Here is a 72,089-nt window from a genome sequence, read left to right on the forward strand (position 1 = left end):
CTCTACCATAAAGGCCTGAGTGGTGGAGTGCTGCAGAGATGGTTGTCCTTCGAGAAGGTTCCCCCATCTCCACAGTGGAACTCTGGAGCTCTGTCAGAGTGTCCATCAGGTTCTTGGTCACCTCCCTGACCAAGGCCCATCTCCCCCGATTGCTCAGTTTGGTTGGGCGGCCAGCTCTAGGAAGAGTCTCAGTGGTTCCAAACTTCTTCCATTTAAGAATGATGGAGGCCACTGTGTTCTTGGGGACCTTCAATGCTGCAGAATCTTTTTGGTACCCTTCCCCAGATCTGTGCCTCAACACAATCCTGTCTCGGAGCTCTACTTACAATTCCTTCAACCTCATGGCTTGGTTTTTGCTCTGACATGCACTGTCAACTGTGGGACCTTATATAGACAGGTGTTTGCCTTTCCAAATCATGTCCAATCAATTTAATTTAGCACAGGTGAACTCCAATCAAGTTGTAGAAACATCTCAAGGATGATCAATGGAAACAGGATGCACTTGAGCTCAATTCCGAGTCTCATAGCAAAGGGTCTGAATAGTTATGTAAATAAGTTATTTCTGTTTTTAATTTTTGTATACATTTGTAAAAAAAAATCTCAAACCCTGTTTTTGCTTTGTCATTATGGGGTATTGTGTGCAGATTGATGAGGATGTTTTTTTTATTTAATCAATTTTAGAATAAGGCTGTAACGTAACAAAATGTGGAAAAAGTCAAGGGGTCTGAATAATTTCCGAATGTACTGTACAAGTAGCTCTACAGCATACACAGATCAGGATGTGTATAGATCCCAGACACTATAAGTGAGTTACAACACAATAATATATGAAGTAAAACCGCTATGTATGTACAGACAATCTATGGGATTACAGATCTCCAAGTAATCCACAGGACAGTATAAGGAGTGGGCTACTATAGAAACCCATTGTCTAATCAATGTATGTACTTATAGTCTGCATTCAATCACAGCCATTGAGAGAATATCTGCTCGGTCAGCAGTCTGTTCTGATGAGAGAATAGGAACTGGATCCCCAATAAATCGTAAATAACCCATTAGCAATAAGTAACTCCTAATTAAGGTGTCTACAAGAGCCTGTACAAGGCTGCAGCATTGTCAGAACATCCTAGGACAGCCTAACACATCCACATCAAACGGGCCAAGAGAATGGGTCACGGGAAGCTATGGCCCCAAATGAGGATCTAATTAATTTGAGTTTAAAAAAGGAACGAGGATGCGGGGTCTTATCTCTCCCTCCGCAGACATCCTTTTCCCATCCTGCCCGTCACTGGCTCATTAGAGCCTCATTAGCTAGGACAGGTGCAGCCGCCCCAAAAGAGCCCACTCTACCCTCCACGTCGTCCTACTGATGTTCGCTGCTTTTGTCCAATCAAAGAGCTCCAATTCAGCTTTGTGGGTGGGGGCATGCTTTGAGCTGTGTATTGGTGGTGTTAAAGCTTTGGAGTGAAAGGGGAAAGAGGATGACACAAAATAGCCTGCTGTCAATGCTGTCAATGTATTACTGTGTTGCGGTAACACAATCAGAGAAGGATAATACCTTTCTTTAGCGTTCATACACTGAACACGTCTTCAGCAGTGTCTGGTATTCAGTGTGAAGTGCCCAACTTATCTACCCACACATGTTGGGTCATCGTGTGTCTCTGAAATGTAAATGGTTTTGTCTTCACTGTTCTGTTAACATCAGTAACAAAAGACTGCTAAATGACATTATCCAATTCTCATTTCTAATGTAGCTTTTATTGACGAATCATGGCCATATTTTAGTGTCCAAATCTTCCTGCAATTACAAAAACACTTCAAATGTAATTTCCAATATACATTCAGATTAGTTTTGTTGATGTATTTTTCAACCATGTCTCGATCAACTATTTGACAAGTCGTTCTCAGGTGCACAACAAAAATGTAAAATGAAAAAAAATAAACATTAAATAATATGTGTTGTTTATTATGTACACAAAAAAGGGTGAAAAGCACAAATGTAGCTAAACATACATTCAAAACTCTTGAAATGTTTTAGAAATATAAAAATAATATATTTTTTAAACAAAATCCAAACAAAAATGGTATACCAGTATCCCACTTGCAGTAGCCTACATTTGGCTATTTTAGCAAACAACTGCTTTTTGTATGCTTTGGCATTTAACTCATCTATCATCAGGGTTCGTACAGAGAGTGGCAAGTCAAATTCAAGGACTTTCAAGTACCTTTTCCAGCACTAATATTTATTTTCAAAGACCATCTATTTGTAATAGTTCCTATTGTGCAATTGTTTCTAGTCGCCAACAGATGGCAGTATAAAGTCACAACCTCGTGAAAAAAACCAACTAACTGACTATTCAAGTTCTACTCAATAATACATGTTTCACTACTTATTTACTACATACATGACTGGTAAGTCAGGACCGATGTTGACTGATTTCCTTATATGAACTGTAACTAAGTAAAAACTTTGAAATTGTTGCATGTTGCATTTATAGTTTTGTTCAGTTTACATAATATTAAATTGTCTTTATACTTAAATTGTCTTTACATTTCACAAAATTTTAGGTCCCACAGACTGTCCCAACACATTATTAATATGTTTGAAAAGATTAGACTCTCTCAGGGGACCCTATTACAATTTTAGGGGACCCCACATGGGTTCCGGACCCCAAGTTTGGGAACCACTGTACTACTAACCTCTCTCCCTGCTTGCTTCAATGTTTCCTCTCTCTGTGTATCTCTTTTGCCTCTTTCATTGCAGCCTGTCTCACCACTGTCTGTCTCACTACTCTCTATAAAGAACATGTATTTTGTTATGAGAACTTATAAGCCCATCTTTTGATTATAGCTAGCTTAATTTCAGTTCTCTGCTCCTGCTGTGGTCAGGCTCCGTTCAACGCTTCATCCTTCTAGTTTCCTGCTGGACAGAGTGGTGAATGAATGCGCTGCTAACAAGGCAAATCCAGGGAGCAGGCGAACATAACGATCATACATGAATCAATCATTCATGATTCCACTCTCTCGCAGAGGAAGGCGCGATTAGAAACCTGTCTGAAAATTGGGAGCCCTGTATCATTTTCTGATATACTATAGCCATTCCATTATTGTAACAGTGCTATAGTATTTCCTGAAACATTATATTGACAGTTGTCAATTTGAGTATTCAACGTTGCTTGTTGTCCTTCTCACATTTCTAGCTCCACCCTCTGTCAGTTCATCGCCATCTCACCCTTTTCATACTCTTGTCCACCAGCGGGCTTTCCCTGTCAGTCGAACCCTATATTTGGTAGCGATTAGCCTGGGCATGAGGTTACTCGTAGCATGTTAGTTTAAGGCGGGGGACAATGTTCATGGACTGCAGCTCCTGGGCTGTTTGCAGGCGTAGGGATCCGCAACGAGGACATGTGACAAGAGGACTTATAGTAGTGGCACCTGGAATAGAGAGAGGGAGAGAGACAGGGGAGTGGGGGGCCTCTATAATACTGTTTAACAGAGGATAGAAAAGGTGCTTAGTTCAGTCTACTGGTCTTTGCATAAACAACCTTTACATCTGATTAAAGGGAAACATCAGGATGAGGCCCTTTATCTACTTCCTCAGAGTCAGATGAACTCATGGATACCATTTTTATGTCTCTGTGTCCAGGATGAAGGTAGTTTTGTGAGCCAATGCTAACTAGCGTTAGCGCAATGACTGGAAGTCTATGGGTATCTACTAGAACGCTAGCAGATACCCATAGACTTCCAGTCATTGCGCTAATGCTAGTTAGCATTGGCTCACAAAACTACCTCTAACTTCCTTCATACTAGACACAGATACATAAAAATGTTGCCAAAATCCCAAAGTATCCAATTAAGTCAACTGGTTATGCTAATCACATTCAGAGCAGACACACACACGTCACATACTTTATTGGTTGTAAGCACAGTAAAAATCTACAGCTGCAATACAAGGAAACTGAACTTTTGGTATCAAGTTCGATTCTAACTACTATTCTCCGGTATTACAGGTGGACCAAAAAGGACACTCAGCACCCAGAATTTCCCAACAGGCCACACTGGCCACACACATCCACCTCGAAGGCATCACTGGAGATCACCAGCGGTAGCATGCTGGCCCCATAGCCAATCAGACAGTCGCCCTCAATCTCCCCCAGACGCAGGCCTCTGTCTCTAGAGCGCCCCTCCGTGGGCTGTCTGGGGTGGGGCGCCGGCACGGACAGGACAGCAGCAAACAGGTAAGATGGGGGGGGGGGGGGGGGGGATCAGGTCAGGTATGGCTTGAGGATGACTTTCTGTACTTAGCCGGACAAATATTAAATTGACACAATGGAGTACAATACTGTAATATTGGATAGGGGAGGTATCATACAACCACAGCCATGTAGACCTTTAAGGAGCTCTGGTATTGTTACATCACCAACAGCTTGAGAAAAGGTGCTAACATGGCATTCTGTGTAAAAGTTGGCCAAACTCTGTATATGGTTCTGCACATAACGTTCCTGGGTTTATCTGACCTGGTGATCACAGCTCTGGGGCCTCGGGCTCTGGCATGCATATGCTTCAGCTTCTCAAAGTACACTGGTCCAAATATAGGCCTCAATTGGCTCTCTGAAGGAGAGAACACAAGACCATCAAATTCTAGGGCTTACAGGTAGATCAGTGTTTCTCCATCCTAGTCCTGGGGACACAAAGGGGTGTATATTTTTGTTTTTGCCCTAGAACTCACCTGATTTGAAATTAAAGGCCTGATGTTGAGTTGATTACTTGAATCAACTGTGTTAGTTCTGGGGCAAAAACTAAAATGTACATCCCTTTGGGTCCCCAGGACCAGAATTGAGAAACACTGAGCTAGAGAATGGCTATAATACTGTATAATACTGTTAAATTAGTGGCCACAGATGTCATGTCCGTAGCCATAGTGTAATGCTCATACGTGACGTATACATTCTTAAATACAACTATCAGGTTAAATCAGACTGAACAATGCGCTCACCAATGTTTCACTTATCAAACAGTCTGGTTTAACCAGGCTGACATACAACACTCCTCCATTCCATGTCTTTAATTCAAAATGTGTTTACACAGTGATGCTCGAGGTGATGTAGTCCTTGCCCTGGTAGTTGTACCCATAGCAGATCAGGTCCTCACACACAGCCTTCACCTTGCTGCCACCGAAGGCGGTGCTGTAGTGGAACCTTCTGTCCAGCACCCCTGCTTTCCCAGCCAGCAGCTCGATCAGCTTCCCCACCTGGTGGAGGAGACATGCTATTCAATAGGCACCAAACTGGACAAAACACCGACTGAAATAGGGAGGGACAACCTGAACTTGTCCAACAATAAATTGTTGTTTGCAAAACGTTTTGCAACAGTGTGCCCTAATGAATAACTCCCGGGAGACAGGTCGCGCCATCCTTCAACTCATCACAATCCATTTCAAAACAACACATACAATACCAGTCAAAAGTTGACACACCTACTTATTCAAAGGTTTTTCTTTAATGTAGCCACCCTTTGCCTTGATGACAGCTTTGCACACTCTTGGAATTATCTCAACCAGCTTCACCTGGAATGCTTTTCCAACTGTCTTGAAGGAGTTCCCACATATGCTGAGCACTTGTTGCCTGCTTTTCCTTCACTCTGCGGTCCAACTCACCCCAAACCATCTCAATTGGGTTGAGGTTGGGTGATTGTGGAGGCCAGGTCATCTGATGCAGCACTCCATCACTCTCCTTCTTAGTCAAATAGCCTTTACACAGCCTGGAGGTGTGTTGGGTCATTGTCCTGATGAAAAACAAATGATAGTCCCACTATGCGCAAACCAGATGGGATGGCATATCGCTGCAGAATGCTGTGGTAGCCATGCTGGTTAAGTGTGCCTTGAATTCTAAATAAATCACTGACAGTGTCACCATCAAAACACCTCCACACCATCACACCTCCTCCTCCATGCTTCATAGTGGAAACCACACATGCAGAGATCATCAGTTCACCTACTCTGCGTCTCACAAAAACACGGCGGTTGGAACCAAAATTCTCAAATTTGGACTCATCACACCAAAAGACAGATTTCCGCCGGTCTGATGTCCATTGCTTGTGTTACTTGGCCCAAGCAAATCTCTTCTTCTTATTGGTGTCCTTTAGTAGTGGCTTCTTCTTTCAATTTCGACCATGAAGGCCTGATTCACGCAGTCTCCTCTGAACAGTTGATGTTGAGATGTGTCTGTTACTTGAACTCCGTGAAACATTTATTTGGCTGCAATTTCTGAGGCTGGTAACTCTAATGAACTTATCCTCTGCAGCAGAGGTAACTCTGGGTCTTCCTTTCCTGTGGCGGTCCTTATGAGAGCCAGTTTTATCATGGCATTTGATGGTTTTTGCAACTGCACTTCAAGAAATGTTCCGCATTGACTGACCTTCATGTCTTAAAGTAATGATGGATTGTCGTTTCTCTTTGCTTATTTGAGCTGTTAATTCCATAATACGGACTTGGTCTTTTACCAAATAGGGCTATCCTCTGTATACCACCCCTATCTTGTCACAACACAACTGATTGGTTCGAACGCAATAAGAAAGAAAGAAATTCCACAAATTAACTTTTAACAAGGCACACCTGTTAATTGAAATGCATTCCAGGTGACTACCTAATGAAGCTGGTTGAGAGAATGCCAAGAGTGTGCAAAGCTGTCATTAATCAATCAATCAAATGTATTTATAAAGCCCTTCTTACGTCAGCTGATGTCACAAAGTGCTGTACAGAAACCCAGCCTAAAACCCCAAACAGCAAGCAATGCAGGTGTAGAAGCACGGTGGCTAGGAAAAACCCCCTAGAAAGGCCAGAACCTAGGAAGAAACCTAGAGAGGAACCAGGCTATGAGGGGTGGCCCGTCCTCTTCTGGCTGTGCCGGGTGGAGATTATAACAGAACATGGCCAAGATGTTCAAATGTTCATAGATGACCAGCAGGGTCAAATAAGAATAATCACAGTGGTTGTTGAGGTTGCAACAGGTCAGCAACTCAGGAGTAAATGTCAGTTGGCTTTTCATAGCCGATCATTCAGACTATCTCTACCGCTCCTGCTGTCTCTAAAGAGTTGAAAACAGCAGGTCTGGGACAGGTAGCACGTCCGGTGAACAGGTCAGGGTTCCATAGCCGCAGGCAGAACAGATGAAACTGGAGCAGCAGCGCGGCCAGATGGACTGGGGACAGCAAGGAGTCATCAGGCCAGGTAGTCCTGAGGCATGGTGCTAGGGCTCAGGTCCTCCGAGAGAGAGAGAAAGAAAGAGAGAAAAAGAGAGAGAGAATTAGAGAGCATACTTAAATTCACACAGGACACCAGATAAGACAGGAGAAATACTCCAGATATAACAGACTGACCCTAGCCCCCCGACACATAAAGTACTGCAGCATAAATACTTGAGGCTGAGACAGGAGGGGTCGGGTGACACTATGGCCCCGTCCGACGATACCCCCGGCCAGGGCCAAACAGGCAGAATATAACCCCACTCACTTTGCCAAAGCACAGCCCCCACACCACTAGGGGGGTATCTTCAACCACCAACTTACCATCCAAGGCTGAGTATAGCCCACAAAGATCTCCGCCACGGCACAACCCAAGGGGGGGCGCCAACCCGGACAGGAAGATCAAGGCAAAGGGTGGCTACTTTGAATTTGTTTTACTTGTAATTTTTTTATTTAACCTTTATTTAACTAGGCAAGAATCTCAAATATAAAATATATTTTTTGATTTGTTTAACACTTTTTTGGTTATGTGTTATTTCATAGTTTCGATGTCTTCACTATTATTCTACAATGTAGAAAATAGTAAAAATAAAGAAAAACCCTGGAATGAGTAGGTGTGTCCAAACTTTTGACTGGTACAGTACATGCAGTGTACAAAATGGGATGATAATGAACTAAACCTTGATGTTTAAGATGAGATGAAAATACAGCAGCAATAACAATCAGTGTGGTGGTAATGTTAACTGCTCTACAACACAACTCGGTAAACAGTCAACAGGCCTACTGGTTCAGTGGTTTATGCCCTTGTATTAATGAGACAAATTTATAACAGGCTAACCAGTGTGCATTCTCTAGATAATCAATAACAGTGATTGATCAATTAAGTGCCAGAGAGAAAAATAAATTCAGCATGAGTGTTGCTGTTGAGGGTAATGTACGGTGCACCCCCTACTCCAGACCATTCCACTGAAAAGCAGTAGCCATCACTAAGGTCACAGGAAGGAAGAGCTCTGACCTCTAACCTCTGACTTTAGCACACATGATCATCCTCTCTTGCCAAACATTGCTGTGTCCTGTCCATGACAACCTCCGACAACACTAGCCAATAATAAGGAACCACTCTCTCAAGAAGACGGATCAAATTGAACTGTATCTAAAACAACGTATGTGTAACAGAGACCGTAAGTACACTGATAGATCAAAGGCTGGGACATGTGTAATGCTGCTGAACAGTCCACACCTTTATATCAAATAAATACCATTGCAACATATGACATAGGTTTCATCGTGTGTCATTCAGCGTTTTAGGTCCATTGTAAAATCTAGTTTTCTATTCTATTCTAAACTCAGAAAGAAAGAAAAAAGTTGGAATACCAGTAGCTACGAAGCTAGCGACTTCCTTAACAGCGGTTTCCACAGCAACCGATATCTGTTCGTGAACAATAACATTGACTGCTTAGTGTTGTCAATGGACGTGTGTTCTGGAAGCCCATGATAACCCAGCCAATGGAGTAAGGGGGATAATGAGCGCTTTGTCTCAGAAGAGCTAATTCAAACCTGTGAAGAGTGAGGGTCAACACAGCAGTCTTGTTGGGCTTCTGCTTCTGTTGGATATCAGAGAGAGCAAAATGGAGAAAGTGAGGGATAATTGTCGAAGGATTTGGAGGGTAGGTATCAAACAAAACTAAAGTTGATTAATTTTCTCCATAAGTAGTTCAGGGAGGCTAGGTTTCAAACGGTATCAAAACAAAAGTTCATTAATTTTCCCCATGAGTTAAAAGAAGCCACGTGAAACTTGGGATACTTTGATAAGTCTCATCTTCCACATCCAGTTCCCTAGCTAGCAGATTGTGACGGGCGGATGTGATGCTCCATTAGCCGTTACAGGATAGGTACAGTTTGGAGTAGCACAGAGAATTTTCGACCAACCTTAACTTGCCGACACTATCTTCGTCCACATTAGCCTGTTAAAATCTGCTAGCTACCAGTTCCCTTGAGTGGGACTTTGTACCCCCCAAAGCAAAGAATAGGTAATGTTGAATTGTGTGGAGATACTGTATCGTCATTCTGGCGTGGTAGTCGTGAGGGTTCGTGATGATAACACAGAAAGGCATGTCCTCCTGAGGAACGATCAGGCCACACACACCTGTCACACACCACAGAGAGGGAGATTGAGTTAAAGTGGTCCAAGTGCAGGTACAAATTATATACTGGACATGGGGATGAAAAGGACCCAATGTAATCAATGAGCCATGCTACAGCTGCGAGTGAGTGAAGTCTTTATACATTTCAAGTTTATTTCAAGAGTTTCTATGCACGTCTCTGAAGCGTTATCAATTGATAGTGGCTTGATCTTTTGATTTCTGCCTCAGTTTGCTGCTTCTGGTGGAGCATGCTAAAAAACAACACTAACTGAAGGAAAACGTGACACTTGCATGTTCCACACTAAATTACCCCCAGTGCAGCATACACTGCCATGCTGCTGTTGTCTGGTGGGGCCCTCTTTAGATTCACATGATGTGAGAGGCAAGGGCCCCGGGCCTCCGGTAGCTGCCTGGGACTGGAGGCCTTAAGTGTGAGGGCAAATGTTTGCCCAGGGGCTGAGGCACTCTTCCATCCCTGGCTAGAGCAAACAGATTGTAGGCCCATTTGCAAACCAAAAAAGAGAGGGAGAGAAGTGAAAAGAAAGAGAGCAGGAAGTGGAGAGAGGTGCTTAGCCTGACAGTGAGACCAGGATTACACACACATGACTTTCAGTCAGTCCAGCCCAGAGAGGAAGTGGAGGGGGATCAACTCAACTTGAGAGGGGAAATCAAATCAGTGCATGTGGGAAAATTCTGTCTAACAATACACTGTAACTGTAGGACCTGTTGGTCACTAGATGGGGAACGCTAAACGATACACCCTAAATACGCTGTGCCTAACATCACCCAAACAAATGTTCCTGTAGTTTTGTGTATACTATATGTGAGGATAATAAAATAAAGTTCCAATTGGACATAACAGAAATGCCTTCAAGGTAAATTCATTTGAATTCAATCACTTTTTGACACCACCCCTTTGATTTGAACAAAACCTTTCATTCATATTTGTCCATATTGGAAGCGCTCAAAAAGTAACTTTTTGGACCTGAATGACAAATAATTCAAGAGATAAAGGTGCTCAAAGTTGACCTATTTTGCATACCCCACCATATCATCACTATCTGGGGTTTTTGTGTTGTGCTCGCCATCGGCTGAGGCACAACATGCTCTTGAATACAAGGTGGATGTTTTGGCTGATAAATGTACTAAATCAAATGGTCCAAAATGGGAATCAAATTGAAATGTCAACTTTCAAATGGTACCACAAAGATGGTTGGAGGTCCAGACATCAGACAATGTTTACTTGAATGGGAATATCTGTTCTAAATAATAATGTCAATCCTCCACAGGAAGCCTATTGAAATCATAGAAATATAGATAACAGAATAGACATTACCATTTAAGATGACATTCAATGGTGGGTGGACCAGCAGCCATCTTGTTGGTAGTAATTAGAAGAAAACATTTCTCAATTCAATTTGAATTTCAATGGTGTACCTGCTACATTACAGTGGTCTGAAGGGATAGATCCATTCTGTGAATTGTATTTCTAAGATTGAAATGACACCCACCCTGTGGAGCATGGTGTGTCTCAACCGATGGCGAGCGCAACACAAAAAACTCAGATTATGTCATGTCTAAGCTAATGTACAACAGACCCGTTTTTAGATCATTGATGTTAAGGTAAAAAAACGGCAACTTTTATTAAAAAAAATTTACCAAGAAATTATAAAATAGTTTGACAACCCTTTTTGTAAGCTTTTTAATGGTATCGAACTCGTTTATCTTTTCCAGTGATGAAGACATGGATGTCTCATGGTATTGTGGGGTATGCAAAACGGGTAAATGCCGTTTGAATTCAAATGGATTTACCCTTTAACCCATTTCCCTGCAATGACATATACCAGTAAGATGATGGGTAGTAGTATTTCTGAATGTGGTATCAGTCATTCACTTGTTTATGACGGGGTTTCGTCATAGAATAAAAATGTGTATTCCATAGGTCTACATTCTATTTCTATGGTTGTTACCTCTGCTGGCGTCACTGTTCTACAGATAGTCATGAGCAAAGTTCAGGCAGATCTGTTAGTGTTAGCCACACTTAGTGGTCCATTAGTGCCATAGACCCCTGCAAGAGGGCAGCTCCTGCTCAGCCCAGTCAAAGCTCTTCTCTGTCCTGGCACTCCAATGGTGGAACCAGCTTCCCACATCAGAAACCTTACCTCTTCAAACAGTATCTTAAATAATCCCTCCCCCCCCCAAAAAAGCATGCCTTTCGTGAACTAACACTCGCACTTGACTATTCCCCCCACTAGCACTGACTTTGCTGATAGCTACTTTATTGAGGAATAATTAACTTACTATGACTGAGATATGTGGTTGTACCTCTTAGCTGTCTCAGGATAAGAGCGTCTGCTAAATGACTAAAATGTAAATGTAAAATGTTTTGATTGGGAACAAGAACAGTGCTTTTCTAAGGACTAAGGAGGCCCATGCCTGATTGAGAGTGAGCCCCATCCAACAGCAGGAAGGAGAGGACAGGAAGAGCGAAAACCAAGAAAGGGCAAACGTCTAATAGGCTATACAGAGGGAGAAAGAGAGAGAGGATATTGGAGGGAAAAACAGGAGTGGAGGGAAGTGTGAGGGAGGGAAAGGGCAGAGCAACAGGAAAAAATAGACCATAGGGCAAAGGAGAGAAAGGCATAAAATGAGAGTGGGAAAATGGAGAGAGAGAAGGAGCAGGCGAGAGAGAGAGAGAGAGAGAGAGAGAGAGAGAGAGAGAGAGAGAGAGAGAGAGAGAGAGAGAGAGAGAGAGAGAGAGAGAGAGAGAGAGAGAGAGAGAGAGAGAGAGAGAGACTAGTTCCCATAGCAGACGTCCTCTGTGTTGTTTGTTTTGTGTGAAAGTGAATGATAAAAGAGGCATGAAATCGGCAGAGAAAGCCAAGACAACAGCGAGGGTCCAGAGCCCTCCATCACGCCTTATACAGCTCCACACTGGCGGCAAGGACAATGGGCCCCCAGCACTCACAACCACACACACCAACCCCCGCCCGCCACCCCTGGCCTGTAGCTGTGTGTGTGTGTTTGTGTGTGTGTGTGTGTGTGTGTGTGTGTGTGTGTGTGTGTGTGTGTGTGTGTGTGTGTGTGTGTGTGTGCGTGCGTGCGTGCGTGCGTGCGTGCGTGCGTGCGTGCGTGCGTGCGTGTGTGCGTGTGTGTTTGCGCTAAATCATTTACTTAATTTTTTTATTTAACTAGGCAAGTCAGTTAAGAACAAATTCTTATTTACAATGACGGCCTACCGAGGAACAGTGGGTTAACTGCCTTGTCCAGTGGCAGAACGACAGATTTTTACCTTGTCAGCTCGGGGATTTGGGCCAGTAACCGAAATACTGGCCCAACGCTCTAACCACTAGGCTGCTGCCCAAACCTATTCTGCTCTGATTACAATAACGTATGAGACTAGTCATGACCAGCTAAACGTAGAATTGAATACATTTGCCAAAACTCAGCTAAACACATTTTTTTAACTAATACAGAATTGTTTTTTAAAAGTCGATTCTCTGTATCTTATATAACAAATATATAGCCTGCTTCACAAAAAACGAAGTAATTTGCAACACTTATACCACCCCTACAGTATATACAACAGTACTAACAGTCCGTCACTCCGTACAAAATCCTTGTGAGGATGGCAGCGGGGGAAAAATCCAGATAACTCTTTAGTGCACCAACATGAAACAACACAAGAACACACTCCAGCATCACTACTCTCAGGTTGTTCACTTGTAGCTCCATCCCGGGCCTTTCCCCAGTTCTAGCATTCCCCCTCTCCTGCTATGCCTAACCCCTTGGTGACCCCTCACTCCTGTAAGAGACAGAGGACATTGTCCCATGACTATACTGACCGGCCAGCCCCAGCAGCGACCCCGTTTAATGAAGTGAGTAAATTATGCATGGCGCCAGTTAGCTTTCCGATTAAAACATCATACAGGCCCTCTTTTCTAGAGGGAGGTGCAGCAGCAAAACAATGGCGGTTGTAAACACTTTTCCCAGGAGCGGCAGTGTACTGCTGGGGTGTAATACATTTGCATAGTCTGGCGCAGGACAAAGAGCCAATTAATTGAAAAGCAGAGCCCCTCGAAAGACGAGGAGAGAGGCCCTCACTGGAACTACTGGCAACACTGGGGCCTGACTCAACACACACAAATGCACACGTGCACACACACTAATGCGCGCACACGCTCTCACACACACACAAAGTCTTGCAAAGGAATCTACCATTTCAGTTGGTCAACACTGTGTTAGATTACATCTGTATATTCTCCCGTCACTAAATGTTGACATGGCGCACTGAGACTCTGCAGTTCATGCAGACTACAGACACTTCAGGCCTGCGACAGATCAGTTGCTTTCCCGATCATAAGCATCATATGGCCCTGAGAGGGCAGATAAGGGAGGGTCAGTAGTACCTTTCTGTCAGTGCCGACTGCTGAACTCTCCTATCTCTGGTCTCTTGGTCTGTCTCAGCAGGATCTTGATGAGGAAAGCATCGTCTGCGTTGGAGGAGATAATCACCTTCTCGATGTAGGAGTCTGTGGAGCCCCTGTAGGGAAGAGAGGGAAGCACAGGCATCAGCTGACCTGATCTGACAAGGCTGAATTGCTGAAAGAGACCTGAAAGGACTTGGTTGTTTGACGTCATATAGTGGACACTAAGTATTTTGCTCAAAGGTCAGAAGAGATAGTAGATGAGGAACAAACGTTATATTTAAGCAATATGGCCAGTGGAGGTGTGGTATATTTCCAATATACCACGGCTGTCAGCCAATCAGCATTCAGGGCTCGAACCACCCAGTTTATAATAATAGTTCTGTGTGGGGGCAGGCAGGGGTGTATGAGTGGTGAGGGGAGGAGGCTGGCTGACCCACCTGATGGGCATGTGTCTGTACTGGGGCTGTCCTGGCTGGGCACTGCCCTCCAGTGGTGTCTGGGTGACGGTGGGCATGGACGTGTTCACCAGCACCTGTTTGTTCTCCACCTTCTCACCTGGGACACACACAATTACTTACGTATCTCTCACATTATTTCCATATTTGCTAGTTCTTTATGTATGAATGTCAAATCTCAGATATATTATACACATTTTAGGTTGCATAAAACACAAATACATCCTTCAACGTGTTTCTATATCGAGATGGATGTAACCAACAGGTTGTAACAATACAATGGGTGACAGTGAGGTTCTAGTAATAGAGTTTGTGGGTTACTCACCTGGGTTACTCACCTGTCCAGGATACTGTGCCTCCAGATGGGCTTGTGTGTGGCCGCTTCCAGCATGGGATCCATCACCTTGTCAAAGGTCTGATTGGTGTAGAGCCTCAATGTGCACTTGGCTTTCTTGTAGACCAGGCACCTTCCCGAACCCTGGGGAGGAATGAATGGAAGAAGAGGGACAGAGTTCAGTATTGCAAATAAGTATCAGTCTGGTGGTATTAGACTGCCACTAAAAAGTGAACCAGAAGAGTGAACTCTGTATTTAAATAGAGTAACAAGAACACTACATCTGAAATGAATCAGTGATTATGTTCAGAAGTCGGTGAGTAGGGCTGTGGTGGTAATTGAATAACCGTGTAACTGATGGTTATGGATGAAGACAGTCATGAAAATAAAATGACTGTCTAAATACATTTTAGGATATAATTTTGGTTTTGTTTGATTTTGTTTTCATGTAGATAAACTTCACCTATGAGCGGGAGTGTTTACTAATGATTATAAGGAATTGTTTTGCTAACTTAGTCTGTCTATTAAACGTTCTACTTCTTCTTCCCTTTCCAACTGATGATGTGCGGGCTGTAGAGCGCTATAGGCCACTTCAGTAAGAACATTGTTTCATACCATCATTCACGCTCTCCTGGCTTGATTCTCGCAAATGTAAGATGTAGGAAAGTGCCCAGCTAGGTTTCCTAGTAATTTTTTCTTCATCTCACACAGTAAGTCAATGAAGTCAGTTTTTTTTACATCATTCTAATTGTAATAGTTCGTCACAGTATTGGAAAAATCTTTCCAACACTCTCCCCATCGATAATCAGCGTTGCTGATAAATAAGCTATTTATTTGCTTCTATTTTAATGATTGTCAATTTCATCTTCATACTATTGTAACGCTCGTCTGAAGAAGTGGACCAAGATGCAGCGTGGGGTAGGTTAATCATATTCTTTAATGATAACCAGCAAAACCAAGAAAGAGAAAACCAACGAAACGTACAGCCCTGTAGGGCTCAACAGCAACCATACAAGAACAAGATCCCACAACATAGGTGGAAAAAAGGCTACCTAAGTATGATTCCCAATCAGAGACAACGATAGACAGCTGCCTCTGATTGGGAACCACACTCGGCCAAACACAAAGAAATACAAAACATAGAATGCCCACCCCACATCACACCCTATAGCTTAGCTGTCCCCTTCATACTTTCCTTGTCAATTCACTATCTTAGCCTACTTTCGCAAAGCCTAAGGTAGGTCAAGGTTTTTTCATACGTTTTAAGGAAAGGAGAAATATTTGCTTGTGTCCGACTTACGCTAATGGCTTTGATTGGCAGGTGCTTTTATGGGGGTGTGCGTGTGTGAGTTTGTTGATTCTCTCAGTAGGCCTATATTATGTCCATCGAGAAAGCTTCCTAAAGTAGCCTATCTGGACGCCATCTCTTTAATAAGAATCGAACATTCCTTTCACGATTTAATCTCGTAAAAGGCCAATTTTCTGTAGTTTAGGCTACATTATTTCTCTCATTATGGCGTCCTCTCTTTGAAGAACGGTCGAATGACCGCAGCAGGGTTTGTGACTTTATGCATATATTTCGGGAAAAGGGGGAAAACTTTGTTTGAATGGTTTTTGCGTCGAAATAGGATCAATTATATGCAGAAAAGACAACAGACAAAGCCAATGTAGGCATATCTTTATTTTGACTCTGTTAATGTTGTGTCAATACAAACGTGACAGATCCTCTCCAACCTGCCACTTCTTAATTTGTTGATTAATATGTAGAAGTAATAAACTGAATAATAATAAGGAAATTACATGATAATAACGAAGTGTAATGGCTCGTTTCAAATGTTTTTATTAAGAAGCATATCCATGTAAACAAGTGTACGAACAGAATTGAGACTTTAACCCCTGCAGAATACAATTTGCCTGCTCAGCTCATAGACATACATTAACGTAGATCAGTAATTCACCTCTGTCTAGAGAGGCCTTGTTGAGGATCAGAGCATCCTCTATGTCATTAGCACTGTATCTCATCACAGCCACTGTGGCGTTCTGTCCTGCAGGTAGCTTCTCAAAGTCTATCAGCTCTATGGTCTTAGTCTTGACCATGGGTTTCAGGAGTTAACCCAGCAGATACAGTTGAAGTCGGAAGTTCACATACACTTAGGTTGGAGTCATTAAAACTCTTTATTCAACCACTCCACAAATTTCTTGCAAACAAACTATAGTTTTGGCAAGTCGGTTAGGACATCTACTTTGTGCATGACAAGTCATCTTTCCAACAATTCTTTACAGACAGATTATTTCACTTATAATTCACTGTATCACAATTCCAGTGGGTCAGAAGTTTACATACAATAAGTTGACTGTGCCTTTAAAAATCCCAGAAAATTATGTCATGGCTTTAGAACCTTCTGAGGCTAATTGACATCATTTGATGGATCACCTGTGGATGTATTTCAAGGCCTACCTTCAAACTCAGTGCCTCTTTGCTTGACATCATGGGAAAATCAAAAGAAATCAGCAAAGACCTCAGAAAAAAATTGTAGACCTCCACAAGTCTGGTTCATCCTTGGGAGCAATTTCCAAACGCCTGAAGGTACCACGTTCATCTGTACAAACAATAGTAAGCAAGTATAAACACCATGGGACAACGCAGCCGTCATACCGCTCAAAATGGAGACGCATTCTGTCTCCTAGAGGTGAACGTACTTTGGTACGAAAAGTGCAAATCAATCCCAGAACAACAGCAAAGGACCTTGTGAAGATTCTGGAGGAAACAGGTACAAAAGTATCTATATCCACAGTAAAACGAGTCCTATATCGACATAACCTGAAAGGCCGCTCAGCAAGGAAGAAGCCACTACTCAAAAACCGCCATAAAAAAGCCAGACTACGGTTTGCAACTGCACATGGGGACAAAGATCGCACTTTTTGGAGAAATGTCCTCTGGTCTCATGAAACAAAAATAGAACTGTTTGGCCATAATGACCATCGTTATGTATGGAGGAAAAAGGGGGATGCTTGCAAGCCGAAGAACACCATACCAACCATGAAGCACGGGGGTGGCAGCATCATGTTGTGGGCGTGCTTTGCTGCAGGAGGGACTGGTGCACTTCACAAAATACATGGCATCATGAGGTTGGAAAATGACGTGGATATATTGAAGCAACATCTCAAGACATCAGTCAGGAAGTTAAAGCTTGGTCGCAAATGGGTCTTCCAAATGGACAATGAACCCAAGCATACTTCCAAATTTGTGGCAAAATGGCTTAAGGACAACAAAATCAAGGTATTGGAGTGGCCATCACAAAGCCCTGACCTCAATCCTATAGAACATTTGTGGGCAGAACTGAAAAAACGTATGAGAGCAAGGAATTTTTACTAGGATTAAATGTCAGGAATTGTGAAAAACTGAGTTTTAAATGTATTTGGCTAAGGTGTATGTAAACTTCCGACTTCAACTGTACATCAGTGTCTATACGGTTCCTCTGGTTGTAGCCAATTGTACCTGACAGGAGAAACCATAGAAATGCAATTAGAATGGACATACCTATTCAAGTCTTTAAAACTTTCCAAAGTATTTGATTAATTAATTGTCTGAGAAATCTTTCAAAACTCATTCAGCAAAGACGAAGCAAAAATAAGAACACATTTTCACCAAGAAACACCCATTTTTTCTCTATGTCAATGCTTGAGCCACTTAACCAAGCAGTGTCTCAGAGCGTATCCTAGGGTGGCTGAGTTGTTTTAATCTTGCTTCTCCATGGGTTGGGGTTGAGCCAGGGCCAACAGGGCCAGCTCTGTGCTACAGACAGGGGAGAGGAGCAGGGCAAGTTATGGCATAATGACTGCCCTCCCTGGAGGCCTTGACATTTGTCAGATGCTATTACTTCACAATCAGGCTACAAGAAACAGAGCCCTGTGATAATAGGCCCCCGCCCATAGAGCCACATTTGCACATGTATAGGCCTGGCCACACAAAACAGACACGGCAGAGGATATTGGGCCAAATATAGTGCCACTAGCAGTGTTTTTGTGTAAAGATGGGGGAAGGGAGGAGGAGGGGGTGGATGGAGACAGGGAGGGGGATGGGGTTGACTAGGTCTTTGCGATTGTTAGTGGTGTCTTTTGGAGAACTTTTGGTTACCAGGGAGCTCCTGGGTGTGCACTCTGGTCTCTCCCTAGCAGCTGAGCACACTGACCCCCTGAGCACAGCGACCAGCAGACACAATGAATTGCTAATGACACTCTGGGTGACTGGCAGGGAAAGGGCCTCCACACACACAGGGCACAAAGGAGGGCCTACGCAAGCACCCCATGTTTGATGTCCATGCGCGTACACACACTGACACACACACAAACACTCCATCACACACACACACACAAAATGCAGTCTGACAAGAAATGTGTGTGTGTGTGTGTTCACAGCGGTACACAGTGCTCCTGTGGAGGATGTTTGATGAGTACTGTTGCCTGATCTTCAAAGGTGCAGCTTAAAACAGCCACCCTTTACAGACAGTAGCAGAGGACTGGAGCGGTGTCTCACGCATGGCCTGCTTGCCCATAGCACACAGGTATGTATTCCTGAGGGACTGGTTGTGATGGGGGTAGGGGATCAGGCCAGCACAGACTCCTAGTAGTACAAAATCAAATCAAGTTTTATTGGTCACATACACACAGTTAGTAGATGTTAATGCGAGTGTAGCGAAATGCTTGTAAACAAGAGCATTAGGACTGATAAGAATCATATCCATCAGCAGAGAATATTAGGTACAAAAAAAAACTACGCAACAAGTAAAAAGAGGCCTAACGTTTCAAGCAGTAGAGAGCCATGGTAGAGAGCCATGGTAGAGAGCCATGGCAGAGAGCCATGGTAGAGAGCCATGGTAGAGAGCCATGGTAGAGAGAAAAGGTGGAGAGCCATGGTAGAGAGCCATGGTAGAGAGCCATGGTAGAGAGCCATGGTAGAGAGCCATGGTAGAGAGCCATGGTAGAGAGAAAAGGTGGAGAGCCATGGTAGAGAGAAAAGGTGGAGAGCCATGGTAGAGAGCCATGGTAGAGAGCCATGGTAGAGAGCCATGGCAGAGAGCCATGGTAGAGAGCCATGGTAGAGAGCCATGGTAGAGAGCCATGGTAGAGAGCCATGGTAGAGAGCCATGGTAGAGAGCCATGGTAGAGAGAAAAGGTGGAGAGCCATGGTAGAGAGAAAAGGTGGAGAGCCATGGTAGAGAGCCATGGTAGAGAGCCATGGTAGAGAGCCATGGCAGAGAGCCATGGTAGAGAGCCATGGTAGAGAGCCATGGTAGAGAGCCATGGTAGAGAGCCATGGTAGAGAGCCATGGCAGAGAGCCATGGTAGAGAGCCATGGTAGAGAGCCATGGTAGAGAGCCATGGTAGAGAGCCATGGTAGAGAGCCATGGTAGAGAGCCATGGTAGAGAGAAAAGGTGGAGAGCCATGGTAGAGAGCCATGGTAGAGAGCCATGGTAGAGAGCCATGGCTTACTCACATATTAATCATGTGCTCATAGAGGGTTATCTGACAGTCGTTCTCCTCGTTCACATTCAGGTATTCCACCAGGCTCCTCAAAGGTTCTGACAGCAATGAAATAAAAGATCATCAACATGTAAACATTTTAAAAACTTCCACCACTAATGTTAACATGTTACCCCTCTAAAAAAGTACACTTGGCTGAGTTCATTGCTCATATCAGAGCTAAATTCATTGGCGGTAGATGACGCTAGTTTCTTAGTGTTGAATAACGTTTGCTGTATGAGCTGATGATCTGGAGTCCACCTGGGTCAACTCCTGGGTCAACTCCTTGATGTGCTTGTTCTTGACCATTGGGTGCTCTACCTTCACAATGATGTACGGTCTGCCAGGAGAAATAGCACCATTTTAAAAAAGGTGGGTGCTAGCGAGAGATGAAGGAGTGAACTAGTACAAAAAAATGTGTTCAAACCGTTTTGGTGCAGAACCCGGGCTGAGTCATAAGGAGATGTAGACACAGCAGTCGGTCAGGTTGGTGGAGATGGACACAAACTCGTTGATGAAGCCGGCCCTGCGCATCAGTCTGAAGGTGTATACCAGCCTTTGGTGATCCCGGATCACACCCAGGATGTTACCTGTGAACAGGATGGACACACCCAGAGAGGCCGACTATAAGGCAGAGTTCCTTACTCTCAATTCTTACTGTCGTGACTTTATTAGGGGTTGTTTGATCAACGTGCACAGAAATAATGCATAGAACAAAACGTCCAGCTGGCTACTGTATCTATCACACAATCTGCAGAGCCACAGACTACAGCAGGGGTTCTGTGCATATTGAACTTGAGGAAATGGAGGAGCCACAGTGAAATGGCTCCGTGTGTGTGGGAGGATTTGCGCACGCTCTGTGGCGCTTTGACACCCGCTGTTACTAATTAATTAAGCCTGGTGGCAGACAGTCAACATAATTTGACAGTTATCAGTGGCTTGAAAAATATACACTAATTAATGAACCCAGTCCAGACTTTTTCGTGGCACATTAGTAGCACTAAATTAATAGCTTATCAGACACACTGTATGAAGCACAACATATGCTTTCTGTAAACTGGACATTCCATGTTCTTTCCCTTCATGTTTGTGGCATTGTATTGAAAAGCAGAGGAAGGCTTAAGAAGAGAAGCAGTTTGTAAGTAATCAAACACAAGGGAAAAGCCACCAGCAACAATCCTGGCTTGAGAGCCTACTGCTGGTTGTGTGTGTGTGTGTGTGTGTGTGTAACGTCCTGACCAGAGTTCTTATGTGTTTTGCTTGTTTAGTGTTGGTCAGGACGTGAGCTGGGTGGGAATTCTATGTTGTGTGTCTAGTTTGTCTGTTTCTGTGTTCAGCCTAATATGGTTCTCAATCAGATGCAGCTGTCAATCGTTGTCCCTGATTGAGAATCATATATAGGTGGCTTGTTTTGTGTTGGGGATTGTGGGTGGTTGTCTTCTGTCTTTGTGTTCTGCACCAGACAGGACTGTCTCGGTTTTCATTTTTGTATTTTGTATAGTGTTCACGTTATTGTCTCTTCTTTATTAAATCATGTTGAACACTAGCCGCGCTGCATTTTGGTCCTCTCCTTCACCCCAGGAAGAAAGCCGTTACAGTGTGTGTGTGTGTGTGTGGTCACCATTGAGGAAGACCAGGAAGACACTAGGGTAGGGGAGCTCCTCTCCACACAGCAGGTTGACGTCCTCCATTCCCAGGTTGAAGGCCAGCTTGACGATGGGGCCGTCCTCCATGTCTGTGGTGATGTGGGTCATCAGGGCCAGGTTCTTCACCAGAGGACAGGTCTAGGACACGACAGGACAAAACCACTGATCAGAAGCTGATATACACAGGCCAAGGCAATACCATCTAGAACTGGGATTAGGGTTAGGGTTGTCCAGGACAAAAAACAAATAGCACTTGTTTGAGCAGCAGTTCAATATTCACACATACAGTGCCTTGCAAAAGTATTCATCCACGTTGGCGTTTTTCCTATTTTGTTATTTAAATAGATTTTTATTTGGATTTCATACAATGGACATACACAAAATTGTCGAAATTGGTGAAGTGAAATGAAAAAAATTACTTATTTCAAAAAATTCTAAAATATAAAAAAACAAAAAAGTGGTGCGTGCATATGTATTCACCCATTTGCTATGAAGCCCCTAAATAAGATCTGGTGCCACCAATTACCTTCAGAAGTCACATAATTTGTTAAATAAAGTCCACCTGTGTGCAATTTAAGTGTCACATGATCTGTCACATGATCTCAGTATATACAGTTGAAGTCGGAAGTTTACATACACTTAGGTTGGAGTCATTAGAACTCGTTTTTCAACCACTCCACAAATTTCTTGTTAACAAACTATAGTTTTGGCAAGTCGTTAGGACATCTACTTTGTGCATGACACTACACTACACTACATTACATACAATAAGTTGACTGTGCCTTTAAACAGCTTGGAAAATTCCAGAAAATGATGTCATGGCTTTAGAACCTTCTGATAGGCTAATTGACATAATTTGAGTCAATTAGAGATGTACCTGTGGATGTATTTCAAGGCCTACCTTCAAACTCAGTGCCTCTTTGCTTGACATCATGGGAAAATAAAAAGAAATCAGCCAAAACATTTGTAGACCTCCTCAAGTCTGGTTCATCCTTGGGAGCAATTTCCAAATGCCTGAAGGTACCACGTTCATCTGTACAAACAATAGTACGCAAGTATAAACACCATGGGACAACGCAGCCGTCATACCGCTCAGGAAGGAGACGCGTTCTGTCTCCTAGAGATGAACGTACTTTGGTGCGAAAAGTGCAAATCAATCCCAGAACAACAGCAAAGGACCTTGTGAAGATGCTGGAAGAAACAGGTTGAAAAGTATCTATATCCACAGTAAAAGGAGTCCTATATCGACATAGCCTGAAAGGCCGCTCAGCAAGGAAGAAGCCACTGCTCCAAAACCACCATGTACTTTTTGGAGAAATGTCCTCTGGTCTCATGAAACAAAAATAGAACTGTTTGGCCATAATGACCGTCATTATGTTTGGAAGAAAAAGGGGGAGGCTTGCAAGCCGAAGAACACCATCCCAATCGTGAAGCACAGCGGTGGCAGCATCATGTTGTGGGGGTGCTTTGCTGCAGGAGGGACTGGTGCACTTCACAAAATAGATGGCATCATGAGGAAAGAAAATTATGTGGATATATTGAAGCAACATCTCAAGACATCAGTCAGGAAGTTAAATTTTGGTCGCAAATGGGTCTTCCAAATGGACAATGACCCCAAGCATACTTCCAAAGTTGTGGCAAAATAGCTTAAGGACAACAAAGTCAAGGTATTGGAGTGGCCATCACAAAGCCCTGACCTCAATCCTATAGAGAATTTGTGGGCAGAACTGAAAAACCATGTGCGAGCAAGGAGGCCTACAAACCTCTGTTACACCAGCTTTGTCAGGAGGAATGGGCCAAAATTCACCCGATTTATTGTGGGAAGCTTGTGGAAGGCTACCCGAAACGTTTGACCGAAAGGCAATGCTACCAAATACAATCAATTAGTATATGTAAACTTCTGACCCACTGGGAATGTGATGAAAGAAATAATAGCTGAAAAAATATTTTTTTCCTATTATTCTGACGTTTCACATTCTTAAAATAAAGTGGTAATTCTAACTGACCTAAGACATTGAATTTTTACTAGGATTAAATGTCAGTAATTGTGAAAAACTGAGTTTAAATGTATTTGGCTAAGGTGTATGTAAACTTCCGACTTCAACTGTATACACCTGTTCTGAAAGTTCCCAGAGTCTGCAACACCACTAAACAAAGGGCACCACCAATCAAGCGGCACCATGAAGAACAAGGAGCTCTCCAAACAGGTCAGGGACAAAGTTGTGGAGAAGTACAGATCAGGGTTGGGTTATAAAAAAATACCAGAAACTTTGAACATCCCACGCAGCACCATTAAATCCATTATTAAAAAATGGAAAGAATTTGGCACCACAACAAACCTGCCAAGAGAGGGTTGCCCACCAAAACTCACAGACCAGGCAAGGAGGGCATTAATCAGAGAGGCAACAAAGAGACCAAAGATAACCCTGAAGGCGCTCTCCACAGCGGAGACTGGAGTATCTGTCCATAGGACCACTTTAAGCTGTACACTCCACCGAGCTGGGCTTTATGGAAGAGTGGCCAGAAAAAAAGCCATTGCTTAAAGAAAAAAATATGCAAACACGTTTGATGTTCGCCAAAAGGAATGTGGAAGACTCCCTAAATATATGGAAGAAAGTACTCTGGTCAGATGAGACTAAAATTGAGCTTTTTGGCCATAAAGGAGAATGCTATGTCTGGCGCAAACCCAACATCTCTCATCCCCCCGAGAACACCAACACCATCAATGTTTTTCATTGGCAGGGACTGGGAATCTGGTCAGAATTGAAGGAATGATGGATGGCGCTAAATACAGGGAAATTCTTGAGGGAAACCTGTTTCAGTCGTTCAGTGATATGAGACTGGGATGGAGGTTCACCTTCCAGCAGGACAATGACCCTAAGCATACTGCTAAAGCAACACTCAAGTGGTATAAGGGGAAACATTTAAATGTCTTGGAATGGCCTAGTCAAAGCTCAGACCTCAATTCAATTGAGAATCTGTGGTATGACTTAAAGATTGCTGTACACCAGCAGAACCCATCCAACTTGAAGGAGCTGGAGCAGTTTTGCTTTGAAGAATGGGTAAAAATCCCAGTGGCTAGATGTGCCAAGCTAATAGAGACATACAGTGGGGCAAAAAAGTATTTAGTTAGCCACCAATTGTGCAAGTTCTCCCACTTAAAAAGATGAGAGAGGCCTGTAATTTTCATCATAGGTACACTTCAACTATGACAGACAAAATGAGAAAAAAAAATCCAGGAAATCACATTGTAGGATTTTTAATGAATTTATTTGCAAATTATGGTGGAAAATAAGTATTTGGTCAATAACAAAAGTTTCTCAATACTTTTTTATATACCCTTTGTTGGCAATGACAGAGGTCAAACGTTTTCTGTAAGTCTTCACAAGGTTTTCACACACTGTTGCTGGTATTTTGGCCCATTCCTCCATGCAGATCTCCTCTAGAGCAGTGATGTTTTGGGGCTGTTGCTGGGCAACACGGACTTTCAACTCCTTCCAAAGATGTTCTATGGGGTTGAGATCTGGAGACTGGCTAGGCCACTCCAGGACCTTGAGATGCTTCTTACGAAGCCACTCCTTCGTTGCCTGGGCGGTGTGTTTGGGATCATTGTCATGCTGAAAGACCCAGCCACGTTTCATCTTCAATGCCCTTGCTGATAGTAGGCTTTGTTACTTTGGTCCCAGCTCTCTGCAGGTCATTCACTAGGTCCCCCCGTGTGGTTCTGGGATTTTTGCTCACCGTTCTTGTGATCATTTTGACCCCACGGGGTGAGATCTTGCGTGGAGCCCCAGATCGAGGGAGATTATCAGTGGTCTTGTATGTCTTCCATTTCCTAATAATTGCTCCCACAGTTGATTTCTTCAAACCAAGCTGCTTACCTATTGCAGATTCAATCTTCCCAGCCTGGTGCAGGTCTACAATTTTGTTTCTGGTGTCCTTTGACAGCTCTTTGGTCTTGGCCATTGTGGAGTTTGGAGTGTGACTGTTTGAGGTTGTGGACAGGTGTCTTTTATACTGATAACAAGTTCAAACAGGTGCCATTAATACAGGTAACGAGTGGAGGACAGAGGAGCCTCTTAAAGAAGAAGTTACAGGTCTGTGAGAGCCAGAAATCTTGCTTGTTTGTAGGTGACCAAATACTTATTTTCCACCATAATTTGCAAATAAATTCATTAAAAATCCTACAATGTGATTTTCTTTTTTCATTTTGTCTGTCATAGTTGAAGTGTACCTATGATGAAGATTACAGGCCTCTCTCATCTTTTTAAGTGGGAGAACTTGCACAATTGGTGGCTGACTAAATTATTTTTTGCCCCACTGTACCCCAAGAGACTTGTAGCTGTAATTGCTGCAAAAGGTGGCTCTACAAAGTATTGACCTTGGGAGGGTGAATAGTTATGCACGCTCAAGTTCTGTTTTTTGTCTTATTTCTTGTTTGTTTCATAATAAAAAATATTTTGCATCTTCAAAGTGGTAGGCATGCTGTGTAAATCAAACGATACAAACCCCCCCAAAATCTATTTTAATTCTAGGTTGTAAGGCAACAAAATAGGAAAAATGCCAAGGGGGGCGAATAATTTCGCAAGCCACTGTATTAGTTTTAAACAGGAGTGATTGCATAAGTGTGTGTGAGCATGGATGTAATGGGGTTTATGTGTGCGTGCGTGCGTGCGTGCGTGCGTGCGTGCGTGCGTGCGTGCGTGCGTGCGTGTGTGTGTGTGTGTGGGTGTGCTTGCTCATTTATGTGTTCGTGATTGCCAATATATACAGTATCTATGTGACTGTCTAACTGTCCGTCCATGTGTATCTCTCTCTCGCTGACTGACCTCTCCCTCAGGGGTGTCGGAGGGGCACAGCATGCCCCACTGGGAGGGCTGCAGGGAGCGGGGTCCCCTGACCTTCATGGTCTTCTCTAAACTGGGAGGAGGTCCTGGTCATCATGCCCCACTGGGAGGGCTGCAGGGAGCGGGGTCCCCTGACCTTCCTGGTCTTCTCTAAACTGGAAGGAGGTCCTGGTCATCATGCCCCACTGGGAGGGCTGCAGGGAGCGGGGTCCGCTGACCTTCCTGGTCTTCTCTAAACTGGGAGGAGGTCCTGGTCATCATGCCCCACTGGGAGGGCTGCAGGGAGCGGGGTCCGCTGACCTTCCTGGACTTCTCTAAACTGGGAGGAGGTCCTGGTCATCATGCCCCACTGGGAGGGCTGCAGGGAGCGGGGTCCCCTGACCTTCCTGGTCTTCTCTAAACTGGGAGGAGGTCCTGGTCATCATGCCCCACTGGGAGGGCTGCAGGGAGCGGGGTCCCCTGACCTTCCTGGTCTTCTCTAAACTGGGAGGAGGTCCTGGTCATCATGCCCCACTGGGAGGGCTGCAGGGAGCGGGGTCCCCTGACCTTCCTGGTCTTCTCTAAACTGGGAGGAGGTCCTGGTCATCATGCCCCACTGGGAGGGCTGCAGGGAGCGGGGTCCCCTGACCTTCATGGTCTTCTCTAAACTGGGAGGAGGTCCTGGTCATCATGCCCCACTGGGAGGGCTGCAGGGAGCGGGGTCCGCTGACCTTCATGAGCTTCTCTAAACTGGGAGGAGGTCCTGGTCATCATGCCCCACTGGGAGGGCTGCAGGGAGCGGGGTCCGCTGACCTTCCTGAGCTTTTCTAAACTGGGAGGAGGTCCTGGTCATCATGCCCAGAGCCGAGATGAAGGAAAGACTGGATAACACCTGTGTCACACCCTGACGGTCCATCTTAAACCTCTTCAAGGACCAGTTCCCTTGGGGGCACAGAGAGAGGGACAGGTCAAATCCCCTTTTGCAATATGTCAAACCATTTGGATACCACATCCTCTGTCTGGCATAAGGGACCAGATCTTGATACAGGGGCAGCACTCACGGCGGAGATGGCGTTGACCATGCCGTTGGTGATCTGGTCCTGGCGCATGCTTTTGACTATGTCGAACTGGGCTGCTTGGGGATGATCTGGTCTGATATCTTCTTCAGCTCTGAAGTGAACAGAGGGGGAGAGAGAGTGGTAAGACTTGCACCGAATGTAGATCTAGCGTTCGTCTGCCGATCGTTCAGCGCGATGTTTCAGGGACCACCCACTGTCGATGTCTGACTGACAACATTTTTCATGCGATTCTACATATAAAATCGGTGCACGCTTGGTTCGCAAATTACACTCAAAGGTGCTATATACTCTCGGCCAGCAAACGCTATTGGTGTGTCTGAGCTCTTAATACAGTCAGAACCTATGGGCCTATATTTATTAAGTTTCTCTGAGAAAGAGTGCTGATCTAGGATCAGGTCCTCCCTGTCCATAACAATTTGATTAATTATGATCTAAAAGGCAAAACTGACACATTGGAAACATCAAAACTCAACACTGGAAGTTACAGACCGAGTATCTGATGCAACGAACTAGATGTGAAACAACAATACTCCGAGAGATAGTCGTATCAAACCCTCTGTTCTCCCAGCTCTCTTGGCTTCTGCTGCCAGTTGTTCTGTTCCTCTCCGTTATCAGCTCAGAGAAAATGACCAAAGAAACAGATTTAATAACCAGGTGTGCCAACCCTGAGATAAGCCTGACCTGGCCTCTCTCCCAGGTCTCTCTTCTCTCCTTTCCTCTACCCAGTAAGGCTTTCACTGGGGAACCTCTCTCTTCTCTTTGTCTTTCGCTCAACCCCCCACCAACCCTCCCGACACATTTGCATACATCAAAACAAACAAGCAGCACCGGCAAAATTAATAATAAAGAAATTAAGCTTCCGTTGCACAGCCGGGCCAATTAGTTGAATGTCAGGGAATCATAATTGGAGAGAGAGGAGATTGCTGGGCGTTCTAAGTGCATAAGCCCCCTATTGAAAGGAGGCACTGTACCCCCCTCCACCCCCACCTCGCCCCCACTCCTCAGCCAGAGCAGGTCGGGATGGGGGGAAATTAAAGGCCTTAAGACAGCCATAATTACATTATCAGACCTGGGGCCTGCAGGATTAGCTCAATCGCTCCAGTCAAGGCGGCCATTCTTTTGTCATAGCGTGGAAAAAATCCCTCCGCTTCCCCGGCCCTGGGATTTTGGTGCGGCTGCTGCGTATCTCTCCCCCTGACAAAGCCAGTCAAGGCGGGAATACAGAGCGAGGTGGGGAAGGAGGGATGAGGGTGGGGGGAGGATGAGGAAAACAAAACAGGCAACAACAAAGCGGGTGGAAAATAATGAAGGTATTAATAAAGGAGTGAGAGAATAAAGACGCAGGTGAGGGCATGCGGAGGCTGTATCCACTAGCGCAGGCCTGGGATCAGGGCATGGGGAGGCTGGTGCAGAGTCTGTCTCAACTACCAGCGGCCTGGGATCAGTTCTCAGATAAGTACAAAGTACGTAGAGATTTAGCACTGCGTATAGAGACCATCGTTTTGACTGGGGAGGAGGAACGGATTAAAAGTCATGATCTAAAGTCAGTTTGGGGTTTTACCGCTAAAGATTAAGGTTGGGATTATAGGATGGTAAAATGACCAAGATCTGTGAATACAGGCAACTTCTACCTGGGAGCTTTGAAACCCATTCATCCCATGGGCCCCAGCAGTGAGCCTGTACAGCACTGTCACACAACCAGCCCCTTTAAAACATTAGCATTAAACGCTGACAGTCATCTTAATTGAATTACAGAGTGAGTGAGTCGTGCTGTGCAGACAGACCCAGAGCATGCAGGCTCTGCTTATCTACACTGTGGAGCAGCACACTATAGGCCACTGTGCTGGAGGAAGGCTGTACAGGAAAATGTGGTAAAGGAAGTCTGTACAGGCAAATTTAAGTATGCTCCCTCTAATTCTTTCTCTCTCCCTCTCCCTCCCCTCCCGGAGGACCTGAGCCCTGGGACCATGCCTCAGGACTACCTGGCCTGATGACTCCTTGCTGTCCCTAGTCCACCTGGTCGTGCTGCTGCTCCAGCTTCAACTGTTCTGCCTGCGGCTATGGAACCCTTACCTGTTCACCAAACGTGCTACCTTGTCCCGGACCTGCAGTTTAGAACTCTCTCTCCTGCTGTCTCTAACTCTGAATACTCGGCTATGAAAAGCCACCTGACATATACTCCTGAGGTGGTGACCTGTTGCACCCTCTACAACCACTGTGATTATTATTATTTGACCCTGCTGGCCATCTATGAACGTTTGAACATCTTGGCCATGTACTGTTATAATCTCCACCATGCACAGCTAGAAGAGGACTGGCCACCCCTCTGAGCCTGGTTCCTCTCTAGGTTTCTTCCTAGGTTCCTGCCTTTCTAGGGAGTTTTTCCTAGCCACCGTGCTTCTACATCTGCATTGCTTGCTGTTTGGGGTTTTAATCTGGGTTTCTGTTTTGGACTTTGTGACATCGGCTGACGTAAAAAGGGCTATATAAATACATTTGATTAATTGATTGATCGTAATGTGTAAAAGGAAGTTTGCACAGCCCAATGTACTCTGGTACACTACATGACCAAAAGTATGTGGACACCTGCTAGTCGAACATCTCATTCCAAAATCATGCGCATTAATATGGAGCTGGTCCCACCTTAGCTGCTATAACAGCCTCCACTCTTCTGGGAAGGCTTTCCACTAGATGTTGGAACATTGCTGTGGAGACTTGCTTCCATTCAGCCGCAAGGGCATTAGTGAGGTCGGGCATGTACTGTATTTACATATAGTAGCATTAAGATTTCCCTTCACTGGAACTAATTGGTCCTAATTGGTCCCCGAACCATGAAAAAAAGCCCAAACCATTATTCATTCTCCACCAAACTTTACAGTTGGCACTATGCTTTTGGGCAGGTAGCGTTCTCCTGGCATCTGCCAAACCCAGATTGTGAAGTTTAATTAATCACTACAGAGAACGTGTTTCCACTGCTCCAGTGTCCAATGGCAGCAAGCTTTACACTCCTCCAACCGGCGCTTGGCATTGCACATGGTGATCTTAGGCTTGTGTGCGGCTGCTTGGCCATGGAAACCCATTTCATGAAGCTCCTGACCAACAGTTCTTGTGCTGACGTTGCTTCCAGAGGCAGGTTGGAACTTGGTAATGAGTGTTGCCACTGACAGAAGATTGTTACGCACTGAGCGCTTCAGCACTCGCAGGTCCCGTTCTGTGAGCTCGTGTGGCCTGCGGCTATGGAACCCTGACCTACATGAGGTTAGGATGAGGGAAGCTCTCTAGCCTCCTCCATCTTGGTCTTCTTGGGCCCTCCCCACACGTGCTGTCGCCGCACTTTATTCCCAATGTATTTCAGAGCCTAGGTAACACACACATGCAGAGGGATATTAGTACAAACTCTGAAACTGCCCAGCAATATAAAACAGGCAAGCTGTATCTCAGATCACAAAGTGACAAACTTTAAAAGAAAGAACCGGAGGCGTAATTCTAAAGTAATGAAAATGTGAGATGTACGTTTACTATCACAATAAGAAAAGGACACAAGTTAACATTCTGAGGGATCAAAGTTGCAGCAGGCCAAGTGACTCACAAAAGCCACGACCAGGGATGTGTCAGCCCTTATGCCCCACCCCCCTTGACACCCACACTACACAAACACACCACCGTCACACCTGAGTCAGCAATAGTCTGTGTCGTGCTCTAGAGAGATGGTCAGTGAGACTGAGCACGTCCTCCCAGACCAACCACCCTGCAGGCTATAACCATTGGCTACTGAGGACGACCAGTGAAGAGTCAACCATGCCAGCCTGTTCAACTATGTCCTGTCCTGTGTTTTACGCTACAATAATGGCAAATGTAAAAACAGTAAATGTGAAGTCCATTTGTGAGCTTTATGAAATGCATGTACAATGGAACATGGACATTTGTAAAGCTTATTTGCTTCAACAAACGACATATTTGCCATTTAAATAGACATACTTACAGTATATAGTAGGGAGCCAAACTACGGCCGATTAAAAGCGGCCTGCAGTGGATTTAGCATAAACAATTTAATCAAAACTAATAGTTAACTAAATGTGCCGCTTGGTTCATAGACCCGTGGTTACGTGAGTAGCCTTCGATATACACTGAGTATACCAAACATTAGGAACACATTTCTAATATTGAGTTGCACCCCCCCTTTTTTGCCCTCAGAACAGTCTCAATTCATCGGGGCATGGACTCTACAAGGTGGCAAAAGCGTTCCACAGGGATGCTGGCCCATGTTGACTCCAATGCTTCCCATCGTTGTTTCAAGTTGGCTGGATGTACGTTGGGTGGTGGACCATTCTTGATACACACGGGAAACTGTTGAGCGTGAAAAACCCAGTAGCGTTGCAGTTCTTGACATAAACCGGTGCACCTGGCACCTACTACCATACCCTGTTCAAAGGCAGTTAAATCTTTTGTCTTGCCCATTCACCTTCTGAATGGCACGCATATACTATCCATGTCTCAATTGTCTCAAATCTTAAAAATCCTTCTTTAACATGTCTCCTCCCCTTCATCTACAGTACACAGATTGAAGTGGATTTAACAAATGACATCAATAAGGGGTGATAGCTTTCATCTGGATTCACCTGGTCAGTCTGTCATGGAAAGAGCAGGTGTTCCTAATGTTTTGTATAGTCAATGTTCTTCATACTTCAGAAAGTATTCACACCCCTCGACTTTTTCCACATTTTGTTGTGTTACAGCCTGAATTTAAAATGATTGCAATGAGAGATGTTTTGTCACACACAATATCCCGTAATGTCAAAGTGGAATTGCATTTTTTTTATAAATTAATAAAAAATGAAAAGCTTGAGTCAATATTCAACCCTTTTATTATGGCAAGTCCAAATAAGTTCAGGAGTAAAAATGTGCTTAACAAGTCACATAAGTTGTCTGTGTGCAATAATAGTGTTTTACATGATTTTACAATGACTCTCTCAACTCTGTACCCCACCACACATACAATTATCTATAAGGTCCCTCAGTTGAGCAGTGTATTTCAAACACAGATTCAACCACAAAAACCAGGGATGTTTTCCAATGCCTCGCAATGAAGGGCACCTATTGGTAGATGGTAACAACAACAAAAAGACATTGAATATCCCTTTGACTATGAAGTTATTAATTACCCTTTGGATGGTGTATCAATACGCCCAGTCACTACAGAGATGCAGGCGTCCTTCCTAACTCAGTTGCCGTAGAGGAAGGTAACCACTAAGGGATTTCACAACGAGGCCAATGGTGACTTTTTAACAGTTACAGAGTTTAATGGCTGTGATAGGAGAAAACTGAGGATGGATCAACAAGCATATTGTTACTCCACAATACTAACCTAATTGACAGAGTAAAAAGACAGAAGCTTTAACAGAATAAAAACTATTCCAAAACATGCATTCTGTTTGAAACAAGGCGCTAAAGTAATACTGCAAAAAATTGTGGCAAAGCAATTAACTTTTTGTTCTGAATACAAAGTGTTATGTTTGGGACAAATCCAATACAACACATTACTTATGTATTATGTTGTTCAGTTTTGTCATTCTTTAGTTTTTTTGTCTTATGTCTGTTGTGTAGTAAATATTTCAGCTTTTATTTTCATTGTTTTTATTAGTTTTTTCCTGTGAAGCACATTTCGTTGCATTCCATGTCTGAAATGTGCTGTATAAATAAAGCTTGATTTGATTACTGAGTACCACTCTCCAGATTTTCAAGCATTGTGGTGGCTGCATCACGTTATGGATATGCTTGTAATCACTAAGGACTGGGGAGTTTTTCAGGATAAAGAAACAAACTGAATGGAAGCAAAATACTAGAGGAAAACCTGGTTCAGTTTGCTTTCCACCAGACATTAATTTACCTTTCAGCAGCACAATAACCTTAAACGCAAGGCCAAATCTACACTGGGGTTGCTTACTTTGGGGCGGTAGGTAGCGGTGTGGTTAGAGCGTTAGGTCAGTAACCGAAAGGTTGCCGGATTGAATCCCTGAGCTTACAAGGTTAAAAATCTATTGTTCTGCCCCAGAACAAGGCAGTTTGCCCACTGTTCCCCGGTAGGCCGTCATTGTCAATAAGAATTTGTTCTTAACTGACTTGCCTAGTTAAATAAAGGTTAAATAAAAAATGACCAAGAAGAAAGTGGTGGCTGGGTTACATTTTTTTTATTATATCTGCTTGAAAATCTATGGCAAGACCTGAAAATGATTGTCTAGCAATGATCAACTACCAATTTGACAGAGCTTGAATAATTTTATAAAGAATAATGGGCAAATGTTGCACAATCCAGAGACTTACCCTGAAAGACTCACAGCTGTAATCGCTGCCAAAGATGATTCTGTAACGATTCTCGTGGGCTGAAGGAAGAGTGGACCAAAGTGCAGCGTTTAACGTGTTCATGATTTAATCCAAAAAACCAAATCGAACGAAAACAACAAACAGGAGAACGAAAGCGAAACAGTTCTGTCTGGTGCAGACACAAAAACAGAAAACTACCCACAAAACACAGGTGGGAAAAGGCTACCTAAGTATGGTTCTCATTCAGAGACAACGATAGACAGCTGCCTCTGATTGAGAACCACACCTGGCCAAACACATAGAAATAGACAACATAGAACAAAAACATAGAATGCCCACCCCAACTCACACCCTGACCAACCAAAATAGAGACATAAAAGGATCTCAGGTCAGGGTGTGACAGTACCCCCCCAAAGGTGCGGACTCCGGCCGCAAAACCCAAACATATAGGGGAGGGTCTGGGTGGGCATCTATCCGTGGTGGCGGCTCTGGTGCCGGACGTGGACCCCGGACAGGGGGGAGACTCTGGCGGCTCCGGACAGGGGGGAGACTCTGGCGGCTCCGAACAGGGGGGAGACTCTGGCGGCTCCGAACAGGGGGGAGACTCTGGCGGCTCCGGACAGGGGGGAGACTCTGGCGGCTCCGGACAGGGGGGAGACTCTGGCGGCTCCGGACAGGGGATCGTCGCTGGAGGCTCCGGGCTGAAGGGCGTCGCTGGAGGCTCCGGACTGAAGGGCGTCGCTGGAGGCTCCGGACTGAAGGGCGTCACTGGAGTGGAGAGACACACAGGAGGCTTCGTGCCATGGATCATCACTGGAGGCTTCGTGCCATGGATCATCACTGGAGGCTTCGTGCCATGGATCATCACTGGAGGCTTCGTGCCATGGATCATCACTGGAGTGGAGAGACACACAGGAGGACTGGCTCTGGGAGAAGGCACAGGACTCACCAGGCTGGGGAGACATGCAGGAGGCCTCTTTCTTGGCCGAGGCACCGGATACACTGGGCCGTGGAGGCGCACTGGAGGTCTTGAGCTAAGAGCCTGCACAACCTGTCCTGGCTGGATGGTGACTTTGACCCGGCACGTATGGGGTGCAGGCACAGGACGCACTGGGCTGTGCAGACGCACTGGAGATACAGTGCGCAGAGCCGGCGCAGGATATCCTGGGCCGTAGAGACATCCTGAAGGTCTGGAGAGCAGGGCTGGCACACTCCGTCCTGGCTCGATGCCCACTCTAGCCCGGCCGATGCGAGGAGCTGGGATATAGCGCACCGGGCTAAGAACACGTACTGGAGACACCGTGCGCTCCACCGCATAACATGGTGCCTGACCAGTACGACGCCCGCCACGGTAAGCACGGGGAGTTGGCTCAGCCAATCTCCCTGTGTGCCCCCCCCCCAAAAATTGGGGAGTGGCCTCCAGGTCTTTAGTGCCAGTCTTGTTCCCGTGTAATCCCTGGCCCTTTTCCTAGCTGCCTCCGCCTTCCTTGCTGCTTCGACCTGCTCCCATGGCAGGAGATCTTTTCCAGCCAGGAACTCCTCCCACGTGTAGGATTCTTTGCCGTCCAGGATGTGCTCCCATGTCCAGTCCTCCTTACCCCGCTGCTTGGTCCTTTGGTGGTGGGTAGTTCTGTAACGATTCTCGTGGGCTGAAGGAAGAGTGGACCAAGGTACAGCGTTTAAAGTGTTCATGATTTAATCCAAAAAAACAAATCGAACGAAAACAACAAACAGGAGAACGAAAGCGAAACAATTCTGTCTGGTGCAGACACAAAAACAGAAAACAACTACCCACAAAACACAGGTGGGAAAAGGCTACCTAAGTATGGTTCTCATTCAGAGACAACGATAGACAGCTGCCTCTGATTGAGAACCACACCTGGCCAAACACATAGAAATAGACAACATAGAACTAAAACATAGAATGTCCACCCCAACTCACGCCCTGACCAACCAAAATAGAGACATTAAAAGGATCTTTAAGGTCAGGGCGTGACAGATTCTAACATGTATTGACTCAGGGGGTTGAGTACTTATCTAATCAAGATATATTTGTGTTTTATTTTTCATATATACTAAACAAAAAATATAAACGCAACATGCAAAAATTCCTAAGATTTTAATGAGTTATAGTTCATATAAGGAAATCAGTCAATTTAACTAAATTCATTAGGCCCTAATCTATGAATTTCATATTATTTTCCTCATGCAGCATGACCCATTTCCGTCGCATAGAGTTGATCAGGCTGTTGATTGTGGCCTGTGGAATGTTGTCCCACTCCTCTTGAATGGCTGTGTGAAGTTGCTGGATGCTGTTGTACAAGTCGATCCAGAGCATTCCAAACATGCTCAATGGGTGACATGGCTGATGAGTATGCAGGCCATTGAAGAACTGGGACATTTTCAGCTTCCAGGAATTGTGTACAGACCCTTGCGACATGGGGCAGTGCATTATCATGCTGAAAGATGAGGTGATGGAGGCGGATGAATGGCATGACAATGGGCCACAGGATCTTGTTACAGTATCTCTGTGCATTCCAATTGCCATCGATAAAATGCAATTGTGTTCGCTGTTCGTAGCTTACGCTGCGGTTGGTCTGCAGTTTGCAGTTGTGAGGCCAGTTGAACGTACTGCCAAATTCTCTAAAACAACGACGAGGCAGCATATGGTAGAGAAATTAACATTAAATTCTCTGGCAACAGCTTTGGTGGACATTCCTGCAGTCAGCATGCCAATTGCATGCTCCCTCAAAACTTGAGACATCTGTGGCAGTGTTGTGTGACAAAACTGCACAATTTAGAGTGGCCTTTTACTGTCCCCAGCACAAGGTGCACCTGTGTAATGTCCATGCTGTTTAATTAGTTTCTTGGTATGTCACACCTGTCAGGTGGATGGATTATCTTTGCACAGGAGAAATGCTCACTAACAGGGATGTAAACAAATTTGAGCCCAACATTTTAGAGAAATAAGCTTTTTGTGCATATGGAACATTTCTGGGATCTTTTATTCAGCTCATGAAACATGGGAAACATGTATATATTTATTTATTTTTACAAATGTTAAAAATTGTCTTCCACTTCGACATTAGAGTATTTTGTGTAGCTCGTAGACAAGAAAATTACAATTAAATACATTTTAATCCTATTTTGTCACAACAAATGTGGAAAAATTCAAGGGGTCTAAATACTTTCTGAATGCACTATGTACAAATTCTAATGGACCTATATATGTTTTAATAAATGCCCTTTTCCTGGCCCACAAATAGATTTTGAACAACAAATTAGTCCCCCAAAAATCTGTGCGGCCCTCCGTTGAATTTCTAAATCTCAAGTTTTTATTTTATTTTCAATTGAACCTTTATTTAACTAGGCAAGTCAATTAAGAACAATTTCTTATTTACAATGACGGCCTACCCCGGCCAAACCCTAACCTGGACGACGCTGGGCCAATTGTGTGACGCTCTATGGGTCTGTAGTGACGCCTCCAGCACTGAGATTCAGTGCCATAGACGGCTGCGCCACCCAGGAGCCCACCCCTGGTCTAATATCTATTTAAGGCTATATGTCTACTGAGGCATAGTTTGACGTATCAAACATCAAAGGTATAATGAGAACAACACTGAAAAGGCATCAACAACATGCATTCAAATCTGATCCAACGGCCGTTGCTAGGATGCTAATATGGCCCTCGTCAATGCATTGCTGGTTCCTCCTCCAAAAATAAGGGTCTTTATTCAGACAAATTGGGGCATTGCATTAATCAACACATATCAAAAAGGACACGTTGGCCTATTGAGAAATGACTTGAGGAGGATTATTCTTTAATTACTAGGCAAGACAAAGGCTGTGTCCCAAACGCAAGACTCATCTCCTCTTGCTAGAATACATTCTATTCTTCAGTCAAAGTCCTAGTCCTCGGGAAGACATTATTAGAGGGTGAGGTATGAACGAGATTACGTGTGGGTGGGAGGGATGGAGGGAAGGTATAAGGGCAAAATAGAGGAGAAACGTGGAGGAGGTGGTTTAAGGGCAAGGATTGAGGTGGATGACGGAGGTATCAGGGAAGTTTGGAGGGGTGAGGACATATGGTGGAGATGTATAAGTGAATGGATGATGATGAAGTGGAGGAGAAAGAGGTATAAAGGATGTGATGTGACAAAGAGGATGGGAGAGGTGGATGGCGGAAGAAAAGAGAGGTTGGCAGGAGATGGAGAGGTGAGGAAGTGGGTGGAGGAAGGGGTTGTGTGGGTGTACACAGAGTGAAAGGTTGAAAAGATAAAGGGAGAGGTACAGACAAGAGAAGTCAGGGAGAGGTGAGGCAGGTTCTCTGACATTTGCTTATGCTATTGAGGAGCTGTGGGAACAGGGCTGGCTGGCCCACAATGCATCTGGGGCCATGCTGGTTGGCAGCATTGCAGAGTGCGGCGAGGGCCAGGAGGAATTCACCCAGGATGCATGAAGGCAGAGCAAACAAACCAGGCAGGCCAACACTCCACACTGGTGATTACTCAAAATGCTACAAGGCCACATTGGACATGTTTGGAGAGGGCTGGCCAAGAGGTCATCAGCGGTGCTACTGCTGCCAACAGGTTAATAGAGCAATTTTAATCTGGGTGTCACGGATATGGACCTTATTGAGTGATAAAGATGCCCAAATGTTTAACAGTAGAGGGTGACTGAAAGCTAAGACAACTCACTGAAAGTAGAGTTTAAAAAAAATGTGTTCTGCTGTTGCTTGAATGAATCCAATCAAATATTCAGCTCAAAAATTAGTACCAATTGTTATATAATGGTAATAGATGCAGCATGTTCACAAACTGAAATTAGCTAAAACATTAGATTAGCTCATTTTTATATTACATTAGCAAATCAGGTCTTAAATGAGTAGCACAAGTGGGTTCCACTACCAACGCATTGAACAACAAGGCTGAACAGGGTAGAGAGGTGGAAGAGCTTGGCATTGTCTGTATTCTGTTGGCATATTTTAGTCAGACAGCGCCCTCATGTGGACTCAGGTGACATTCTTACCTTGAAAATAATGGCGATGGGGGCGTCCTCTGACAGTGTGTTGTGTCTCAGGTAGAATCGTCCCCGCTTAACGATCATATTGATCCTGCTCTTATTTTCGTGGGTAGAACTGTAACCACATTACACAGCAGTTTGAGTTGAGTGTGGTGGCAAGTGAACTGACGTTTGGATAAACAGACATGCGAACACAGTCTTACAATGATAAAGGACTAAAGTAAGCAATAAATCAGAAAACATTCACATAATGAATCAAACATGAAAGAAGGCAGGTATGGAAATATCAATAGGAGCAAAGCATTTACACCAAACTGCAGCTAGAGCCTAACTAGGGAGACTCACAATCTGGTCGAGTCATTCTGGATATGAGTGACAGCACAGAGGCTCCCACTGCTCCCTTCCTGTCCTGACCCACGATGATGTGGTTCTTTGACAGCTGCTCCTGGACCAGAATGACCTTCTCCTGACCTTTGACAATGAAGTGGCCCCCTGTGGATGTAGAGAGAATGACACAAGTTCACACACACACACACACACACACACACACACACACACACACACACACACACACACACACACACACACACACACACACACACACACACACACACACACACACACACACACACACACACACACACACACACACACATACACACGTTCTAGGCTACTAGGGATGGGCCAACGTGTGTGCATGTTTTTTGTTCTAACCTATACTATACAGCACATACTGCAGGCAGCCCTCCAGAAGTAGAGTGGCCACCATGTAAGGTGTTCAGCTAGGTTTTGCCTACCAGGGCCCAGAGGGCACTCATTGAGTTTGGAGTACTCTATGACCATCTTCCCTGTGAGGACACAGTTAGAGCTGTGCAGCATCGTGGGCATCCTGGGTCGAATACAGTTCAACGCACCATTAGTAGGACAATCTCAGAAAGAGTAGCCGCTCTAGCTCTTTTCAAGGTACGCCGACAGCGGCGGACGAACATCTGGACTGAAGGTATGTTGACCTCAACTTCTTGCTTTGGGAAGTGTGGGGGCTGATACGCCATGGAGCATTCGAAGGGGGATAGTCCAGTAGCCGAGCAGGGGAGAGTGTTCCTCGCATATTCCACCCAGACCAGTTGCTGACTCCAGGTGTTGGGGTTACTAGCAACAAGACACCGGAGTGCCGTCTCCATATCTTGATTGGCTCGCTCCGACTGGCCGTTAGATTGGGGATGAAACCCAGATGACAGGCTGGCTGATGACCCGATAAGAGTGCAGAACGTCTTCCAGAATTGGGACGAGAACTGAGGACCCCGATCCGAGACAATGTCAACCGGGAGTCCATGGATTCGGAAGACGTGCTGCACCATAAGCGGGGGCGTCTACTTGAATGATGCCTGGTGAACCGATCTACCACCATCTACCACCTCTGACGGAGGAAGCCCAGTGACAAAATCCAGGGAAATATGGGACCAGGGGCGATAAGGGACAGGCAGTGGCTGTACGGAGCTTGCCGCGGAGTCTTGCTTTGCGCGCACACCATGCATGCGGCAATGAAGGCCGAGATGTCAGGAACCATGGTGGGCCACCAGAACCATTGACGAAGGAAAGCCAGAGTTCGACGAGTGCCAGGACGACAGGTAAGCCTGGAAGAGTGAGCCCATTCCAGGACCTGAGGCCGGACCGAATCAGGAACAAACAGCCGGTAAGCCGGCCCCCCCCCAGGGTCCAACTGGGAAGGCTGTGCCTTGCGGACCAGAGCCTCGGTTTCCCAAACAACAGAAGCCACCAAACAAGAGGCAGGGAGGATGGTTTCAGATTCAGAGGGAGTGGCAGTGGAACTGTACATACCGGTTAGAGCGTCTGGCTTCACGTTTTTCGACCTTGGGCCGTAGGAGATGGTGAAATTGAACCTGGTAAATAACAGAGCCCAACGAGCTTGCCTTGGGTTGAGAAGCCTGGCAGTGCGGAGGTATTGTAAATTCTTATGATCCGTCCATACCAGAAATCGATGTTCCGCACCTTCCAGCCAGTGTCTCCACTCCTCCAGAGCCATCTTAACCGCTAGGAGTTCCCGGTTCCCAATCATAATTCCTCTCCGCAGAGTTGAGACGATGGGACATGAAGGCACAGGGATGAAGCTTTTGGTCCTGGACGGATCGCTGGGAAAGAACGGACCCTAATCCCACGTCGGAAGCATCAACCTCCACCACAAACTGACGAGTTGGGTCCGGATGGATGAGGATGGGAGCAGTAGTAAATCGCTGCTTTAGATCCCCAAAAGCCTTGTCCACTGCTGGGGACCATGTGAACGGTACCTTGGGAGAGTTGAGTGCAGAGAGGGGAGCCGCCAGGTTGCTGAGCCCTGAATGAAACGGTGGTAGAAATTTGCTAAAACCAGAAACCGTTGGAGCTGCACCTTGGATGTGGTCTGGGGCCAATCCACCACCGCTCTCACCTTCTCCGGATCCACCTGTACATTCCCCTCAGCAATAATGTATCCCAGAAAGGAGATAGTTGAGTGGTGGAACTCGCACTTCGCAGCCTTTACTAACAACTGATTCTCCAAGAGGCGCTGTCGAACATGGAGAATGTGTTCCTGGGCAGAACGAGAGAAAATCAGAATGTCGTCGAGGTAGACAAAAATAAAACAATTCAACATGTCCCGGAGCACATCGTTGACCAGAGCCTGGAAGACAGCATGCGTGTGAGTCCAAACGGCATAACCAGGTACTCATAGTGTCCACTGGCAGTGTTGAAAGCTGTCGTCCACTTGTCTCCTTTGCGTATCCGCACAAGGTGGTAGGCATTCCGAAGGTCCAATTTGGAAAAGATAGTAGCCCCCTGGAGAGGTTCGAAAGCTGAGGAGAGGAGTAGTAGAGGGTACTGATTTTTAATCGTAATATCATTGAGGACCCGGTAATCAATACATGGACGCAGGGTCTTGTCCTTCTTCCCCACAAAGAAGAATCCTGCGCCGGCAGGAGAGGCAAAAGGGCGAATGCTCCCAACAGCCAGTGAGTCCTCGATGTACTCCTCCATGGCCTTGGTCTCAGGGCCAGACAGGGAATATAGCCGGCCTCGAGGCGGTGTGAAGCCTGGGAGGAGGTCAATAGCACGATCGTAAGAACGGTGTGGAGGAAGGGAGGTAGCACAAGCCTTGCTGAAAACCTCCAGGAGGTCATGATACTCTGCGGGCACGGCAGAGAGATCCGAGGCCATACTTTATCCTGGAGACAGACGTTTCGGAGATGGCTGTGCCGCCTTTAGGCAGTGTGAATGGCAAAATGAGCTCCAACCCAGAATGGAACCCGTAGTCCAGTCAATATCTGGGTTGTGTTTTTGGAGCCAAGAAAAACCAAAAACATCAGGTATGTGGGGGGACTTAATGAGGAGGAGCTGAATTGACTCACTGTGGTTTCCAGATACCCGCATATTAATTCCTTGGTATGGGGCATCGGAAAATGCCCATGGTTTAGATCAATTAGGATATCATTTAGAATCACTGGTAAATTAACCACTTGAGGATTTTCGATAATAAGACAGAATTGCAAGCCGCTCGCCTCACGGCCATACAGAATAGGGTAACGCTTGACATGTTGCTAGCACCTGGAGGGGGAAGTGTGCAAAATGATAGGTGACCATTGCTGTACATTCATACCCAGGGGTGAGGGTAACTTGACTATGGTAGTGGAACATCTGAAAGAGCTCAGCGGTGATCTCGCAAACGAACACCAACCAGACAACGATTGTAATCTGTTTGGATGGGTTCAGTCATTATTTGGTGTTATGGGAGCTACAATATCTTTCATTGGTTGATTTATGGCTTAGTTATTTTTTTACAATAGTGTTTATTATAACTTGTGTTAAGAAATTGTGCAGCAAAGCCATTGAGACTATTCTTGCCATACCATTACTGACCCCCGAAGGAGACGCCTTAGAACCCTATTTGTGTCACGCCTTGATCTGTTTCACATGTCCTTGTGATTGTCTCCACCCCCTCGAGGTGTCGCTTATTTTCCCTGGTGTATTTATCCCTATGTTTCCTGTCTCCCTGTGCCAGTTCGTCTTGTCTAGTCCTCCTGGTTTTGACCCTTGCCTGTTTCTGGACTCTGTACCCACCTGCCTGACCATTCTGATGGCTTGAACTCGAGCCTGCCTGCCACACTGTACCTCCTGGACTCTGAATTGGTTTTGACCTTTTGCCTGTCCACGACCATTCTCTTGCCTACCCTTTTGGAACACAATAAATATCAAAGACTCAAACCATCTGCCTCCCATGTCTGCATCTGGGTCTGGCCTTGTATCCTTATAGTACGAACTGGCCATAACAGACCCAGCAGACCTGGACCAGCTCAGCCACGCTGTCTCCCTGCAGGGAGCCACCATTGGGAGGCATGAGGAGCTACTACAGGACCTTCTGGAAGGACTTCGTTCCCTGACTGAACGCCACGACCAAGGGTTTAAGGCTATTATGGAGCAAATCAGGGAGTTAGCTCATAGGCAGCCTGCCACCTCTGAGAACCCCCAACCACCCAGTAACCTTTTCCCTATGAGTGGTGAGTGTGTACAGCCTACCCCGGCTCTCCAAGAACCCCGCTTACCTCCTCCGGAGCGATACTCTGGGGATCCGGGTACCTGCTGGGGTTTTCTTTCTCAATGCTCCAATATCTTTTGAGCTACAGCCATCAAAAGATGGCTCAAAGATAGCGTATATTATTACGATAATTTTCAGGAAGGGCGCTCTCCTGGGCTACGGCAGTTTGGGATCAACAATCCGCCATTTGTCGTCATCTGGAGGATTTCATGGCAGAGGTGATGTAACGATCGTCTGTTGAAGAAGGTGTGAACCAAAGCGCAGCGTGGTAAGTGTTCATGCTTTGATTTCAGAACTGAACACTATAACAAAAATAACCAGAGAATAAATGAAAACCGAAACAGTCCCGTCAGGTGCAGAAACACAAAACAGAAAATAACTACCCACAAAAACCATGTGGGAAAAAGCTACCTAAGTATGGTTCTCAATCAGAGACAAAGATAGACAGCTGCCTCTGATTGAGAACCACACCCGGCCAAACAACAAAGAAATACAAAACATAGAAAATGAACATAGAATGCCCACCCAAATCACACCCTGACCAAACCAAAATAGAGACATAAAAAGCTCTCTACGGTCAGGGCGTGACAGGTGAGGAAGGTGTTCGATAGAGGTCCGGTTTTCTAACCACCCCCTGCTGCTCCCTGCTCACTTGTGTTTCGACACTTTCTAGAAAAATGTCCTTCTTTTCCACAGTTATAACAAACAAAGTTCCTGTCCTGTTGTTGCTGCTGTCTGGCCCAGCAATCAGCACTGGCTCCCCCTCCTCATCCTCTACCTCTTCCTCTTTCCCTCTGTCCATCATTTTGAGATCTTTCCTGAGCCTGCCGCTGCTGGCCCTGTCTTTGATAAAAGCCAGCTGTGCAGCTTGTAACTTCACTCCTTCTTTTTCTATTCTCTGTTTTGTCTTGTCTTCTTGAGACAGTTGCTGCCTCTCAGCATGTTTACAGTGTTCAATAACCGCTTGTAGACTGGTAGTTTCCCAGCCGATGCAAGTCGTTTAAAACTGTTTATCAAGGGCTGGCAAAAGTCCATTCATTAAGGCAGCTTGTCGTAGTCATCATTGTCGTAGTCATCATTGTGACAGTCATCAGTCATTGGTTTGAGCCCGGTATGCTTACGGTAGCAGGTCTCCAGTCTGTCTGTAGTCTTCCAGTTACTCCTTAGCTTTCAGCATGCAACTATGGATAGCTGCCCAATCGGTCATGGGTGGGTAATGTTATTTTATGCGATCACACAGCATAGCCAGTTGGGTCTGATAGGCTTTACCCTCTTCCCATTGATAGTTTTCATCAAAGCCTCCCTCCACGTCCGCCCATCGCAGCCTCATCTTGATACGGCAAATGTGTGCGATCTCAGCTGCAGATGGCTTGTTCAGCCGGGCCATCTTAAGTAGCTGTGTGGTAAAATCACCAGCGTCCTTTGTAGAATCTGGAAGTTCTTTAGCAATGTCCTTAATTTTGTCTTGTCTCCAAGTCTTCTGGATGTTGGCAAGTGGGTGCCATTCGTGATGGCCCTCCTCACCGTCCGCAGGTTGTGGTTGTGGATTAGGGAACATTACCAGAGGTGCCTGGAGAAAGGTTGTGTTTGGGTCCCCTTTTTCACCTGTTCTGGTCATGACTGTTGCGGGTGAGGGACTTAGCTGCGTGGTAGGGGTCGACGTCGATGGTGGACTATATTCCCAGAGTCCATTAAAACTTCTTAGTGATCCCTTCGCGCGCCAATCCCATTAACGGGATTGATTTGACAACACCCAGTGAAATAGCAGCGCGCCAAATTCAAAAACAGAAATACTCATAATAATAATTCATAAATCATACAAGTGTTATACATTGGTTTAAAGATGAACTTCTTGTTAATCCAGCCACAGTGTCAGATTTCAAAAAGGCTTTACGGCGAAAGCAAACCATGCTATTATCTGAGGACAGCGCCCAGCATACCAACACATGAAAATCAGATTTAAACTCGCTAGGCGCAACACAAAAGTCAGAAATAACGATATAATTCATGCCTTACCTTTGAAGATCTTCTTCTGTTTGCAATCCAATATGTCCATTAAACATCATAAATGGTCCTTTGGTTCAATAAATTCCGTCGTTATATCTCCAAAATGTCCATTTATTTGGCACGTTTGATTCAGAAAATACACCGGTTCCAACTCGCACAACATGACTACAAAGTATCTAATATAGTTACCTGTAAACTTGATCCAAACATTTCAAACAACTTTCCTAATCCAACTTTGGGTATTTTTAAACGTAAATAATCGATAAAATTTTAGACGGAATAAACTGTGTTCAATACAGGACGAAAACAAAGTGGAGCGAACTTTCAGTTCATGCGCCCCAACCACAACAGTACACTAGACTCGACCCTCGTTCTGAACAGCCATACTTCTTCATTACTCAAAGGAAAAACATCAACCAATTTCTAAAGACTGTTGACATCTAGTGGAAGTGATAGGAACTGCAAGCAAGTGCCTCAGAAATCTAGAGCCACATAGAAACCCCATTGAAAAGAGAGTGACCTCAAAAGAAATATTCCTGGATGGTTTGTCCTCGGGGTTTCGCCTGACAAATAAGTTATGTTATACTCATAGACATAATGTTAACAGTTTTAGAAACTTTAGAAACGTGTTTTCTATCCATATCGACCAATTATATGCATATCCTAGCTTCTGGGCCTGAGTAGCAGGCAGTTTACTTTGGACACACTTTTCATCCGGACGTGAAAATAGTGCCCCCTAGCCTTAAGAAGTTTTAACACCAGAGACGGGACTCCATGTGGGCGGTGCATGGATTTCCATTGCTCATGGGCCACCTCCGAGGGGTCTGCTGGTAGAGCTGCGGTAGGGGAGACGGCTGAGCGAGCTGCTCTCGGACAACCAGGGCTGGTGCTGGTACAGTGGATACAGGGGTATAATAGGGGGGTGGAAAGTCATTATCATCATCATCCCTGTTTCTCCTAACTTTTTTTCACCATTATTCTTTTAACTTTCCTGTCTGACTGTCTTTTGGCTTCCCTCTCCCACTTTCTCAACTTACCCCAATCTATTAGACATGTCTTGCCTTTCTTGGTTTCCTCAAACTTCTCTAATATCTTTCTATATTCTGCTAATAAAATTTCACTCAATGTGCCTTTTAAGGGAAAATCTGCTACTTTGTGCCAGAGTGGTGCCTGTTCCAGAATATCCCCACCCCATTTATCCGCCATGACCTTCACTGGTCTGGTTAGTGGATCGGGCAGGCAAGGTTCTCTCTTGCTGCTCATGGCTCCCATTGTGAAACTCCGCTATACACACACACTCAAATACAAACATACAAACAACAGTGTTTAATTAGGAACATCTTCCTTCCTTCCTTTTAATTTTTTTAAATAAAATTGTTTTATGTAATTTTAAATGCTATACCCACATGGTAGTTCCTCCTATGCAAATCCCCATGTAGGTTTTCAAACGTATAGCTGGTTTCCCAATCATAACTAAATGTTTTACCAGTACACTAATTCATTTTAATTTTAATTATCACAATGTATTTATTTCTATCTCAGGATTGTACCCTAGGATCACATAACTTGTAACCAGGTCCTATCATCCCATGTCTGCCACTCTGCTTCAACAGAGAAACACAACCCCTGTCTCTAATCAGGATACTTCTGCTTGAACAAAAAGATTCCAATTGGAGATCACCCTGCTTCAACAGGATGTTTGCCCTAGAATTACTTCCAGGACTTCCCCTATTCAGAAATAACTCTGCTACAACAAAGATTCTAACTAGGGGTGTCTTTGCTACAACAAAGACATCATGTGCACAACCTGTCCCAGAACAGGATTTTTTTATGGTGTTTAAAAGAAAATCAGTCTCACCCTTAATCTATTTCGTCTGTCTGGAATGGCGTATCCACTCACTGACACTCCCAGCCGGTCCGAGGCGGGTCCATTTCTGCTCCGTTTTAGTCAGAGTGTGGGCTCCCGAGCCACATTTAACGCAGCCCTGTGCGTAGGTAACCTTGGTCTCCTCAGGAACAATCAGCAAGCTCAGTTAGCCATCCCATCCTCGTCGCCAATTTTGTCAGGGTAATTCTATAGGAAGAGAGAGACTGTAAATTCTTCCAACAACAGCTTTATTATAAGATTTGCAAAATGAAGCAATCAACATCACCAAGAATGGTTCAGAGTTGAAAGCTTAACAAACATAGCCAGGTATCTGCATTTATAGAGAAAATACAACCCCTTTCTGTATATGTGGCAGTCAGCAGATAGTGTGTAAAAGGAAATTAGTTGTCTGTGCAGACTATAAGATAGCACGAGGTTGCTAGCCCGAGGGCTCAACCGTCTAACTGCATTCAAAACAACAAACACTATTGTACTCCTTTCTGCAAGGTTCCATACATGTGACTTTCTTAGATAGTAAACCCACATGCTGCGGTTGCACCCAATCATCACTTACCTGTAAGCCCAGTCTTATGAATAAGTCACACCAAGAGAAGTTTGTATCTTGTTAGAATAAACACTAGCATATAACAATATACTATTCATTAAGCAGTAAAACACGGGATAGCATGACTAATTATGTGACTGATCAATATCTCAGCCTCCCCTCCCCCTGTCAACTTCCCAATAGTCACCCCTGAAACCCGGCTCTCCGAAATCGCCCACATTGACTCTCCATATATCTCAAAACTCATGACATCCAAGACTACAACTTGCTCCCTGGATTCTCTCTCCACTCAAAGTCTGACTTCCTGCTCTCTGTCCATATATCCCACACATCGTCAACCAGTCACTCGCCCACAGAACTGTCCCCTACAAAACAGCTGCAGTCACCCCCATCTTAAAAAGGCCAGTACTGGACACCACCATTGTAATAAATACCATTTAAAATAACACAAGCATAGTGCTATTACGTTGTTATAACTAACTTCTTTCAAAACAGGGTTTCTCACAAACTCATAAGCAGATACTGAGACCCACACACACCCAAGGACAGAGGGCTGGCACAGACCTTTCATAAACACTGATAAGGCAGGAAAGGCCTTGATCAAAAGGGTGCTTGGGTCTGCATTTCACGAGATACTGAGACACACACACACCCAAGGACAGAGGGCTGACGTAAACCTTTCATAAACACTGATTAAAACAGGAACATCTACGCACACACAAAATCTCCTGTTTTAGCTGAACATTTTACAGAGACACACAGATATGTCAAAATAGGAACATCTACGCACACACCTAATCTCCTGTTTTAGCTGAACATTTCTGAAGACAAAGAACTCTACTCAGAGCCAATGGGACAGTGATACTAGCCTGAAGTGGACCTCGCCCAACTCATCAGGACCAACCAGAAGACCAGATCTACCAGACTCAACCTACTTTATTTATCAAATATAATGTCTGCACAAAATGTTTCGGGGCTTCTTTCTGATAGTTCCATTCGAGCTTGATGAACGAGTCCGTGCACGCTATTTCAGATATCTTTACCTCTGAATAAACTGCTTTTTATTATACGAATATCCACCCTGTCCAGAGTCTCTACTTCGTCTCAGTTCTCCAGTAAACTTGTGATATCAACAAATTGGTAGCAGAGGATGGTTTTCTTCTCTGAATTCGGTCCATAAAAGTTGATAGAGAAGGGAGACAAGTGAGAGACGGATCAGAAAGGAAGGGTGACCTGTCCGAAGGAGCAGCCGGGAATCCAGCTCGCCTCAGGAAACTGATCTATAAGGCTGTAATAAATATCATTTATTATAACACAAGCATATTTGCTAATACATTGTTATAACTAACTTCTTTCCAAACAGGGTTACTCACAAACTCATAGCAGATACGGAAACCCACACACACCCAGAGACAGATGGCTGACACAGGCCTTTTTCATAAAGACTGATAAGAAAAGTGGTGCCTGGTACTGCATATCACGAGAAACTGAGACACACACATACCCAAGGACAGAGGGCTGACGTAAACCTTTCATAAACACAGATAAGACAGGAACATCTACGCACACACAAAAACTCCTCTTCAGTCTGAACATTTTACAGAGACACACAGAAATGTCAAAATAGGAACATCTACGCACACACCTAATCTCCTGTTTTAGCTGAACATTTCTGAAGACAAAGAACTCTACTCAGAGCCAATGGGACAGTGATACTGGCCTGAAGGAGACCTCGCCCAACTCATCAGAACCAACCAGAGGACCAGAACTTCCAGACTCAACCTACTTTCTGTACTGTATAAAATGTATATGCACTCTGTTATCTGGGCTTTTTTCAGAGAGTTCCATTTGAGCTTGATGAAAGGGTCCGTGCACGCTATTTCAGATATTTTTACCTCTGAATAAATTGCTTTTAATTAAACCTAATCCACCCTGTCCAGAGTCTCTACTTCGTCTCAGTTCTCCAGTAAACTTGTTTTATCAACAAATTGGTAGCAGAGGATGGTTTTCTTCTCTGAATTCGGTCCATAAAAAGTTGATAGAGAAAAGAGACAAGTGAGAGACGGATCAGAAAGGAAGGGTGACCTGTCGAAGGAGCAGCCGGGAATCCAGCTCACCTCAGGAAAACTGATCTATAAGGCCTACAAAACAAAGGTAAGCAGAAACCGGTTAAATCAAAAATCTGCATATTGTATATTAGGAAAATCCAAATTAAAGATCAGAAGTACTGAGGTTGAGTATGGGTTACTGTCAAATTTATGATAAATGTCTATTGTAAATGTAAAAGTAAACATGTAAAGATATCTGAGATATAGAGAGTCACATAGTCGGGTAGAAGCCGTGAGACTCAGATTCATATAGACGGGTAGAAGCTGTGAGAATCTAAGTAAATGGGTGTTGTGATAAATCCACATAGTCGGGTAGAAGCCGTGAGAATCCAATGTATTGTGTTATAATTGTAACTGACTTGATAAAAAGATTCAGACAGTCGGGTTGAGTGAGAATACCGTGAGAATCCAAGTCTAGAAAAGGTTCCCCAGACTTAACAACATTTGATTGGTTAAAACACTTGGAAGTTACCTAGGGGGAATCAACAAAATAAAACAAAAATACAAGTTCAAATAGTCGGGCAAATGGTTGACTTGGCACTTAACTAGATGCACTGTGAAGAACTTAACCTGCGATCAATGTATTAGTGTTGTTATGTAATAAAACTAAATGTGGATTTGAAATGTTGTGTAAGATTGGCCTTTTCACGAGACTCACTAGTTGATAACTTTTGGGAGGACAGCTGAGTTTTCTTTTGGCCCGTGGTGCAGCCGCCGAGCTGAAAACTGACTTGTATTTTTCCTCTATTGTGATGTTGGTATTTCCATAATTCCTACAGTTGAATTGATAATTATTTTAGCAGCGCTTGAGTTCGTGTATATATTGTTCCCGAAGGGCGATTCTGATACCTTCTGGGAAAATATATAACAACTCGAAAAACTGAAATGCGCTGATAACTTTTGCAAAGTGATTCCTACAGTTGAATTGATAATTATTTTAGCAGCGCTTGAGTTCGTGTATATATTGTTCCCGAAGGGCGATTCTGATACCTTCTGGGAAAATATATAACAACTCGAAAAACTGAAATGCGCTGATAACTTTTGCAGAGTAATTCCTACAATTGAATTGATAATTATTTTAGCAGCGCTTGAGTTCGTGTATATATTGTTCCCGAAGGGCGATTCTGATACCTTCTGGGAAAATATATAACAACTCGAAAAACTGAAAAACGCTGATAACTTTTGCAGAGTGATTCCTACAGTTGAATTGATAATCATTTTAGCAGCGCTTGAGTTCGTAGATATATTGTTCCCGAAGGGCGATTCTGATACCTTCTGGGAAAATATATAACAACTCGAAAAACTGAAAAACGCTGATAACTTTTGCAAAATAATTCATATAATTGAATTGATAATTATTTTAGCAGCGCTTGAGTTCGTAGATATATTGTTCCAGAAGGGCGATTCTGATACCTTCTGGGAAAATATATAACAACTCGATTAACAAAATCTGTTTAACAGTAATAACTGCTGTAAATAATTCTTTGTGTACGAGTGTGGGGCACCAGAGATAAGTCGGTGTCAGCACCGAGAATACATTGCTGGCCTCGGCCAGTGACGGGCTAAGTGCACTAAGATAGTCAAACCTGATCCTGAAATTTACCATGGCAGCCGCTAATGGCCCAAAACTAGAGTTCAATGAATACCTAGAACAAAAAATACAGGACAGGGCAGGGGGAAAGGAACAATATAAATGTACAGGCCCCAATCTCAAGACCTCGTGGGAGGGCCAATCAGACTTTGAAGGCTAAGATAGATGTGTGGTACACCAAGAGAGGGAGGTCATATGCCCGCTCTTGATGTACAACAAATCACAAGGTCCAATGGCAGGGTATAAAGTATTTACATGTGAAGGCACTTGTGTAAAGATATCTGCCATTTATTCTGATATATCTTAGAAACGGGGCTAGTTGCAACTAGGAGTATCCGTAAGATAAGTGAGAAGTAATGACACATCTTAGAAATGGGGCTAGTTGCTAGAACTAGGAGTATCCATAAGATTGAAGTGTCTGTTCAAGTTTGTATCAGTGTCCGGGACTAGAAGTTAGTGTAAGTTGAAGATGTAAGTTGTTGGCAACCTCGTACACGCCTCGGACACCCTTCTAGGTAGCATCGGAATTAAACTGAGCTTGATCATTCGGGAGCTCGTGCTGAATTGGCAAATCCGGGTCAGGTTAATAACTATTTTTTAACTGGTCGCCGCTCGGTACCTAAGTCCAAGCCTGAGCTTTAATGTGGTGAGGACTTAATCCTCTTGGCCATGTTTTAAATTCTTGTGACAGGTATAACTATGTAATTATGTTTTGTTTGTAGTAAACGTTTGGGTTAAGGGGATTTACATGTTCCCAGAGACAAGGTATCTTAAAGGGGCACACTCATATATGGAATATTCAGAGTTTTATTTTCTGAGTTTTACTTAGACAAGGAAATGTTTAATTTTTAAAGATAAGGGGTTCTTTAATAGGTCTAGACATGGTATGGAACACGAATGTAAGGGGGTGTTGTAACCTTTGACCTGCATCATGGCTGTCTCTTGAAGTCTGATCAGCTTCAGGGGATGGTCATGTAGATAAAGCATTTGTGGTCATTTGGTATACTGGTTTTGAGGTAAATTAATATGTAAGGACTCTAGAAATTGCCACCATAGACATGTTTTTCTAAAAATCCATGAGTTTAGATGAAGCCAAACAGTGAGACATTTAGTTAAAATTTGGAAACAAAACAGTTGTTACAGACAGATAAGGGAAAGGGCAGACAGACAGGCCCTCCCTACACTGCTGAGACCTTGAAGGTTTGAGAGCAGAGAGGGGAGTTTCGGAAGGGGCGCCAGGACATGGATAACAGAATGGGTAGATAACAGTTACTGAATGGAGACATGAAAGGGGCGCTCCTACATGATAATGTAGAACATAAGAATATTTTACTATTCTTACCTAAGTCATTATTTAGAATAGGTAAGGTTGTTACCTGGCTAGAGCCAGGTATCAAGAGGGGGATGGGTACATTGTGGTCTAGGATAGGATGGGGCCTATTGGATAATAAACTAATTATAAAAATAAAATAAAAATAAAAATAATAATAATTATAGCTAACAAATAGGTATAGAAGTTAAATATATAATCAGATAAAACAAATGAGAAACTGGTGGTTAACCAAACCTGTATGTCCAGGATTTTATGCGTTACAGATGAATTAAAGGAGAAGGTGATTCACTCGACCTGGGGGCATATCGCACTTGGAGGGTGAGACACACTGACACTGCCGAATGATCACAGAGTTAAGGAGAAGAACTGATGCTAATAAAGCTCAGGGGTCAACTCCTTAATGAAGAATTCCCTGACCCCGACCTTTCCTCACTGTGTACGTTCATAGAAGTGAAAGTGTTGCTTGGTCTCTAGCTGATGATGTGTTCTCTGGGAAAGGATGGGGTTTTACAGGACTGCTTGTGGTCCTGAGCTGTCTGTTTAGGATACGATGGGGATGTTACCATCACAGTGCTGCCAGAACCACCACCAGTTCCAACGGACCAGGGATTCAGCCGGCCTCCTCCACCACTTCAAGACCAAGTCCCACACCACCACCTAAGCTCTCCAATCTGGGACAGGTAATAAATGTAAAAGACATCTCAGATAGTGAACAATTGGGGACTGAAACTGGTTATGAGGAAAGGGAGAATATGTGGTTGGCCTGCAAAACAATAAATAGAAAGGACTGTGTCGTATGTGGACATGCCAGACCTATTCTGGCTGCTCACCCATTTGCCCTAAGTAATGGGGAAGGTTGGATGTGCATATTGGAAAGTTTAAGCCAAATTCAACCCTGTGTAAAACTCTGAGTCTTGTGTTCCCAGAAGTCCCTCCCCAGAAGACACCATGGGGGGTTAAGGCATATGGGGGATATTACAGCTGTAACACTGGTACAGGTAGGGGTATAGACTATGGGAGGCTCCCTACTGCTACCTGCATCACCAATGCCACTATTAACTGGAGGTGTTGCTGATGTATGGTGGATGTGTGGACCTGCCAGGCGATTGACCCCATTTTGAAAGTAGATTGTCAGGGCACATGTGCTTTGGCCAGTCTGATAACACCATTGCCTATTATTGAGGTTACAGCTGACCAACTTCTGAGAGCTGCACATGACACAGAGGCTCGGAACCAACCCAGGAGATGGCAGAGCCGTGACGCTCCTTGGTCCGAGGGTACAGATAACATCCACACCAACCTGTTGGGGGTCCCAATAGGGGTCCCCCCACGAATTCCAGGCATTAAACAGAAATGATGGTCTGTGGCATCTGATGCCCACCATTGGCCCAGCTATTGGTGATACTAAACAAAATGCCTGGATCAATTATCTTTAATATAATCAACAATGATTTGTCAACTACACCCACACTGCACTTAGGGGGATGGCTGAACAATTGGATGCCACCTCTCGAACTGCTAGACAGAATAGGCTAGCACTAGACATGATACTGGCCAACCAGGGAGGTGTATGTAAAATGATTGGAGAACAGTGTTGCACGTTTGTCCCTAACAATACTAGTCCGGATGGGAGCATTTCAAAAAGCTCTGAGTGGGTTGGCAAGGTTATCGGTGGGGATGGAGGGTCTTGCAGGTGTGGAGGAGAGTGGACTGTTCCCCTGGCTGGGTGGTTGGTTTGGTAAGTGCACTACAATGATGGATACTGGCACTACAATGATGGTTACTGGATTTCTGACTCTAGTTGTTGTTTTTCTTATGCTCATGTGCTGTGCTACCTGTATCATACCTTGTTTGAAGAAGTCTGTTACAGATGGGGCAAGGACCTCTGGTATGATGCCGTTGCTTGATGCTCCAGTTGGAGAGGCTGATACGGAATCAAGCTTTCGCAGGAGAGTGGGCCTGACAGAGGAGGACCCTTGGTTTGCTGTAGTAGAGGTTGTCGAATGAATAAAAAGTGATGTTTGTCCTCCCTGTTGTGAAGGTTTGAAGTTCCCGGGTGGCGACGAGCCCACCTGGTACAGGTTGTATAGAGGGATGGACCTGAGGGTTTAACATTTTCTCGTTTTTTGGTTAAAAAATTAGGTAATTGGACTCAACAAGGTTTCGAGGCGGTCCATGGACAATTGGCAGCTACATCCCTGATGGCATTCCAAAATAGAATCGCGGTGGATATGTTGTTGGCTGAACGCGGAGGTGTTTGTGCCATGTTCGGGGAGCAATGTTGTACTTTCATTCCCAATAACACAGCAACTGATGGTAGTCTTACTGTTGCCTTAGAGGGTCTTCGTACACTTAATGAGAAGATGAAGCACCACTCCGGGGTTGACACCTCTATGTGGGACTCTTGGATGGATGCGTTTGGGAAATATAAGATGCTTGTTTCCTCCATACTGGTATCTATATCTGTCTTCACTGCGATACTGGTGCTTTGTGGATGCTGCTGCATTCCATGTATTCGAACGCTGACCACTAGGATCATAACTACTGCTATTGATCCCAACCAGGCAGAGAAGGGACAGATGTTTCCTATGCTTGCCCTGGAGGATGCTGAGCCAGGCTATTGGACTGATGACTAATTAAACGCCATTCATAGCTTTTGTCACGTCTCTTGTGAGACGTGAAGAGGGGGAATAAAACTTTCTCTCTGAGAAAGTTTCCCTGGTTGTTTACTTTTGCTTTTCTTACTTTTACCTAGTTTATGTCACGTCTCTTTGGAGACGTGAAGAGAGGGAATCAAAACTTTCTCTCTGAGAAAGTTTCCCTGGTTGTTTACTTTTGCTTTTCTTACTTTTACCTAGTTTATGTCACGTCTCTTTGGAGACGTGAAGAGAGGGAATTAAAACTTTCTCTCTGAGAAAGTTTCCCTGGTTGTTTACTTTTGCTTTTCTTACTTTTACCTAGTTTATGTCACGTCTCTTGTGAGACGTGAAGAGGGGGAATAAAACTTTCTCTCTGAGAAAGTTTCCCTGGTTGTTTACTTTTGCTTTTCTTACTTTTACCTAGTTTATGTCACGTCTCTTTGGAGACGTGAAGAGAGGGAATTAAAACTTTCTCTCTGAGAAAGTTTCCCTGGTTGTTTACTTTTGCTTTTCTTACTTTTACCTAGTTTATGTCACGTCTCTTGTGAGACGTGAAGAGGGGGAATAAAACTTTCTCTCTGAGAAAGTTTCCCTGGTTGTTTACTTTTGCTTTTCTTACTTTTACCTAGTTTATGTCACGTCTCTTGTGAGACGTGAAGAGAGGGAATCAAAACTTTCTCTCTGAGAAAGTTTCCCTGGTTGTTTACTTTTGCTTTTCTTGCTTTTACCTAGTTTATGTCACGTCTCTTTGGAGACGTGAAGAGAGGGAATCAAAACTTTCTCTCTGAGAAAGTTTCCCTGGTTGTTTACTTTTGCTTTTCTTACTTTTACCTAGTTTATGTCACGTCTCTTGTGAGACGTGAAGAGGGGGAATAAAACTTTCTCTCTGAGAAAGTTTCCCTGGTTGTTTACTTTTGCTTTTCTTACTTTTACCTAGTTTATGTCACGTCTCTTGTGAGACGTGAAGAGGGGGAAAAAAACTTTCTCTCTGAGAAAGTTTCCCTGTTTGTTTACTTTTGCTTTTCTTACTTTTACCTAGTTTATGTCACGTCTCTTTGGAGACGTGAAGAGAGGGATTTGTAATAAATATCATTTATTATAACACAAGCATATTTGCTAATACATTGTTATAACTAACTTCTTTCCAAACAGGGTTACTCACAAACTCATAGCAGATACGGAAACCCACACACACCCAGAGACAGATGGCTGACACAGGCCTTTTTCATAAAGACTGATAAGAAAAGTGGTGCCTGGTACTGCATATCACGAGAAACTGAGACACACACATACCCAAGGACAGAGGGCTGACGTAAACCTTTCATAAACACAGATAAGACAGGAACATCTACGCACACACAAAAACTCCTCTTCAGTCTGAACATTTTACAGAGACACACAGAAATGTCAAAATAGGAACATCTACGCACACACCTAATCTCCTGTTTTAGCTGAACATTTCTGAAGACAAAGAACTCTACTCAGAGCCAATGGGACAGTGATACTGGCCTGAAGGAGACCTCGCCCAACTCATCAGAACCAACCAGAGGACCAGAACTTCCAGACTCAACCTACTTTCTGTACTGTATAAAATGTATATGCACTCTGTTATCTGGGCTTTTTTCAGAGAGTTCCATTTGAGCTTGATGAAAGGGTCCGTGCACGCTATTTCAGATATTTTTACCTCTGAATAAATTGCTTTTAATTAAACCTAATCCACCCTGTCCAGAGTCTCTACTTCGTCTCAGTTCTCCAGTAAACTTGTTTTATCAACAAGGCCTACAAAACAAAGGTAAGCAGAACCTGTTAAATCAAAAATCTGCATATTGTATATTAGGAAAATCCAAATTAAAGATCAGAAGTACTGAGGTTGAGTATGGGTTACTGTTAAATTTATGATAAATGTCTATTGTAAATGTAAAAGTAAACATGTAAAGATATCTGAGATATAGAGAGTCACATAGTCGGGTAGAAACCGTGAGACTCAGAGTCACATAGTCGGGTAGAAGCCGTGAGACTCTAAAGTAATTAAAAAGAGATTCACATAGTCGGGTAGAAGCCGTGAGAATCCAAATAACTTATAGAGAGTCACATAGTCGGGTAGAAGCCGTGAGACTCAGATTCACATAGTCGGGTAGAAGCCGTGAGAATCTAAGTAAATGTGTGTTGTAAAAAGATTCACATAGTCGGGTAGAAGCCGTGAGAATCCAAGTAATTGTGTTATAATTGTAACTGACTTGATAAAAAGATTCAGATAGTCGGGTTGAGTGAGAATTCCGTGAGAATCCAAGTCTAGAAAAGGTTCCCCAGACTTAACAACATTTGATTGGTTAAAACACTTGGAAGTTACCTAGGGGGAATCAACAAAATAAAAATAAAAATACAAGTTCAGATAGTCGGGCAATGGTTGACTTGGCACTTAACTAGATGCACTGTGAAGAACTTAACCTGCGATCAATGTGTTAATGTTGTTACGTAATAAAAATACAAATGTGGAAATGTTAATTTGAATGTTGTGTAAGATTGGCCTTTTCACGAGACTCACTAGTTGATAACTTTTGGGAGGACCGCTGAGTCTTCTTTTGGCCCGTGGTACAGCCGCCGAGCTGAAAACTGACTTGTATTTTTCCTCTATTGTGATGTTGGTATTTCCATAATTCCTAAAATTGAATTGATAATTATTTTAGAAGCGCTTGAGTTTGTTAATATATTGTTCCAGAAGGGCGATTCTGATACCTTTTGGGAAAATATATAACAACTCGAAAAACTGAAAAACGATAATAACTTTTGCAAAATAATTCCTAAAATTGAATTGATAATTATTTTAGAAGCGCTTGAGTTTGTTAATATATTGTTCCAGAAGGGCGATTCTGATACCTTTTGGGAAAATATATAACAACTCGAAAAACTGAAAAACGATAATAACTTTTGTAAAATAATTCCTAAAAATCGAAATTGTATTAATTGTTTTAGGAGCTTTGTGTACGAGGGTGGGGCACCAGAGATAAGTCGGGTGTTGGCACCGAGAATACATTGCTGGCCTCGGTCAGTGACGGGCTAAGTGCACCAAGATAGTAAAACCCCAGATATAACCTAACTGATAAAATGGCCACCACCACCGTCCCAAAACTTAAGTTAAATGAATTTTTAGACCAAAGAATCATGGGTTGGGGCAGTACCAACGGCGGGGGAGGATGCTAGGTCAGTCATTAAGTGGCTGCGAACGGAACTCATACCTAGGTATGGTATCCCACGACAAATCCGATCTCAGGGTCTCGTGTAACGCGCCAATCAAACTTTGAAGGCTAAGATAGCCAAGGTATGTGCAGGTTCGAAGTTGACATGGGTTGAAGCCCTGCCTCTGGGGTTGATGGCCATGAGAGCCTCTCCAGGGGCAGGCACCCATCTCTCTCCTCATGAGATAATGACTGGAAGAGTCATACCTGGTCCACCAAGAGAGGGAGGTCATATGCCCGCTCTTGATGTAAATATGTGAAAAAACTGACGGAACTTTCTGCAGCTCTCTCCAAACAGATTCACAAGGTCCGAGAGGGGGAGCTGACAGGAGATCCGGCACCGCTGAAGGTAAAGGTTGGTGACTGGGTGAGGGTGAAAGTCCACAAGAGAAAGTGGCTAGAACCCAGGTGGACTGAACTGTACGAAGTGAAGGAGGTTACTTCACACTCAGTTCAGGTCAAAGGTAAATCAGGCGCACCTTGGCACCACCTCACACATTGCACTCCAGCTCCAATTCCTTCCAGAACACTGACAGAAGTCAGAGCTGATTTGAGCGGCCTAAATTCGATTCCAAATGAAGACACTCCTGACTCAGGTGATGCGGCATCAAACTCCGCCTCCCCTGAAAAAGGAACCTCGCCCAGTTAGAGGGACATTTCTCCCTCCCTGGGCAAGGCTAGGGATATCTGGCCCCTTATTTGTGATATTCCTCCACACACTCATAACTCTTAGAATAGTTGGGGGTGGAGAGCTGTGCAGAGAATGGACAGAAGATGGCAGTATTGCAGCACTCAACGGTCTCCCAGCAAACGGGGAGCCTGTTTGAATGCTGGTGACAGAGAAAAACTTAAAACCAATTCGGAGTAGAGAGAATACATTTAATAACTTATTTAGGTTAAATTTACAGACTAATGATATTATTGTTATGGATTGGCTGACATGCGATATAAATTTAGCGAAGTATATGGTAAGTTTACCCTTTGGAATGGAGAAAGTTGAGAAGTTGATTTTACTTATACGATAGTTTTGCTGCTAAACTCAGTTGGAGTAACTAGATGTTTTGCCTAGAGGCATGAATAAGACAGTCATTTTTGGTATTATATTGGCTAGTTGCTGCGTTCTGAACACAGGTTGAGCGCTAGTAAACGCATATCTTTATTTGAACTATACTAATCTATTTGATAAAAGTACTAAACCTGTATATTTAACATTTGATAATGATTGGCAAATCCATATATTTAACCACAACTTTGAATTTAGCATTGGGTATTATAGGAGGAACGGGATACAATTTGTACTTTCCCCACCGGGTGTGGCCGTATTAAATTATGCTAGAGAAAATTGGTTGTGTCGTTTAGAGGGAAAATGTGTACATTATAGCTTTGAGATACTTTTCAAAAGTTGCTGAAAGTTATTGGTTTTTGTTTAGGTAACACCAGAGAATTCGAACAATAAGTAAACGTATTCTAAACGTGATCTGTTTTCATTATGGGGAACAATGAACGACTCGCAACCTGGTATGGCTGGCAGGGAGTTTTTAAAGGGACAGTACACGTTTATCACAGTTGTGTTACATGAAACATCGGGGAAATTTAAAACGAATGATTTAAGGGTATTATCATAATTATTAGGTTTTGTTTTTGTGGTAAACGTTTGGGTTAAGGGGTTTTCCGTGTTCCCAGAGACAAGATATCTTGAAAGAATACACTCATATTGGAATAGGAGTTTTACTTTCTGAATTTTATTTAGGCAAGGGACTTTGTTAAGATAAAGGGTTCTTTTGGTATGTCTAGATATGGTATGGAACACGAATGTAGGTGTAACCTTTTGACCTATTTTCATTGCATTTTCCTGTGACTTGATCACTCACGGGGGGGATGTAGTGAGAATAATGAATTTGTGTCATTTGGGATACTAGTTTTGAGGTAAATTGATTATAATAGAGTTTATAACTCTTGACCATAAGGTTAGCATTTGTTTTGGCCATTAGAAGATAGAGATAGGTTTATTAAGGTTATGTAAGGACTTTAGAGATTGACACTATAAGACATGTTGTTATTTTTAAATCCATGATTTCAGATAAAGTCAAAACAGTGAGACACTTAGTTAATATTGCAAAGGAACACATAGTTGTTATTGACTATTATTAGAAAAAGGCAGACAGATGGGTCTACCCCGCACTGTTGAGACTTTGAAGGTTTGAGAGCAGAGTGGGGAGGGGGTACCGTGAAATGAGCAAGGTAGGCTGTGAAATAAGATAGGACAGAAGGGGGTTAACACATATAAGCAGCACAGATACATTTTAAAGTAGATAAGTCACTTGACAGATAATTGGTAAAGGATAGATATGAATGGACACCCAAACTCAAGGGACAATTGGACATGTGGAAAATGAAAGGGACGTTATAATATACTAAGTCATTATTTAGAGTAGGTAAGGTTGATACCTGGCCAGAGCCAGGTATCAAACGGGGGAGGGGTACATTGTGGTCTAGGATAGGATGGGGCCTATTGGATAATAAACTTATTTAAAATTAAAAATTTCTAGCTAAAAAATAGGCATAGAAGTTAAATATATAATTAGATAGAACAAATGAGAAACTGTTTGTTAACCAAACCTGTATGTCCAAGATTTTATGCATTACAGGTGAATTAAAGGAGAAGGTGATTCACTCGACCTGGGGGCATATCGCACTTGGAGGGTGAGACACACTGACACTGCCGAATGATCACAGAGTTAAGGAGAAGAACCGTTGCTAATAGAGTTCGGGGGTCAACTCCTTAATGAAAATTCCCTGCCCCCGACCTTTCCTCACTGTGTACGTTCATAGAAGTGAAAGTGTTGCTTGATCTCTGGCTGATGATGTGTTCTCTGGGAGAGGATGGGGCTTTACAGGACTACTTGTAGTCCTGAGCTGTCTGTTTAGGATACGAAGGGGATGATACCATCACAGTACTGCCAGAACCACCACCAGTTCCAACGGACCAGGGTTCAGCCGGCCTCCTCCACCACTCCAAGACCAAGTCCCACGCCATCACCTAAGCTCTCCAATCTGGTACAGGTAATAAATGTAAAAGACATCTCAGATAGTGACCAATTGGGGACTGAAACTGGTTATGAGGGAAGGGAGAATATGTGGTTGGCCTACAAAACACTTAATAGAAAGGACTGTGTCGTATGTGGACATGCCAGACCTATTCTGGCTGCTCACCCATTTGCCCTAAGCAGTGGGAAGGTTGGATGTGCATATTGGAAAGTTTTTATTATAATAAGCCAAATTTAACCCTGTATAAAACTCTGAGTCTTGTGTTCCCAGAAGTCCCTCCCCAGAAGGCACCGTGGGGAGTTAAGGCATATGGGGGATATTACAGCTGTATCACTGGTACAGGTAGAGGTATAGACTATGGGAGGTTCCCTACTACTGCCTGCATCACTAATGTCACTATTAACTAGAGGTGTTGCTGATGTATGGTGGATGTGTGGACCTGCCAGGCGGTTGACCCCATTTTGAAAGGAGATTGTCAGGGCACATGTGCTTTGGCCAGTCTGAAAACACCATTGCCTATGATTGAGGTTACAGCTAACCAACTTCTGGGAGCTGCACATGACACAGAGGCTTGGGACCAACCCAGGAGACGGCAGAAACGTGACGCTCCTTGGTCCGAGGGTACAGATAACATTCACACCAACCTGTTGGGGGTCCCAATAGGGGTCCCCCACGAATTCCAGACATTAAACAGGAAAGATGGCCTGTGGCATCTGATGCCCATAATTGGCCCAGCTATTGTTGATGCTAAACAAAATGCCTGGGTCAATTATATCTACTATAATTAATAATGATTTGTTAAATACACCCACACAGCACTTACAGGGATGGCTGAACAATTGGATGCTACCTCTCAAACCAGTAGACAAAATAGACTAACACTGGACATGATTCTGGCCAACCTGGGAGGTGTATGTAAAATGTTTGGAGAACAGTGTTGCACGTTTGTCCCTAACAATACTAGTCCGGATGGGAGCATTTCAAAAGCTCTGAGTAGGTTGGCAAGGTTATCAGTGGAGATGAAGGGTCTTGCAGGTGTGGAGGAGAGTGGACTGTTCCCTTGGCTGGGTGGTTGGTTTGGTAAGTACACTGCAATGATGATTACTGTGCTGTGCTGCCTGTGTCATACCTTGTTTGAAAAAGTCTGTTACAGATGTGGCAAGGGCCTCTGGTATGATGCCGCTGCTTGATGCTCCAGTAGGAGAGGCTGATACGGAATCAAGCTTTCGCAGGAGAGTGGGCCTGACAGAGGAGGACCCTTGGTTTGCTGTAGTTGATGTTGTCGAATGAATAAAAAGTGATGTTTGTCCTCCCTGTTGTGAAGGTTTGAAGTTCCCGGGTGGCGACGAGCCCACCTGGTACAGGTTGTATAGAGGGATGGACCTGAGGGTTTAACATGTTCTCGCTTTTTTGGTTACTAATGTGTGATTGGCCACTCCAGGTGTAGCACTTGGTGTGGTCTCCTTTTTGTCCTTGCTCATTTACCCATACTTGAGGGGGCTTATTGTTTTCATTATATCCTTATTTTTTCTTTGCTTGCGGCAGACGAACCAGATTTTGCTTTACTATTGTCACGTCTCTTGTGAGACGTGAAGAGGGGGAATCAAAACTTTATCTTCTGATAAAGTTTACCCTATTTTTGCCATTTATAGCTTTTGTCCTAGCTTTTGTCACGTCTCTTATGAGACGTGAAGAGGGGGATTTGTAATAAATACCATTTAAAATAACACAAGCATAGTGCTATTACGTTGTTATAACTAACTTCTTTCAAAACAGGGTTTCTCACAAACTCATAAGCAGATACTGAGACCCACACACACCCAAGGACAGAGGGCTGGCACAGACCTTTCATAAACACTGATAAGGCAGGAAAGGCCTTGATCAAAAGGGTGCTTGGGTCTGCATTTCACGAGATACTGAGACACACACACACCCAAGGACAGAGGGCTGACGTAAACCTTTCATAAACACTGATTAAAACAGGAACATCTACGCACACACAAAATCTCCTGTTTTAGCTGAACATTTTACAGAGACACACAGATATGTCAAAATAGGAACATCTACGCACACAACTAATCTCCTGTTTTAGCTGAACATTTCTGAAGACAAAGAACTCTACTCAGAGCCAATGGGACAGTGATACTAGCCTGAAGTGGACCTCGCCCAACTCATCAGGACCAACCAGAAGACCAGATCTACCAGACTCAACCTACTTTATTTATCAAATATAATGTCTGCACAAAATGTTTCGGGGCTTCTTTCTGATAGTTCCATTCGAGCTTGATGAACGAGTCCGTGCACGCTATTTCAGATATCTTTACCTCTGAATAAACTGCTTTTTATTATACGAATATCCACCCTGTCCAGAGTCTCTACTTCGTCTCAGTTCTCCAGTAAACTTGTGATATCAACACCATCCTCAATAACTTCCGAACCATTTCCAACCTCCCATTCCTTGCCAAGACTATGGAACGTACTGTTGCCTCCCAATTACATACCTGTTCGAGCCCCTCCAGTCTGGTTACCGCCCCCTCCACAGTACTGAAACTGAACTCCTCAACGTTGTTGATTACCTCCTGACCTCTGCTGATGCTGGTGCCCTCAACATCCTGATTCTCCTTGACCTGAGTGTCGCTTTTGACACAGTGAGCCATCAGATCCTCCTCACCAGGCTTGAGGGTGTGTTAATTCTAGTTCCTCCCAAACCCGGATCCGGGAGCACCCCCACCAGTAAAAAAGCTGACTAGCATAGCCTAGCATAGCGTCACAAGTAAATACTAGCATCTAAATATCATTAAATCACAAGTCCAAGACACCAGATGAAAGATACACATCTTGTGAATCCAGACATCATTTCTGATTTTTTAAATGTTTTACAGGGAAGACACAATATGTAAATCTATTAGCTAACCACGTTAGCAAAAGACACCATTTTTTTTACTCCACCAGTTTTTTACTCCATCAGTAGCTATCACAAATTCGACCAAATAAAGATATAAATAGCCACTAACCAAGAAACAAATTCATCAGATGACAGTCTGATAACATATTTATTGTATAGCATATGTTTTGTTAGAAAAATGTGCATATTTCAGGTATAAATCATAGTTTACCATTGCAGCCACCATCACAACTCGACTAGAATAACTACAGAGAGCAACGTGTATTACCTAATTACTCATCATAAAACATTTCTTAAAAATACACAGCGTACAGCAATTGAAAGACACAGATCTTGTGAATCCAGACAATATTTCAGATTTTCTAAGTGTTTTACAGCGAAAACACAATATAGCGTTATATTAGCTTAGCACAGTAGCAAACCATACAACAGCATTGATTCCAGCCAAACATAGCGATAACGTATTCACCACCAAAATATATTAATTTTCACTAACCTTCTCAGAATTCTTCAGATGACAGTCCTGTAACATCATATTACACAATGCATATAGAGTTTGTTCGAAAATGTGCATATTTAGCGGCACAAATCGTGGTTATACAATGAGAAAAGTTGCCAAGCTGTCCAGAAAATGTCGGGCGCCATCTTGGAGAGTCACCTATTCTAATCAATAAATAATCATAAACTTGACTAAAAAATACAGGGTGGACAGCAAATGAAAGACAAATTAGTTCTTAATGCAATCGCTTTGTAACATTTTTAAAATTAACGTTATTGCGCAATACATCGTGCGCTAAAGCAAGGCTACACTGAAATTAATGGCGGCTTATGCATTTAACATTTTTCAACAGAACAACGATTTATCAGCATAAATAGTTCTTACTTTTTGATGACCTCCCATCAGAATCTTGGGAAAGGTGTCCTTTGTCCAGAACAATCGTCTTTTGGTTGAAAGCTGTCCTCTTGTCCTGTCGAAATAGCATTGCAGTTCGGCATGTGCCGGAAAGGTGTCCAACTCTTGAAAGCGCGTCACAAAGAAATGCCAGAAAATCGCAATAAACTGATATAAATTGCTATAAGTCGGTTTAAATTAACTACCTTATGATGTCTTTAACAACTATAATGAATAAAAACATGACCGGAGATATAGAACTGGCAAAACGAAAGCTTGGCAGGAGGCCACTCTGATGTCCCTACTGCGCCAGGCGCAACGTTGAAAAGGACGGTACTTCCGCTCCAGGGTCTTATATAAGGTCTCAGATTGCGCAATCCACTCCATTCAAATTCTCCCCGCTTACTGACATCTAGAGGAAGACGTATGCAGTGCATGTAGCCCGATGGCTTACATGGGGACTTATAAACTGACCTCAGAACAGGGACCTCGATTTCTGAAATCTCACTCCCTGACAGGAAAAGTGCTGCAGAATGAGTTCTGTTTCACTCAGAGAAATAATTCAAACGGTTTTAGAAACTAGAGAGTGTTTTCTATCCAATAGTAATAATAATATGCATATTGTACGAGCAAGAATTGAGTACGAGGCAGTTTAATTTGGGAACACATTTTTCCAAAGTCGAAATAGCACCCCCCATAGGCTCAAGAGGTTTTTAAGGACACCACACTCTCCTTGCCATAATTGTACCTCACAAACCGAACTGACTACATCTCCCTCAAAGGCCACACCTCAGACTCAACTGCAGTTATACAGGGTGTCCTCCAGCGCTCTGTAATGGGTCCCTTACTCTTTAACATCTACTCCTTGGTCAGATCCGCCGTTACTTCGACATCTACTGGTATTCCGATGACACCCAGATCTAACTCGGCACCAAATCCCTCCTCAAAACACCTATGACCCACATTGAATCCTGCCTCTCTGCAATAAAAACATGGATGCAACAAAGCTTCCTCAAGCTCAACAGTGATAAAACTCCTCATAGGCACCAAATCCACCCTCACCAAACAAAATGTGTAAAAAGTCAAGGGGTCTGAATATTTTCCAAAGGCACTGTATGTATGTATGTGTGTATTTATATATATATTTTTTTATTTTATTATTATTATTTTTAATTATTATTATATTTTAATTTTTTTACCCTTTTACTCCCAAATTTCGTTGTATCCAATTGGTGGTTACAGTCTTGTCTCATCGCTGCAACTCCTGTACGGACTTGGGAGAGGCGAAGGTCGAGATCCGTGCATCCTCCGAAACACAACCCAACCAAGCTGCACTGCTTCTTGACGCAGTGCCCACTCAACCTGGAAGCCAGCCGCACCAATGTGCAGGAGGAAACACAGTGCACTTGGCGTGCACTGCGCCCGGCCCGCCACAGGAGTCGCTAGTGCACGATGGGACAAGGACATTGCCGGCCAAACCCTCCCCTAACTCGGACAACGTTGGGCCAATTGTGCGCCACCCCATGGGTCTCCTGTCGTGGCCGGCTGCAACAGAGCCTGGACTCGAACCCAGAATCTCTAGTGGCACAGCTACTGTAGCACTGCAATGCAGTGCTTTAGACCACAGTGCCACTCGGGAGGCCCATGTATATTCCTCTGTCCAGTGTCTGTGTTCTTTTGCCCATCTTAATCTTTTATTTTTATTGGCCAGTCTGATATGGCTTTTTCTTTGCAACTCTGCCTAGAAGGCCAGCATCCCGGAGTCACCTCTTCACTGTTGACGTTGAGACTGGTGTTTTGCAGGTACTATTTAATGAAGCTGCCAGTTGAGGACTTGTGATGCGTCTGTTTCTCAAACTAGATACTCTAACGTACTTATCCTCTTGCTCAGTTGTGCACTGGGGACTCCCACTGCTCTTTCTATTCTGGTTAGAGCCAGTTTGAGATTTACTTATCAACAAGGACGCACACTGGCCTTTGTTAACACAATGAAAGCACAAGGATGGCTGGAACTTTCTCTCTCTTTACTTCTCTCGAGCTGATCTTCTCTGAGCTGGAAATCGCCCAGCATGCTCTGCTCCACTTCACCGGTGTTCGGAGCTACAGCTCTGATATGATGAACTAACATTACTGATATGATTAACTACAAATACTTCACAGCCTTTTGTACACCAAGGGAGTCTCAAATTAGACTTAATTTGATTTTGGCCTAATTTATTTTACCTTGAATATTGCAGCCCATTTGTGAAGACTATTAGCCAGACAAAACCCGCTGAGTTCAACAATAAATATTGGCTGAATTTATCTTCAAGCCAATTACCTTTTCCTCATTGTTAGGCTATTTGATGTGTAGTCAAATTTGTATAAAAAGTTTATAGGTAACACCCAAATCACTGCTAAAGACGGTATAGCTATAGATAGTACACTCCATAATAAAACAATTCCTAGTAGTTTGAGGGTAGACTGACTGTATTATTTGGCATTAATAGACTAGTTTTACGCACAACAACTTTCTATCCAAGCTGGGAGAGAGCGGGAGGACGTCAACAGCCATTACTGTCAGGTTCTACATGCGAGCGCCTCGGGCTTATTAATTTCACCATCCCAGCTGATCTTAACATTATAGACAAAGTCCAGGCTGGGCCCCTGAGCAAGGAGACACTCCTAAGCAAGTACCATGATGTCTTCAATGCACCGGTCGAGTCAGTTCCCGGGGAAGTCCACTTTGAGTTGGACGCAGCAATCCAGCCTGTCCAGTGTGCACCCCGCAATGTACCAGTGGCCATGAAAGCAGCTACGAAGGCTCAGCTTGACAAATACGAAGCAGATGGCCACATGATATCCGTCACCGAGCCTACAGACTGGATAAGTAATATGGTTATCGTCAACAAACCAGACAAGCTACGGATATGCATTGATCCTAAACACCTCAACCGGGCTCTGCGACATTCACATTACATTATGCCCACGTTGGAGGATGTTCTTTACAAGCTCCCAAAGGCCAGATTCTTCACGCTCGTGGATGCCAGAGATGCCTTCCTGCAGTGCAAGCTCGACGAGCCCAGCAGCTACATGACCACCTTTTGGACACCCTGGGGCAGGAAGAGGTGGTTGAAGCTTCCGTTTGGTGTCTCCGTGGCTCCAGAGGTATATCAGCGGAAACAGCATGAGCTGTTGATGGGACTCAGTGGCGTGGAACCCATAGCAGATGACATCCTCGTAGTGGGCTGTGGGGACAGTGATGAGGAGGCAGAATGTGACCATGACGCCAAGCTGCTGGTCCTGATGGTCAGATGCAGACAGGTCAAGCTAAGGCTAAGCATAAAAAAGCTTCAGTTTAAAGTGCCAGAGGTCCGCTTTCATGGGCACATCTTGTCCTCCACCGGATTGAAGGCGGAGCCTGAAAAAGTGAAGGCTGTCTTGGAAATGCCCCACCCATCTGACGTGAAGGGAGTGCAGCGCTTTGTCGGATTCGTCACCTACCTGGCCAAATTCCTACCGCGGCTCTCTGAAGTGTGTGAGCCACTAAGGAGGCTCATGGACAAGGACACCATCTGGCATTGGCTCCCAAAACATGACGCAGCGGTGAGGGAAATAAAACAACTGGTCACCCAGACACCTGTACTGCGATACTACAATGTGTCAAAACCTGTCACGATTCAGAGTGACTCAAGCCTATGTCAGTAAATGCACAATCTGCAATGAATATGCCATTGAGCAACAGAGAGAGAGACGATGATGTCCCACGAGCTACCGATGCGCCCCTGGCAGATAGTAAGTCTAGATCTCTTCCAGCACAGTGGCAAAGACTTTCTGCTGGTAGTCGATCATTACTCAGACTTTTGGGAGATTGACCTCCTCCCAGACCTCTCAGCAGAGACAACGATCAAACGCTGCAAGGCTCAGTTTGCCCGCTATGGCCAGCCAGATAGGGTAATTTCAGACAATGGACCCCAATTCTCCGGAGTTGAGTTCCGAAAATTTGCTGCAGGATGGGAATTCGAGCATGTCACTTCATCCCCACGACACCCAAAAGCTAATGGGAAGGCGGAGTCCGCAGTAAAAATCGCAAAGAACCTCTGCAAAAAGGCTCTGCGAGAGGGCAAAGATGCCTGGAAAGCAATCCTGCAGTGGCGCAATACCCCGACAGAAGGCATGGATAGCAGCTCGGCCCAGCGCCTCATGGCACGGCGCTTAAAAGCAGCTCTGCCAGTAGCCAGCACTCTCCTGGAGCCATGTGTGGTGACAGACGTGCTGGTGAAGCTACGTCACAGAAGACAGGTCTCCAAGTTTATCTACGACAAATCAGCAAAAGACTTACCTGAGCTCACGGTGGGTGAAACGGTGCGAATGAAGCCACTACCAGGGGACCGGGCGGGCCTCTGGAGACTCGGATCCTGTGTACAGAAAGTGGCACCACGCTCCTACTTGGTCGAAGTGAATGGATCACTGTACCGTCGCAACAGGGTTGACCTTCGGATTGCTGAGCCAGCACCTACTCAGAACCCTGATGGTCAAAGGGGTCGCATGACAAAAGACGGAACCCCAGCAAGTCACATGGGGCCTGAGGCACTGGGCGAAGAGCCAGGGGATCACAGGTCGGCCGCTCCCTCGCCCATCAATACTCCCCTTAGACAGTCAGGTGACCCGCCTGTGCGGGAACCCGCAGTCCTCGCAAACAAGCCCCCTGTCTTTTCACACTGCGGGCGTCTGTCCCAGCCACCAAAAAGACTTAATCTGTAGGTTTCCCATCAGGGATTGTTGACAGACAGAGATAAAAGTGAAGAGAGTATCAACATGTGTTGTTGTTACCTGAGAAAAAAATTAAAATAAGAAAAAAAATACTAAACTGTTCATGTTGGAAATTATTACTAGGTTTGTTTTGTTAGTGAATTGACACCTCCTGTCCTATTTTATTCAAGGGAAAATGTTATGGGTGTAAAATGGCACAGTGATGCCATCTGTTGGTAAATGTTCATTACTGCAACTCATGTGTTTTACCGGTGTGCTTGAGATACCCGGATGTATTGTGATGTACGGAACAAGACTGGTTACTCGCATCAATGCCTCTGTCTCGTCATTTAACATTCAAACAGACGGCTCCTGTCATACAGTTTTAGGTAGCCTATACAGGACAGCTGTATATTTAAAAATATATATATATTTTTTTTTTAGCTGATTAGTATTCTGTTATATCAAAAATGTATTTGACAATCTGCAATGTTTGAATTTCCAACTTGAATTACTGGCGGGTGGACAGGAGGTTAGGTACCGGCCTGTTATGTAAGATTATGGGCTGGTTTCCCAGACAATGAGTAAGCCTAGTCCTGAACTAAAAAGCATTTTCAGTGGAGAATCGCAGGGTTATTCCACCAATAGAGTGCCTTTTATGTGTGCAATTGTTGAAAAAACACTCAATTGAACAGTTGGATCAAATACTGCACATCTACTGTACAAACTAAGCCATATTAAAATGTTCATCAGTAGTGTGTTTTCATTCAATTAAATGAGTTGTCCTCAATGAATGGCATTTTAAACCACTTGTTTCTATGTGATTGGTGATTACTTTACTTGTCCCTAAGGTTTAAGGTCAAACTTATAACATGAACTGAACTCTTATTTTAATATGGTAAAACTGTTCATGTTTAAATATTTGTTAAAAAGTAACATTGTTAAGCTTGCATTAAATTTCCCTTCCCAATCTTCCATTCCCCTTGCTACAAGGGGAGTTTGGCTGATTTAAGATGAAATTGTCAACCCTGTTACAGTCAACCTTGTCACTTTTATAGTTATTTTTATTTAACCTCTTGAGATGGTAAAACATGTGCTCTTTATAGATGTACTCTTGATGTGCTCTAGGTGAAATAAATACACCACCCAAAAGGCACTCTATATGTAGAATGACCCCTCTATTGAAAGTGCCTTTTAGTCCATGACTAGGCTTTGATTTGGGGCTCCTAAGAAAATCATAAGCACAGGAAGTTGGTGGTGCCGTACAAATGGCTGGAGCGGAATATGTGAAATGGTATCATATACATCAAACGCATGGTTTCCATGTGTTGGTGACATTCCATTAACTCCATTTCGGCCATTACTATGAGCCGTTCTCCCCTCAGCAGCCTCCTGTGATCATTAGGGCATTTCCATTAATTAATAATTAAATAGATAGGCTATATTCCACAAATTCAAATCTAGACCTCGCTTGAAGCCATATCCACTGCTTTTTTCATTCTTCCCCTCTAATCAGGGACTGATTTAGATCTGGGACACCAGGTGGGTGCAATTAATGA

The 72,089-nt window shown here is 44.1% G+C and overlaps 1 pseudogene; it reads right to left on the reverse strand.

Annotated features, from left to right (window-relative positions):
• Nucleotides 1-3,313: 3,313 nt before the first annotated feature.
• On the reverse strand, nt 3,314-42,233 carry LOC120053275 (annotated as a pseudogene).
• Between the last annotated feature and the right edge of the window lie 29,856 nt (nt 42,234-72,089).

Source organism: Salvelinus namaycush, chromosome 9 (genome assembly GCF_016432855.1).
Source record: "Salvelinus namaycush isolate Seneca chromosome 9, SaNama_1.0, whole genome shotgun sequence".
In the NCBI taxonomy this organism is placed as follows: domain Eukaryota; kingdom Metazoa; phylum Chordata; class Actinopteri; order Salmoniformes; family Salmonidae; genus Salvelinus; species Salvelinus namaycush.